Source organism: Amblyomma americanum, chromosome 11 (genome assembly GCF_052857255.1).
Source record: "Amblyomma americanum isolate KBUSLIRL-KWMA chromosome 11, ASM5285725v1, whole genome shotgun sequence".
Lineage (NCBI taxonomy): Eukaryota > Metazoa > Arthropoda > Arachnida > Ixodida > Ixodidae > Amblyomma > Amblyomma americanum.
Window position 1 is genome coordinate 72412767 of NC_135507.1, and position 72089 is coordinate 72484855.

Below are 72089 nucleotides of genomic sequence, written 5' to 3' on the forward strand. Positions count from 1 at the left end.
ACTGTCTCCCCCGAAGCGAGCGCCCTCATCCGATGGATTCTCCAACCGGAGCCCACTAGGCGGCCGAGCATCGAGGCCATCATGCACCACGAGTTCATGACGAAACGTAAGGTTCATCTTGCATCTCTATCTGTGTGCTGTGTGCTGTGCTGCCTCAATCATGGCTTATGGTTCGGCAGCCAATTTGAGATATGTATATATATATATATATATATAAAATCACCAAAAATTGAAGAAACATAACAGTTGAAACCAAAACTAAATAAAGTGTCTGACGTGTTCGGCATCCCGAGGGTTGGTTACGAGGTGGCAATCTTTTTAACGCGACAGCTTTAAGGGTCCTGTTCGGAGGAAGCCCAGTGTACTAGTTGGTGTCCGCCGATTCTCATGACCCTGCTAGTGCGATAATTCCTGAAGTCAGTGGCAGATGAAAGAGGATAGTACAGTCCCTGCATGGTCCGGGATAGTCGCCTCTCCATTGTGGCGCCGCTCCGTGCATTGTCTCATATGCAGGGTGGTGAAAATCGTCCTAGCCTCTGGTGGGAAGGGAGTCCGTTGACGGGGAAAAGCCGCTTTTATGTTGACTTGTATGCCACAATAGCAGGTCCAGAGGGATCGATCAAGGGCCAGAGGGGGATAGTCGGTGAAGGTGGAGAATCGGTCGATACCATTGGCTGCAATGCTGCATTTTCCACTTCGTTCTTGAGTTGTATCCGATTATAGAACATCTCCTGAATCAGCGCCAATGAGTCGCTTTTATATGGGCACACGTTTACTGAGTAAACTACATTCTTTCCCGGCTTTCTTGTTTCTGTGTACGTGCGGAGTCTGGTGCGTTCTGACGCCACTGGCACCTGAAACTTCGTCTAAGAGTAACTGTACGCACCGATCATTTTTTTATTCTTATGCAAGCAAATTCGCAAGAACACGAAATTAGTCTACTGACTGCACCAATTCGTGTCAAAAAGAAACATTGTCTTCCTACACGCGGTTGCTAGAGCGACAAATTTCTGTGGTCGCGCGTAAGCACTGATCCGACTAGTACCAACCCCGAGCAAAGAAGCCCGTTGCCTTGTCTGTTCCCAGCTGGCCTAGCGCGAGCGCTCCGTCTCTCGGCACTGCCTGCTCATCGTCGTCTTCCATGTAGCATGAAATGTGGTTTCGCACTGATTCGAACGTGTTAAACATTAATAAACATTATCTGTAGCTTTTCCTTTTGCTTTAGAAGAGCGAAGTTTTTCGCGGTAAAGTACTGCTGATATGAAAATTTCTCAAAGATAAGAGAATTTGTTGCCGGCTGATGCAGCAATCTTTGTTCACTGAACAAAATTTTATGGGTTTGGCTTGCAAGAACAAAATCTTCGGTAACAACTTCGTGTCGTTCTCCTATGCCCGTGATATAATTCACATTGGGACGAACTTCTGTGCATAATACAGGTACACAAAACGATCAATGCCAGCAAGGTTACAACGTATACCTGTAACCGTGGAAATCGAAAAAGTGAAATGGGTTCTGTGTGCATGGCAACAAGAAAAAATAGTTTCTGCATAGGGCAACATTCAGTGTGTATTACAACTGAACGTGAGTGCAGCCGGCCTGAGTACCCTTGTTAAGGTTTGTGAGACTCACAGCGCCGTTACATGTATCCCGCGATGCGGGCTTTGCAGAGTTATCAGCATGGATTCGTGTTACAGGCGGATTTTAAAGGGTTTAGAATGGGGCCAGCTGAGCTGCATATCAGAAAGCTCTCCATCGAATCTACTGCAACTAGTTATACATCGATGTAGCTTTTCAGGTTAGGGTACAACTTCTTAATCACTTGGCACGGTGGAATGCAACTCTCATTGTTCCGAAGCATCACCTCATGGATTGCGTGGAAGAATTTTCTACAAGTGCATATATTCCCGAGATTTTTATTTGTTTTTTGTGGTAGCACCTATTATTTGCGTTCACATTTTCGAGGTTTTCTTCTTTGACTACGAATAGCAAAGTGCGTGTCTCAAAAGGTCCGCGACCTCTTCTCTCCAGAAGTGCTAATCACCCAGACTAGTTTAAGGCATTGATCCATCCCCGCAGCCCCTGAATGTTTTTCGCCCTCTCCTTCCAGGGCTGCTTTCTCCACACCTGCCTGCCTCATACGAAGGCACTCAGCACCGCCCAGGACTCAACCGACCGGAGACACGCGTCGCAGAAAAACGAAGGTTGAGCTGAAGTGGACAGCGTCCCCGATTCAAAAGTCCCACTTGGAAACGGCGTCGCTTATTCAGTGCCTCAGCAGCGTCACATTTTTGTTTTTCTGCTTTTGCTACTGGTATTGTAACCATTGTTTTATTTGCACAATACTAGATTTGTGAAGCTTTTTTTGTTTCATTCAAGCGCTAAAGAATCTTTCTTCTTGTTACAATGCACTGTTAATTCTTTGTCATTGGAGCACATGTTCAGATGATATTTTTGACAATGCCCCTGTCTTTACTGCCAAGGCTGCGATTGGGCTCCAACTGTAGACTGCACTGAATCAGTTCTGATCTGTGATACGGCTGTAATGTGATTTTAACTTTAGTACGCCGAGCTTTTGAATAAATATTTGTAGTGTATTTCGTGTACCCGTTTGCAATTACTGCAGCTGCTGGATGAAGACTATTTATCGTCCCCTAGAGCAAAAAAAAAATGATGGTAGGAGGCAGATCTTTTGAAGCCCACAAACTGCGGAATTTCGATACCAAACATTGTTATCCCATGAGGCCACTTAGTGGAGGTTATCAGATGGTAGCACCTATAATGACCAGTACAACCAGGTTCTGATGGTGCCGTATGAAATTTGTTTAATTTGTTTTCAGTTAATTTCAATCCAGCACGCCCTTTAACTATGCCCTATAGCAGGCCGGCATGCCCAATTTGTACACTCAGTCCCAAGCGACATCGAGAGAAGTGTAAAACGCAACCACACGGCGGCGAGAAAAAATAAATGATGACAGCAGAGTTAAAAATAAGAAATAGTGAGTCCATGGTTAAGAGAGGAAAATATATACGCAAAGACTCAGTGGACGGAAAATTATAAGGTGGTTAGTAAAACTATCAACAACATAAAGTGATTTATAGTTTGTAGAGATTTATTTCTATTCTGCTAGGTAGTTTTCATGTGACATCTGGTGCGCCGATATTGGGCGCAGAGTCCAGAAGCAGCGGGAGAACGCTGGAGATAGGATTGAGCGGACGCAGCTTGTCTGCGCTCCGTGGCATTCTCGTCCTGTGCGCGCAAGATCCATTCGCAGTTCCACATTTTTGTACGGATCAGACGTATAACGTCGAGGACTACTCGTGGATACGCTTTGATCCCAAGAAGTGACTTTCTTGGCATTATGCGGGACTTTAAAGCCCAAGCGAAAACGTGGGATCGCTAAGCCTCGCAAGCACTTCGGCACCGGGCCCGGCGTCCGTTGCCGCGTTCGGCCTGACCAGCGAGCAGCTACTCCGCTACGGCTTCGACGATGGATGTGGACCACACCCATGGCTACGACCCCGAGTCTGGAGGATTCGGAAGTGTTCCGAGCAGCAGGAAACAAGGCGAGGGGAACTTTGATAATTCACAGCCAGAACCTGGATGGAAGACGATATACCTCAGGGCAGGACAGCGTGCACAAGGGCACTGGGCTCCGAAGACATACGATGACGACCCGAAGTCACCAGCAGCGGATCCCACGAGCCGCAAAAGGCCCTCGAGACTGCCTGACCTCGACAAGTATGAATTTAAAGTGATTATCAAGCCGAAAGACCGTTTGGACCTAAAAATGTGGGGTGGGAGTGTACACCCACTTAACGTCGCATTTGAAAACGCGTTACGTGGCAAGACGCTACGCGCCAAACCTTACATCAGAGTTATCGAAGAGCAAAACATCATCATCGCGGCAACTTCCCATGTCGAAGACGCCACAGTACTTGCGAAGATCGATCACATCAACCTAGACGGGAAAAAGTACCACCTCAATGCCTACGTGAGAACACCGCAAGACTCATGCAAAGGGGTGGTGCACGGGGTTGACCCCAACGCATCAGACAGAGACCTAGAGAAAGACTTTTCCTCAGAAACCCACGAAATATTAGGCGTCCGAAGGCTCGGCAGATCCAACTCAGCGGTGATACTGTTCAGTGGATACAAAGTCCCTTTCTTTGTTACGTACGGGTGGATCGAGCGAAAATGTTTTCTTTATAGGAAAACTAGACCGTTTTGCGTACTGTGCGGCAGGGAAGGACATAGACCGGACGTCTTCCCCAGCCCAGCTGAATCGAAATGTGACTCGTGCGGCAAGCTGAATCCCGGGGAAGCTCACGATTGCACCCCAACTTGTGCGGCATGCCAGGGGAATCACCACACCTACTCAAGGGAATGCAAAGCAAAGTTTCTGGATCCCATCAATAAGCCTAGGAAACATCAACATTTCGACGATCAGGAAGAGAAACCGACAACCAGTGGCACCAGCAAGAGCTACGCGGCAGCTGTACGCACCAGCCGAAAAGAGCAGTTCGACAAGAAGGAATCCAGAAGAGCGGCCTCCAATTCTACGTCCAGGTCCAGGTCAAGATCTAAGTCTAGTCAACGTCGCAACTCGTCAGGCCGATCCGGAACGGAAGAGTCAAGACATCATAAAGAGCAGGGGACCACCAGGTCGGTCTCCTTTGCACCTAAGGCGGATCCACCGGCACAGGAGACGCCACGCACCCGAGAACGCGGACCGTCTTCTGAGAAGCAAGAAGACTCAAGACACATCGTAAAGGTGAGCTATGCTGGGTTGCCTCCATCCCTCCCCGGAAACGCGATATCTAAGGAGTTTTACGACCTGAAAGCAGAAATTATTCAGCTAAAGAAACAGAACGAGGCGTTGCGAGCTGAACTTAAATTGGTCAGGCTGCAGTCACAAGCAACTCACGACAAAACACCCGAAGCCCGGCCAAACTCACAGTCAGTTTATGAGCGCCTCATTGCAGAGCTGAGGGCTGACAGAGAGGAGCAGAATAAAAAGTTCCTACAAGTTATTCAGATGGTCAAAAACGAGCTCGCAAACGAGTCCGCCAACACTAGGAAATACATAAACTCTGCCATTGCCACAGTCCGAGACGAATTCAAATCGAAACTCAACGAGTGCAACTTCAGAAATAGGAAATCCAAATATGCCGACAGGCACCCCCTTTCAGAAGAGGACGAATAAGGACCATGGCACATAGGGGACAGGAAACAATTATTTGGCAATGGAATTGTCGGGGCTTTAAAAAGAAAAAAGCAAGCCTTCAATTTTTCATCGACACGTCGGAGGCGCCACCTGCTGTAATAGTACTTCAAGAAGCAAATACGGTCATCAGCATGAAGGGGTACAAAACTTTCCAAGACGAGCATAGCCTAGGAATACTTGTTCACAAGGAGTTTACCGCAACGCTGCAAGAACCGCTAACCGAAAATATCGAACATGCTTACATTGAAATTCTTACCAAACACAAGGGAAAACGCAGCTTGCACATACTGAACGTGTACAGTCGCCCCAGGGACTCAAGTCGTCAGATAGCCACGCTATTTAATAATTTTATCAAGAGGGCAGGTAAGGACCCCCTCGTCATAGCCGGTGATTTCAATGCGCCCCACCAAGCATGGGGATAACACTTTAACAGCCCGAAAGGCAGGAGGATCCTTGAGATCGCTAACAGAGAAGGGCTCACAATCTTAACGGATCCACTGTATCCCACCAGAGCGGGTAATAGCGTCAGCAGAGACACCTGTCCCGATCTCACGCTTGTGAAAAACTGCCTGCAGTCCACCTGGTCTAACACTGGCGAGTCCCTGGGCAGTGATCACTTCATCATATCCTGCACTGTTCAGGGAGTTAAATGTCGGAAACCATTTGGCAAGGCTAAGATTGTGAACTGGGACAAGTGGAGAGAGGAACTCGCACGTCTCCCGGACGAAGATATCACAGATATTAAGGCATGGACAGCGCTGCAGATGAAAACCGTCGCCAGGCATTCTGCGACAGTGAACACCACGGAGGAAACTCCGGCAGTTGACCCGCACCTGTTACACCTGTGGGAAGCCAGGAGATCTCTGACAAGGAGGTGGAAAAGGCAAAAGTTAAATCGCAAGCTGAAGACCAAGATTGCAGAACTCACCAAAGAAGCGGATGACTACGCACATAACCTCGCTAACCAAAACTGGCTCAAGCTGTGTGATGAGCTCAACGGTAAAATGGGCACGGCTAAAGCATGGGGACTCCTCAGATCCCTTATCGAGCCGAACTCAAACCGGAAAGAGCAAACAGACACGCTCTGTAACGCCTTGCACAGCTATAAAGGGGACAACGAAGCCCTCATTGCAGAACTTGCACGGAAATTCCTCGATCTGGGATCCTCGTACCCTCTCCCTGCGTACACCGGTGCACCCAATGAAGAGATGGACTAAGACGTAACGGTTGAGGAACTGAGGGCGGAGCTTGACGTCATGCGCGAGAACACTGCTCCTGGACCGGACCAGATAAACACCAAGATGCTCTTTAATATGGATGACATCTCTTTAAGAAAATTAGTGAAATACTTCAACACGCAGTGCTGGCACAAGGGCCAGATCCCCGACTCCTGGAAATTGGCTTTTGTGCGATTTATTCCCAAGCCCAATAAGCCATGCGATATTGATCATTTACGACCGATCTCCCTGACGTCGTGTCTGGGTAAACTGTTCGAGAGGGTCGTGAACGCCCGACTGAAGCGACTCCTGAGGAAGACTGATATCCTCCCTGACACGCTGTACGGGTTTAGAGAAAAGCTGTCTACACAGGATATTCTCCTCCGTATCAGAGAGGATATTCTGGACAACCCCGGTAGATGTCAGGTCAAGGCCATCCTTGCGCTCGATTTAAAAGGGCATTTGACAATGTCAACCACCAGGGAATACTGGATGAGCTTAACAGCGTCAACTGTGGTGACCGCACATATAATTACGTGAGGGACTTTCTCTCCAATAGAAAAGCGACAATAAGTATTGGTGATCGGACCTCCTCTCCGTTCAATCTAGGTTCCAAGGGCACTCCGCAGGGAGCGGTCTTGTCTCCGCTTCTCTTCAACCTGGCCATGCGTGGGCTACCAGAGAAGCTAGACCGCATCCAAGGCATTGAGCACGCTATATACGCCGACGACATTACGATCTGGTGTTGCAGCGGTAATGAAGGGGAAATTCAAGGCCGGCTTCAGGAAGCAGCGAATGTCGTGTGCCAGAATGCGGCGAGGTATGGGTTAACGTGCTCTCCCGAGAAATCAGAGTTACTCCTGATCGACCGTGGCAAGAGGCAGAATACGGGGCTTTTGCCGTCCACTCCCTCTGTCGCCATTACGGTCCAGGGTATGAGCATTCCGATCAAGAAAGAGATCAAGATCCTGGGAGCCATCATACCCAGCGGCAACACTAACACCACTACAATCAGACAGCTCCAAGCCTATTCCGAACAAGTCTCTAGAAGAGAACAAGAAAAGAAATGGGCTAAGAGAGAAGGAGGCCCTAAGATTAGTTCAGGCTTTCATTCTCTCTAAACTAACATACGCCACCCCGTACTTACGGCTTAGCAAAAAGGAAAAAGACCAACTAGATGTTATTATTCGAAAGGCAGTTAAGACGGCGCTGGGACTCCCTTTATGCACATCCACTAAGCGCTTACTACAGTTGGGGATCCATAACACCATCGACGAACTACTAGAGGCCCACCGTGTAAATCAAATTGTCAGGCTCTCAACATCTAAGCCTGGCAGGAAAATATTACAGAAGCTGAGAATCAGTCCACCCCGGGAAGTCGCTGACAAGATCGACATGCCCATGCAGATGAGATCACACATTACGACTCACCCCATACCAAAACGCATGGATGAGGAATATAACAGAGGACGGAGACTAGCCAGAGCTAGACACCTCTCTAAGCGCTGGGATGGAAACAAGGACACGATCTACGTCGATGCGGCTGGACCCGCTAACGGAGTCGCGGCAATTGCAGCCGTTTCACCCCGGGGAGATATCATTGCAAGCAGCCTTATCCAAGCGGTGGATACCACATCGGCTGAAGAAGCAGCTATCGCACTAGCGATATCAAAGAATAGCGAGGCAACGGTTATGTCCGACTCACAAGCAGCGGTACGCAATTACCTCAGAGGCCGCGTTGGCGCTCCGTGTTGGGAAATTTTGGAAAGGTCTAATCCTTCCAACATCGAGATCTTCTGGACGCCAGGGCACCTCTCAACGACGGGCAATGAGGCGGCCAACACAGCTGCTCGAGCTCTCCTCCTCCGAGCATCTGGCACGCAGCCTCTCTCTGACATAGTTGACAACCCCTCACCCTTACTAAGCTACGCAGAAATTACGGAGTACTATAAGATCACAAGAAGGGAATATCCTCTTCCTCACAAAACCCTAAGTAAATATGAAGAGCACATAATCAGGCGACTACAAACTAATACTCTGCCCAATCCTTACCTAATGAGTAAATGGTACCCAGAAACCTACAATTCGTCCTGCCCCTTCTGTGGAGCAGTTGGCACACTCTTTCACGCGGTTTGGGAATGTCAAGACAACCCAGACTTGGACAGCAATCCCGATCCGACTCATGAGCGCTGGGAGGCAACCCTTCATAGCCACAGCCCACTCGACCAGAAATTGCTGGTTGAGAGGGGCCGGATTATGATGGCGACCAATGGGTTCTCGTACTGAACCCACCCAGTTTTTGTGCTCTGAATAAATGTTTTTCCTCCTCCTCCAGAAGCAGCGCTCTACGCGAGGATCACTTTTAAATTTGGGAGGATAAAAAAACGACAAGGTTTTCGCCGTGTTTCTTGTCCCAGATATGGTGGCAGCTACGGCGTCATGCGAATTTTGGGTATACTGTGTAGATAGTCAATTCCACTCTTCTGACTTCTGGCCTTGCAATTGCTGCTTCTTTCTTTCTTCACCTATTCTATTCCAGGCAGGCAGTAGCAGATGAAAGGGGATAGCCCCTTCCTTCCATGGTCGGGTATACGGTCCCAGCTCTGCATTGTCGAGCCGCTCCCTGCATTGTTACGCTAGCCGGTTCATGAGAATCTGACGACTGCATTGGCCGAACGCAGGTTGTTTGACGATGAGAAACAGCTTTGTTATTGAGTTGCATCTGACTATAGCCATATAAAACTCAATAACGAAACAGCAAGTTCCCCACAAAGGAGCCCCTGCTACATTTGGGTCAACCGATTGTCCCCTTTGACCCACTCTCTATTTATTCCCCATGACAGATTCCTTTGGATCTAGTATAGCCTGAAATCCCAGTGGGTGGCATATCAATGAGGAATAATCACGGCTTAATCGGTTCAGCAGAGAAGGGAAAGAGGTGCTCGTTATGACAAACACATTCAGGGCATCCTTCCATCCGCAGATGCTGCGACAAACGTAACGGCGGTCTTCAAGAACAGTCGGGAGTAAAAAACGTTAGCACACATGAGGGATCACAGAAATGCCGGAATGACATGGCGTGGCGCTTCAGGTAACGAAGACGCTGATAACACGAGTCCGTTCCCATTCTTGCGTATTAGGGGCGTGGGGCTTCAGCGGGCTGTCAGGGCCCAGCAAAATTTATTAATGCGAAAGCCTTTAATAGCTTATACTCGCGGTGGCCGTCCGTCCGGTCACGTGACCTCGCGGTGTCCATCCGTTACATCCTAGGTCACGTGACTTTGTCACGTGTCACAACCTGCCAACTGCTCTGTGAGCAAACTGCCCACTGTGGCGGGTGGTGTGATCCGCCGCCAAATAACACTGCGCTTGCACGGCATGACGTCGCCACTCAAATTCAAATCAGTGCAATGAGCCTCATACGGCCTCCACCTTCCCGCAGTTAAAAGATATTTTAATGCCTCCAACGAATTTCTTTTTCTGTGTCGCCGTCTCTCTTTTCCTTTTTTTTGTTTTTCATATTGCTTTGCTCATTAAGCGAAGGGTGAAGATGGGGATAGTTGTTTGTTTTCTGCATGTTTGGCAGTTAATCTCGGGAGCAGCCTCAGCCACTCTGCCGAAGGATGAGTATGAAGGAATAAGGAATAATTGCCTGAAATAAGCGGTTGATCGGTTGTTGCCTAAGCGATAGAACAAGTCATGTTTAGAATCAGCAACTTTCCCAGCGAGAATGCAGTGCGCTAAAGTTACTGTTCTGTACAAAAAAGGAGATTGTAATGAGCTGGGAAAATATAGGCCGGTATCTATTTTACCGATCTTTTCAAAGCTGTTTGAAAAAGTCTTGTATTTGAGGATGGAAAATTTCATTGAAAAACATAATCTGTTAACACCACACCAGTTCGGTTTCCGTAAAAACAAATCAGTTGAATTAGCGTTGCTAGAGCAGAAAGAATATATATTAACGGCGTTTGAAAAGAAAGCAATAGTTGTTGGCATTTTTGTGGACTTTTCTAAAGCCTTCGATTTAGTTAACCATAACATTTTGCTGGAAAAATTAAGTAAGTAAGGAATACGAGGACAGGCACTAGCTCTTATGAAATCCTACCTATCCAATAGAACTCAAGTTGTGAAAATAGGTGCCTTTACATCGAAAGCTAGAGCTGTTAGTTGTGGAGTGCCGCAGGGAAGTATTTTAGGACCTTTACTTTTTAATCTCTGTCTGAATGATATCTTCACTATTAACCCTAAAGCAAAATTTATTATTTATGCAGATGACATTAGTAATTTTTTTGCTGGGAATGATATTAATCTTCTTGTTGAACAATGTAACAGTGCAATGAAATCCTTAGAGGAATGGTCGAGAGTAAATGCAATGAAGGTAAATGAAAGCAAAACAAAAGCGATTAAATTCAGGCCGAAAAACAAGCACATACCTCATCATCAAGATATAATAATAAACTCGCGATGCATCGCTTTAGTCGAGAATTTCAAATGTATGGGTGTCACCTTTTCCGCAAATATGTCCTGGGATAATCACTTCAAGCATGTTCTAAGCAAAATAAGTCAAATAGCTGGTGTAATAGGTCGTTTAAGGTATATCCTTCCCACACGCATCAAACGTTTGCTTTATCATTCACACTTTCAGTCACACTTGAACTATTGTCAATTAGTATGGGGAAACACAACATCCACTAATATAGAACACATCCACCTGTTACAGAAAAAGTATCTCCGACACACATATAATGCTTCTTATACTGCTTCCACCTCAACTTTTTTTAGCAACTCTGATGTAATTCCAGCTCACAATCTCTATAGATATCGCTTAAGCCATGTATATAAACAAGAAATCCACAGGAATATCAACAATATACGTAACCTATCCCAATTACAAGACAGAACTCCAAGTTACCTTACAAGACACTTCGAGGATTGGTCAGTACCAATGTCACGTTCAAGTTACGGGAAACAGTGCCTTAAGTACATAATACCAACGCTTTTGAATTATTATAATTTTGTCCGTTTTGACCTTTTCCCGGCAACCTACAAGGACCTCCGGCAGATGTATTTGGTTTCTATGTAATGTTATCTAGCCTTGCTGTTGCTTTCGTTTGAATTTGTAGAAGTGAGTTCCGCTGTTGTTTTCTGTTCTTTTTGTTTTCTGTTGTTTTCGTTTACGAGTACTAAGTCTGTATCATATTAAATATGTATGTATATGTTTGCATATCAAGAATATGGTACGTGTTGCCGCCACTCTGCCAAAATAAGGGATTGTGGACCCGTCAAGCGGTCCAAGGACAGCTTTTTTTCTACAATCCCCCCAACAGTATTTGAGGGCAAATAAAGATTTTCATTAAAAGCGGTGATATCGTACGCTTTATTCGTGATGGACGGTAAGAGGTGTTATAAATAAGATTCAAGCTCTACCGATCTCCCCAGAAGGAAAAAAGAGATGCCGCGCGTTAACTTCGCTGCAAGAGTGGAAATCGTGTTGTTAGTCAGGGAAGGCAGGTCACGGAGAAGCATTGCTGTCGATGTAGGGTGCGCAGTAGGGACCGTAACCCGCATTGAGCGTGTGTTCCTAGAAGAAGAGAGGATTGACGACGCGGAACTTAGATGACGTCCGAGATCCCTCAGTGAGGAGGAAGATCGGCTGATCGTAGCTGCCGCCTTCTGCAGTCCCCATACTGCCGCTGCCGAGATAGAGGAGGAAATAGGCATGCAGGCAGTGTCTTTGTGGGCGATTAGGAAACGGCTTCGGTCGGCAGAAATATACCTCCCCTAAAGTCGCGTCGCTTGCTGGAAGCTACGTATAACCACCCAAAACGAATGACTCCGCCTCGAAATTGACACAACCCACCTCGCTTGGACTACAGAATATTGGAGGGCAGTCGTATTATCGGTTGAATCGACTTTCTCCATGAAGTGGGACAAGCAGCGGCCAGTCTGTAGGCGGTTGGGGCTCGGTCAGTGGCTGCAGTATGGTTGCATTTCGAGCCTTCAGCGTGACGGCGCCGCCACAACCACGTGGTCGGTCATGTGGTACGGAGCAGCTGCCGACGGCGCGGTGCCGTGGCTGGTCACGTGAACAGCCAAGTGGTTGGTCACGTGGTGTGGAGCAGCTGCTGCTGCCGGCGTCGCGGCGCGCCGACGAAACCGAGTTTCAACAGCAGTGCGCATGCGCCGTGTCAAGTGGGACGAAGATGAAGGAACGCCCAGAGAAACGGTGCGGCGAGAGACTGACTTTGCAATTCAACTGAGCGAGTTCCAATCGGCCAGATATAGCTATCGCGTAACTAAAGATTTAACCAGAGCTAATCCACCACCATTTTTTTTTATCGGCAGTCACCCCATGGCGAGAAGTTCATGCGTCCAGTGACTATGGCCAGTGCTTCTTTTCGAGTGAAATGCATCTAGTGCTCCAGCTATTGCTATACTCTTTCATCGCTAACAGTTCATCTGCGTGCATTCAGAGGTAGCAGTCTCATCTTCAACACTTCGATTTATGAATTGCTAAGGTGAAGGTAACAAATTGCACTCTTTTACTCCGCTCTCACAATGAGAAGTTCTTGGAAAATGAAAACTCAGCTATTGTAAGGCATTTGCGTAGTGGTATTTATTTTTTGAGTGAGTCGCAGTTCGCGAAGCGGTGGCATTGGGCTAAAGCGTCCGCCTGACATAAGGGAGGTCCCGCGTTGGACCCCTCTGCCGACGTGTTTCCTAAAGGGCACAATACTTCCCCCGGCGTGGTGTTCGACTCTTCTCGGTCAAGTACTAGGGAAAATGGTCTTCGACCAAACATTTGTGCTGAAGAACCAGAGATTCGTTCCGCTGTCGAGCAACGCTAATTGCGCGTCATGCGGTAAAAGCCCACTTGTGGCCATTTCTTGCTGTGGCCTTTTCAATGGAGCGAACGTCGTTCTATTAGCGTGTGCTTTTTTATACGTCTTTATTTCTGCATAAAATAGGCCTAGCCTTGCGGCAGAAATGAGGGGCTTCATGGGGGTGGGGGAGGGGGAGGGGGAGGAGGGCCGGTCTCCACTTCTTCTTCGAAGTGGTGTGGTCCTGTGGTCGGCTCTGCGAAGAAACGGCCAGGCCCTTCTTCTTCCTGGAAGTATAGGAGAAAAGCCCGCCAGAGCCGGAGTGCGTCCGATGATCCGATGTGTAATGGTGGATCGACCCATTCCTGCAAGGTGCCAGGTCGGTGCCCGCCCAGGGACTGAAGTGCTCGCTCCCGCACCACGTCAAAAGCAGGGCAGCGCCACAAAAAGTGTTCGGCCGTGCCTCTGGCCGTGCATGCCGGGCATTGAGGGGTCGGGTATGAGTGCGGGTTGATGAGGTTGAGCTTTGCTGGCGACAGAAGCTGGCCAGTCTGGGCGCGGCGGAGGAGTACCGCCTCTGCCCTTCGGAAAGTTCTAGGTGGGCGGCGGTATAATTGCTCAGGGTTCGCCACGTGCTGGAGGATGCGGCGGCGATAGCATTGTGCGCGATGCCATGTCTCGGCCCTATCCATAGGAGGTGACGACGGATGTGCAACGTCATCACGGGCTCAAGAAGCGGAAACGAGTGTGCATCCAGGCAAAGATGCGGAAAGAGCTGCAGCGCGCGCTGCCTGGTGTGCCTTTTCGTTTCCAGTGATTCCTTCGTGTGCAGGAATTCACCTAATAACAATAGTGTAGCCTTCCTCTCGCAGGCGTCGGGCTTCAGTTCGAATTGCGCTAAGAACGGCATAGTCTGCTCCCCCCGCGCGGCATGCGGTGTACGCTGCTTGCGAATCAGTGTAAACATGGTAGGTGCATGGAGCCGGATCCTGTCGATCTAATATTCGAGTAATGGCAAGGCGTATGGCAATGAGTTCGAGATTAGTGACAGTGTGTTCTTCGGAGAGCTGTTCAACTATTGTGGTATCTGACTCAGAGTCGTGACAAGCTATTGCGGCGCCAAGTTGAAACTGAGCGGCATCTGTATATAGTCGGATAGCCCCTTCCTGGGATAGCTTGTATGACATCTTCTCGTGACGTTTAGCGGCAGCTTTGAGGCTTTGGGGATTAGCTGAACTCATGTTCTTTGGTAGTGGCATACCCTCTACTAAATCGATTAGTTCCCATGGTGGGGCAGGAGGCGACAGCAACTCTAATTTGTCAGTGTTGTAGCCTAATGCCCGCAGGATCTCACGGCCAGCCGCCGTTGTGGAAAGACGGACACGCTGGGCTTGCAAGTGCTGCTCTGCCACATCCTGTAGGGCATTGATTTTGCTGCATGCGTGTAGGTCCTCTACTGGGCAGAACTGTTGTAGGCCAGTTACAAGGCGCATCGCCTTCCGATTGATTCGCTCAAGCTGAAGGCGTTTGGTCGCGTTAAGCCGCATGTAGGAATATGCATACAGTATTTTTGATGTTATGAGTGCCAGGGCTATCTGACGGAGTCCCACCTCTTTGATTCCCCACCCACGAGCCGAGACGCGGCGCATAAGATGTAAAGCATGATGGCAACTGAGCACTGTGTTATGAATCCAGCTTTTGGCTCCTCCATCCTCGTCAATAAGCATTCCGAGTATACGGATTGTTTGTTTCCGGCAAATAACCGAGTCCTCTAAATGAAGAGAGATAAGATTTCGGTCGGCCTCGGCTCGCAGCTGCGGACCGTTTATGACAGCTACGTACTCGGTTTTTTCCGGAGAGGTTTTCATGCCACATTTCTTGATGTAGTCGTGGACGGCATTAAGGCCTGTCTGCAAGGCTAATTCCTGCTCCGCAGGGGACCCAGAATTGGTCCAGAGCGTTATATCGTCCGCATACAAGGCAAAATTAAGACCGGGTATCGACGTTAGAATTGGCGGAAGACCTGACATCGCGATATTACAAAGAGCCGGAGATATGACGGCGCCTTGGGGTACGCCGGTTCGGTTAGGTTGCCGTGCACCCTGAGTATCCCCAACCATTACCGAGAAAGTTCTGTCCGCAAGAAACGCTTTCACGAAGCGGTAGAGGTTCCCGCGTATCCCCACTTCCTGGAGCCGTTAAAGTATGGTAGAGTGGGGCACGGAATCAAAAGCCTTTTTGACGTCAACCCCAAAAACCACCCGGAGCTGTGCGCTGCTAGGGTATGCGAGAACGTCGTTATGAAGTCTTCTGAGAATATCTTGCGCGCAGAGTCCTCGTCGAAAACCTACTTGCATAGGAGACAGGACGCTGAACTTCTCTAAGTACCATTCGAGTCTTCTCAGAGCCATACGTTCCATGACTTTACAAAGGTTGGACGTCAGCGATATCGGCCTGAGGTCTTGTAATGTCCGACTTGGCTTACCGGGTTTTGGAATTGGTATGACAACTTAATCCTTCCAGGCAGGGGGAAGAGCACCGTTGGTCCAGCATTCGTTGAATACTTTCAACAGGGCAAGTTTATGTGATTTGGGAAGGTTAAGAAGTGTTGAATAGCGTACACCATCCGGTCCCGGGGCACTTTTATGGTTTGAGTCATACAAGGCTGCCTCCAGTTCGTCTAATGTGAAGGGAACGTCGTAATCATTCGATGTATCTGAGACGGGGTCCGCAGGCAAGGCATCCACCTTTTCAGGTTGGGGAAAAAAGACCTTTCCTGCTTGTATAGCTAGATCAGCCGGGGAGACGTTCAATTTCAGGGCCATGCTTTGGGAAGGGGGAATCGGCCTTTTGCGTCCAAGGACAGCTCGAAATATGTGCCAGGCCTTCGACAAGTTAACTGTTCCATTGAGCGAGTGGCACAGCAGCTGCCAATCTTGGAGAGCGAGCTGCATAGTATACTGCTCGACCTCTTGAGTAATGCGGGTGAGGGCGCGCCTACGGTGGGATGTCCGACCAGAGCGGCGGTACGCCTTGAGAGCACGAAGCCTACGATTCCACAGACTTAAAAGGTGGGATTCCGGCTTCGGGGCATCGTATTTAACTGAAAGCTTCGTTGTGGCTTTCTTCTTGGCACCGTTGATCTGACTAATGAGTTCGTCTAATTCTGTGGGAACGTTCACCTCACCGAGCATTCTGCGAAAATCGTCCCATGAGACGTGCTCCTCTATTCGATGGCGTTGTTGCCGCTTTAGTGACTTTCGCCCTCGAGGGGCCCATGACACCACCACGGGATACTGATCACTGCCCATGACATCATCAGCCCGTGACCATATGATCTCATTAGGATGGGAAACAAGTGTCAGGTCTGGAGAAGTGTCTTCTTGACCTTTGTGCTGGCCACAGCGACTGGGCAGCGTAAGGTCGTTAACGATGGTCAGTTTGTCTTTGACAATGTGCTGCCATAGATGCCTTCCCCTAGCATCTGAGCGATGATATCCCCAGCTGGTGTGCATGGCATTAAAATCACCCCCAACTATAACGCGATCCTGAGGATATATCTTTAAGAAGTGTTCTATAAAAGATATATCTACTCGATATGTCGTAGTACCGAAGGATCTGGCATAAACCGAAAAAACCAATGCTTGTTGGTCCTCTTCTAATGTAAGGCGCACTCCCGCTACCTCTTGCGTCTGCGTGCACCACGCGGACGTATCAAGCTCGGTGTGGGCAGCGCGAGAGAGAACAAGTACGCACGCCTGCCCATAGGCTACTGGATTCGCGGATCGCGATCCTGGCCCCGGACGTCGGTGCACTATGGAAGGGGTGCAGTAAGATTTGTACCCTATTAGATTGGGCCTATTAGTACCAGTCTCCTGAAGCAGGATAGCTAGAGGAAGCGTCGGCGTGATAGACAGTCTCCTTTGAAGTTCTGCTTGTTTGCGACGGATTCCCCGGCAGTTCCATTGTAAGAACCATATAGGAGAGTCCGAAGCAAAAATGTCATGAGGTTTCGCGCTAGTGCCCGCCATTTTGAAACTGGAAGGTGCGCCGAAGAGAAGATGATGTGTGCCCAATTCCGGGCTCTTGATTCGGAGAAGCCTGCGACAGTCCTAAGAGTGGAAGCATGCGCTTGATTACCTCAGCAGTGACCATTTCGATAATGTGCTTGAGTTGGTCTTCATCTAAGTGCACCGTGCGTGAGCGATCTTGCGCCAGATGCGTTTCTGCACCGCGCTGTGTAGCACGGAGAGTTTCAGCATAAGCACGGTGTATGTGTGCTTGCTTTGGCGCCGTCGCGGAATGCTCAAGAGATCTCGTTAGGGATGGAGGTGTGGCATTCCTTAGACTAGTGCTCTCAGTTTGTGTAGAGCGGCCGTGCGCATTTTTCCCTCTAGTTTTATGTTCACTGCCTCGTTCCTTTGGTAACGGCTGACTTTGTATTGGAGGGAAGTCCTCCTTAACAAGCACAATTTGCTCCGAGGGTGATCGCTGTGCGCTGGCAGCTCTTGTGCGCAGCCGTCGAAAACGTTTCGTTGCATGTAGAAGCTCGGCTTGTTGCTTGCGCTCCTTTCGTCGCGATACTCGGATTCGGCGGACAATGCCGTTCCTCAGGGTTTTGGTAGCCTGTCGCCGAACAGGGCACTTCGGGTCTGTAGCTACGTGTTGACCTCCGCAATTACGGCATAGTGGTTCTGTCGGGCATACCTCGAGGTTGCCATGTGCGGGGCGACCGCAGAACGAGCATCGACGTTGGTCGACTAGTGGACACGAATTTGTCCTATGTCCGATTTTATGACAGGTCTCACATATGACAGATTTCGGGTGATAAGGTATGACCGGCAGGAGTATGTTGTTTAGATAGATTTTGCGGGGAAGGCTGGAGCCCTCAAATGTTATGAGAGCTGCTCCGTTCTTGCCCATTGGTCTGGCACTGATTACCTTGCACGAGTAGCACGTGAGGTTGGCCATGAGCTGTTCGCTTGTTAGCCCGTTGGCCCGATATATGACCCCACGGATCTGGCCGGAGCGAATGGTTTCATAGGCTTGTATAGATGTAGGCTTTCCAGAAATTAAGACAGACTGCAGTCCGAGAAGATGGTCCCTGGCATGCGTATGCAATACATCGACCGCAAACTGATTGCTTCTTTCAAGAGGCCGTACTTGAAAGCCTGAGTGAAAATGGATTTTTTGAAGCTCATCGGCAATGGCTCTGTGCAGCCAGTGTGCGGGGAGTGAGCCTAGTTGTCCAGGTGAAGTTAGCTTCATTATCACAGTATGTTTAACACAGGTTGGATCGGCAGCTGTAACTTTGTTCTTTCGCCTAACAGGCTGCCAGTCATCCTCTTCAGAGTGGTCATTATCAGCCGAGTGATCGGTTCTGCCGAATGTGGTGACCATGGGGGCCGAGGAAGGGCCCCGCGATTGAAAATGCGTATCCGCGTAGCAACCATTTATTGCTGTCTGCGAGCGTCCAAATTTTACGCCGTGTCGTTTGTGCACCAAGCGAGCGTTTTCTTGAGTTATCCGAGAAGTGCCTAACCCAATCCCAGGCTGCTTGGCAAATTTCGAAAATGGAAAAGTGCAAGATCCTACCTGAGAATGGTTATTTCCAGGCATGTTTTCCGTGGAAAGAACAGAGAAGGGATTGGAGACAGGTATCGCCGCAACCACTTGGCTGGATTCGTCGTCCGTCCTGCTTGCGTCGGCGTCAAGCACAGCGACAGATTGCGCCGCGTTATCTGTGCCGCTACGAAGCGATGTTGCCTCAGCGGCTTGCTGCGGCTCCCCGGGAGCCATGTTGGCGGCATCGGCGGTGGGCGTATCGGAGGTATTCGGATGTTTCCTGTGGTAGTCTTCGACATGGAAGCGTTGAAACTGTTGTCCACAGGTGACAAGGAACACGTTTGCACTGGCCCATCCATTTTTGGGAGCCTAGCCCAAAAACGTCTGGGCCAAAAAGCTTCGAAAAGTCGAAGCGATGCGAACGTGCGTCAGTTCGAGACGGCTGCTTGCAGCGCCCCCTTAGCGTGTGCTGTTGCATTGCGCACCAAGGGCTCCGGCCACTGATCAGGATCAAGGGTACGCTGAAATCCGTTTGCTGCGAAGTTATTACTCAATAAGAGTGCTATAAGGAGCTATAGCTGGAAAAACATTATAAGAACAAGAAATAACTGCGCAAAAAGGACGGGATAAGCGAGAAGAAGAACACGGGACGATAGCGCAGACTAACAACTGGTTTATTCCACGAACGCCTCCTTCCTTCAACAACAAAGCGCATGCGCACCAACACACACGGAGGGAAAAACCGTAATGATCTCGTCAACCCGAGAAACTCCAACGCCTTGCGGTACATGTGAATGGACGCCCCACTAACACATTTGTCAGGCCCTTGTCTCGCGATTTCCAAGGCTTTGACGATTTCGCGTTCTTTATTTTCCCTCGAGCGTCCGATAACCTTAGTCCTGCCGAAAAGCGGAGTGCAATCTTGGTCATCATGCTTGCAAGTCTTACAATGCTTAGGCAGATGCTGGCCCCGTGAATCAGCTAAGGGATGTGTATGATGGAGTTATATAAAGTTGATACTACGGCCCGTTTGCCCGACATACACTTTACCGCAGGTCAGCGGAATCCGATAAATTATATTCCATCTACAGTGCACAAGTTTGTTCCTGTGGTTAGGGCTCAAAGCGACCTTCTTCCTTTCGTTCTGGTTTGTCCGTTCCCAAATCGGTGCTTAATACCTCAGACGGACAGAAGTCATATCCTTACATGCGAGTATAACAACGTTTAAACTGAGGTCATGCCAGGCCAAGAGTGTGTCTTTAAACAAACGGCATTTCCAACACAATCAAAATAAAAGACCAGCTCAGCAGAAAGGAATCCGGGAGTGTGGAGCGTGGAGAAGATAGCGAGCGTGGCCACGAAAGGCTGTGCGTCCAATTGGGACAGGTAGCTTGGTATGACTAAAGCCCCTAGATAAGCTTTTATAAGGACATTAGGTATGACTGGCTGCGTTGACCTGAAAAACTCAGATAAGAGATTAGTAAGCATGGCGGAACGAAATACCGAAAGACAAAAGCAGAAAGTAGACCTCCAACACCGTCTCAGTGGTGGACTTAACAGCGTTAGTTACGGAAGCTTCAATTCTTTATATCGGTGTGCTCAGCAAATGTGGAGAACACCGAATACTTATTTATGGTGGGGACATCTTTTGAGGCACGCCTTGCTGTCGCCCGATGAATTTGAGTGTTGCTATATCTGGGGTTATATTTATTTATTTATTTCAGAGAACTGCAGCGCCCGAAGGCATTTTTGCAAGGTGGGAAACAGAATAACTTCAACTGGTTTGGCCGAAAGTACCACAGGATAACAACAATACAATGACACAGCTAATAATGAATAAGGAAATGCATGCACTGAAGGAGGACAACCGCGCTCCACAAATGCAATGACACTAATGAAGTCAAAGACGCACATCACAGTCACACATCAGATAAGAATGCACGGAATTGATCTTCCGTGCAGCATTCAGTGACGCCGGCTGCCAACCTGTTCTACGCATTGATCGTCCATGGAAAAAGCGAGGTTTTGTAAATATCTTTGCTACATTTAATCACTGGGATCTTCCACTGATGATCAAGTCGTCTAGAAAAAAAGTAAGGTCGAAGCACGTACCGGTCTTTGTCAATGCTCAGCATTCCAATTTAGATGCGATGAATGATTTGAAACCTCAAATGTTCCCCACGGTTAGCTAAAGATCCCCAACCAAGGTGGTTTCTAAGAGACGTAGCACTAGTTGAGAAGCTTTAATTATTGGACAGAAATCACGCAGCATTATTCTGGACCCGCTCGAGCACGTCACATAAGTGAGCAAACTGGGGGGCCCGTACAGGGCATTAATGTTCAACAATTGGTCGTATGTAAGTGAAATACAGGAGTTTTTGACATTAGTCTGTGCTTTATTGACCTAGCGCCATAATGGCTTCCAACTATACAAAAGCCCAGTAAGCTTCTTGGGGCGATTGTCGGTGAGCTGGCAGTATGACCGTGGAGGAAGTGTTGGATATACTGTTTTCGAGCTCTGTTTGCCACTCGCTGGTTCATGAGTTCACTGAGTGTACTCACTGAACTCATCGACGAACGGGTGGCAAACAAATTGAATACATATTCTCATTAATGAAGGGATCGATGCGCTCACCAACGCGCGTCAATGGTCCCGTCAATGATGAACGCTTTGCCCAGACGAAGCCATGTCCTCTTGTCGGAACGTTGGCATGCACCCTGAAGTTTTCTACACCTTTGTTCACTTTCGCAGCACATGTGCAGGATGCAACGTGGATGGCAAGAACAGGATCAGATACAGATCAGTTTCATGTAGTTGTTAGGGACTTTTTATTATTATCATAACAATATAAAGAAAAGATGTTGCTAGCCGCGGCATCTGCCATCGAAACCTGAAGCACCTGAGTTGCGGCTGTCGGGAATAAAAGGAGAATAAGAGGATGTGGGTGTGAATTTTGAGTTAAAGCGTTGCTGAGTGCGTCGATGCCTTCATTTATGGGAATATTTATTCAATTTGTTTTCCCTATGTTAAATTTAACTTGAACTTGTGCCCTACTCCTCTTGCCGCCAATTCTCGGAAACACATCTTTGGCATTCCTTTCCACCCCTCCTCCCACGCTCTTTCTTTCATGCTTTCTCTGAACACACCCTCAAGTGTTCTCTTTTTACTTTATTATATGTTTCTCGGTATTTTGTTCCGCCATGCTGAATAACCCAGATCATGGTGTCTTAGAACACGAATATACAAAAAGGAAATCTAGCCCACAAGATGACACATGAGCAATGTGTGGTACATGAATAGAAAGAATTGAATTCCTTATACAAGAATGCGGCGGTATCTCCCGGATTTTCTGGGGCTGTCTAGACGCAGCCTTATATTGACGCCAGCGCTCGGGAAGACGAACGCGCCGATCAAGAAGGGAACGAAGTGTTGAGGAAGCGCTTTCGTCCAGGGCTACGCCGCTACTGACTCTCGGTCGCTTAACGCCGTTGCTGACTCTACGCCAACGCCAACGTGACATCTGGTGGAGGTGATGGGTGCGTTGTTCATGTACCGTACGCCCCCTTCAAGCCGCAGTTCATGTCCCGGAGAAATACCTAAGGTAGACACGCCAGTCCACCAGAGCAGTCGCCGATTGCAAGGCCTATCTCCCGAATTTGGACTACTCCCTTCTAATCCATCCCGAAGGGCTCCCACAATGAATGCCAACCCAGCTACAGTTCCGCCGGTCCTGCTCCACCACCAGCGTGAGCCACCGCATTTCCACGGCCAACCTCACGAGGACGCCGAAGACTGGCTGGATAAGTACGATCGGGTGGCCATCTACAATGGCTGGGGCGCTGACTGCAAGATGCGTCTTGTTTATTTCGCCCTCGAAGACTACGCGAGGACCTGGTTTATCAACAACGAATCTGGCCTTCGAACGTGGGATACGTTCAAATCCGAATTTCTCCGAGTGTGCAAGGACAGCACATTACATAAGGAGAAGGCTGACCTGATTTTGCGTCCCCGACATCAACTCCCCAACGAGAGTGTCACGTTGTACGTCGAAGAAATGAAGCGACTCTTCGGACGTGTGGAAGCAAGCATGTCGGATTAGAGGAAAGTAAGCTTCCTGATGAAAGGGGTTAAGGAGCAGCTGTTTTCCGGCCTGGTTCGAAGTCCTCCAGTGACTGTAACTGACTTCACAAAGGAGGCGAGCTCCATCGAGAAGTCTCTTGACATGAGGGCCCGACAGTACGACCGCCCAACAGCATCGATGCACACGGCCACTGTGGAGGGAGGCACGATGAACTCTGCAGAATCTCTACGTGAGATAATTCGATCCTTTGTGCGCGAAGAACTGGCGAAGCTCTTTCCGGCTGAGGTACAGCCTCAGGTTGTCACACTTGCTGATGTTGTTCGCGAGGAGGTGCAACAAGCTTTAAGCACGACCACACCACTACCTCTCCCAGACCCGGTACAGCCGCAGCACCCTGATCTCAGCTACGCCGCAGTCACCCGTCGTTTTATTCCGTCCCAGCTGAACCCATGTTACCATTCACCTGCCTCCGCCGCTATGCGGAGTCAACCTCTCCAGCTGAATTCTCCACAGCGCCTAGGACGACGCAGAACGGATATCTGGAGAGCACCAGGCAATGAGCCGATGTGTTACCATTGCGGTGAGGCTCGGCATGTTTGGCACCGGTGCTCATACAAGGAGATGGGTCTTCGAAGATTCCCGTCGGTTGTCCTCGCCCGACATGTGGAGAACGACCGCAGGAAATCGCGGACTACATCACGCAAGCGGGCTCAGCACAGCGTCGCTTCTCTCGATCACCATCTCCTCGTCGCTACAGTTCTCCAGAACGAGACCAGTCTCGGAGTTCCCGTAGAGGAAACTAGATGCTGCCGCTTCTTTAGGTTGCGGCTGCTCAACGACAAAATGTGCAAGATCCTCCATCGCCACAAGACAGTTCCAGTTCACACACAACGCCGAATGTCCTAGCCGTACCGACGACACATTAGACAAAGTGCCTCAATACAAGCCGATGTCCTCACGTACCCCTCCGTGGCCACGACACCGTTCCTCAATGCCGGACTCCTTCGACGCACTGCAGACGAGACCGAATGCCTCGACATCCCCAAAGTAAGACGCTAGCAACAGCCGACTTAGAGATTTCCGTCGATGGCGCCGATGTAACCGCGCTGGTGGATACTGGCGCCGATTATTCTGTGCTCAGGGGAAAATTTGCGGCGGCACTGAAAAAGGTCACAACCGCTTGGGACGGCCCACAGATGCGTACTGCAGGGGGCCATTTGATCACGCCAACGGGAACATGCACGTCGCGGGTAACCGTGCAAGGCCAAACATTACTGGCAACGTTCGTAGTGCTAGCCGAGTGATCTCGGGACGTCATACTCGTCATGAACTTTGTCACTGAAAACGGTGCCGTCATTGATCTGCAATCGCAGTCCGTCACGTTCTCGTCCGAGAAGACCATATCCGTCGATAGTGTTCTCCCAGCGGCGCTGCACATTCTAGACGAACACGTGACCGTGCCTCCACGTTCTAGTGTAATGGTAACCGTCGGCTCAAAGAACATACGGCAAATTGAGGGTGTCGTGGAAAGCAAACAATTGTTGCTTCTGGACAGAGGACTTTCCGTCGCCAGGGCGGTTGTCTTCCTCGAAGATAGCAAGTTGAACATTCTTACAAATTTCAGCAACGAACACCAGCACCTTAACACGGGGACGACTGCGGCATATATTGACGCTCTTAGTGAAACTATATATGTGTATGCACAGTTTAACGACTGCTTCAACGACTGAGCCTGATATACCTCCTGGTGTTCAGTACGACATTAACCCAACCCTGCCGTTCGAGCAGCGCGACAAAGTGCGCGAACTGCTCGATCGCTACCGTGGTGCCTTCGCGTCGTCGTCACGCGTCGGGCGAACGCAGCTTGCGAAACATCGCATAATTACTGATGACAATTTTCCACCACTCCGGCAGTTACCTTATCGAGTGTCCACTAAAGAACCTGAGGCTATCAGCACACAAGTGAAATAAATGCTCGCCAACGACGTTATTCGACATTCTAGGAGCCCGTGGGCGTCACCTGTCGTGCTTGTGAAGGAGAAGGACGGCACCTTACGATTATGTGTTGACTACCGTCGGTTAAACACCATCACCTAAAAGGATTGACGATGCCTTAACGATGCCTTGCATCGCTTATGCAACACCAGATATTTCTCCTCCATAGACCTGAACGCTGGATATTGTCAAATTGAGGTAGACGAGAGGGACTGCGAAAAAACGACATTTATCGCTCCAGACGGCCTGTACGAGTTCCAGTTGATGCCATTTGGTCTTTGTTCGGCACCCGCGACATTCCAAAGACTCATGGATACCGTTCATGCGGCTTTGAAGTGGCAAGCTTTTGTGGTCTACCTGGACGACGTCATCGTTTTTGCCCCGTCTTTCGAGCAGCAGCTGCGTCGCCTTGAGGAAGTATTGCAGGCCATAACGTCATTAGGCCTTACTCTAAAAGCCGAAAAATGCCATTTTGCATACGAAGAGTCAAAAGTTTTTAGGCCATGTCGTGAACTACGAGGGAGTCCTTCAGGTTCCCGAGAAAACATCCGCCATTGCCAATTTTCCACCGCCGCGTGATCAGAAGGAAGTTCGTCGATTGCTCGGACTATGCGCGTATTACCGCCGCTTCGTGGAGAATTTCTCTAACATTGCATCAACCCTTACTGATCTGACAAAGGCGCATATGCCGTTCAGGTGGGAACGACAACAGCAGACGGCGTTTCAAGAACTTCAACGCCGCCTGCAGTCACCCCCTGTGCTGGCGCACTTTGATGAACTTGCAGACACCAGGGTCCACACCGATGCAAGCAACGTGGGTTTGGGCGCTCTCCTAGTTCAAGTTCGGCGGGACCAACCACGTGTCATCTTTGGTACTAGGCGCAAACACACACAGAACACAAGGAAGGAAACGGTACAAAGCACCACTTTCAACTGCATTATTCGGAGGAACATCACACACACTTTTTTATACGCAAGGAACACAATCAAATCAGGATCGATAAGCACGTGCACTGGTTAAAACTTTCTTTTCCGCCTTATATAAAGATAGGGATGGATCACTGACGCACATGTTTCCTTTCTCTCCGATAAAAAAAACTTCAATTAATTTCCGAGCTTTGGTATCTTTACTGGCAGCTGGAATCCTCGCCCCTAAAAAATATGCCTCACAGGAGCGTGATGGGCAGGACCTAATATGCTTTGGCATGTTTGGCCCTTCTTTATTTTGCTCTAGATTTCTCTCATGTTCCCTAATGCGGTCATTGACGCAGCGTCCGGTTTGCCCTACGTATGAGTAACCGCATGAGAGGGGAATTTCATACACCATCCCTACGGCGCACTTCAAAAACGGTCACCCATGCTTCACGTACTCTTTCGATACGCGAGCACAGGCTTCCGAGCTTTTGGGGGACTGAAAACACAAGGGGCACCCCATGCCTGCTTGCGACCTTCTTTAAATTGTGGGCCATCTTATGTACATAGGGCACCACTACCGGTCTCACCACCTCTTCTCGAGGGGGATCTTCCCCAGCTCTAACCGCCACAGCCTTCATTTTTTGCAGTAGGCTTTCGGCGGCTGCCATCACAACCAAATCAGGGATTCCAGCTGAAGACAGCCCGGCCATTTGGTTCTGCCCATTGGAGTGCACGTGCTTATCGATCCTTATTTGATTGTGTTCCTTGCGTATTAAAAAGAGTGTGAGGTGCCTCCGAATAAAGCAGTTGTAAGTGGCGCTTTGTTCCGTTTCCTTCCTTGTGTTCTGTGTGTGTTCGCGCCTAGTACCAAAGATGAATTCTGACCAACTCGCCCAAGAAGACGTGCTTTTAAACCATGTGTCATCGCCTATATATGCGAGCCGCGCACTATCGAAGACAGAAGCCAACTACTCTGCCCCTGAAAAAGAATGCCTTGCCATCGTGTGGGCAGTTTCGAAGTTCAGACGATACCTTTATGGCCGCTCTTTCGAAGTAGTGACCTATCATCACGCACTATGCTGCCCTACCAACCTCAAGGATCCCTCCGGGCGCCTCGCACGGTGGAGCCTTCGACTCCAAGAGTTCGATATCACCGTCATTTACAAATCCGGTCACAGACACGCAGACGCCGACTGCTTATCGTGCTCCCATGCAAGCAGCTCCGGACAACGGTGCTGATGACGATGAAGTCTTCTTGAATGCAATACATGCCAACGATTTCGCCGAGCATCAACGCGCCGACCCCGACCTCCACGACATCATTCGTAATCTTGAAGGTACCAGCAGGAGAGTTCCTAAAGCCTTCAGGCGAGCTTTTTCGTCTCTCTGCATACTAAACGGTGTTCTCTTCAAGAAGAATTTCGCGGCGAACAGTAGGCAATACTTGCTGGTCGTCCCTGTGAACCGACGCGACGAAATTCTTCGCGCCTGCCATGACGAACCAGCTTCCGGCCATTTTGGTGTTACTAGAACACAAGCTAGGATTCAAGACAAGTACTACTGGCCTCGCCTGGGCCCTTACGTTGCGCATTACGTCCGCACTTGCCGGGATTGCCAGCGCCGCAAAGTTCCGGCCGTGAAGCCAGCCGGATTCCTCAAGTCAATTGAGTCACCTTCGCAAGTGTTTCAACAAGTCGGCATGGACTTGCTCGGGCCCTTTCCTACATCAGACTCTGGAAAGAGGTGGATAATAGTAGCCACTGATTATCTCAGACGTTATGCGGAGACAGCATCTCTTCAAAGTAGCACCGCAAAGAAGTATCCCAGTTCTTTGTTACTCATATCGTCTTACGTCATGGTGCTCCACAAGTTTTAATTACGGACAGAGGGGCTGCCTTTACCTCTGAGCTCCTGCACCATATTCTAATTTTCAGTCACACCAGCCACCGTCGAACGACTTCTCATCATCCCCAAACTAACGGACTGACGGAAAGTCTAAACAAGACGCTTGCGGACATGCTTTCAATGTACGTGGAACATAAAACCTGGAACGACGTCCTACCCTACGTCACGTTCGCATACAATACAGCCGTGCAGGAAACAACCAATATGATATCAGTTGGTCTAGTTTATGGACGTCAGTTCAAGACAACACTCGATGCCATGCTCCCTCACGTCAACGATCATCCAAATGACGATGTTGCGTCTTTCTTGCAACGCGCCGAAGCTGCCCGCCAACTGGCACGGGTTCGAATTCAGGACCAACTAGGCCAGGACGCACAACGCTACAACCTACGGAGGCGGCATATGGAATACCACCCAGGTGACGCGCGGACTGAGTGAAAAGCTCTTGCGCCGCTACTTAGGTCCTTACCGAGTTGTGCGACGCCTTGGAGCCCTTAATTATGAATTAAGTCGTCCCTCATGAGACTCAACAATCCCGTCGCCACCACCGCCCTGAAGTGGTCCACGTGGTTTGTTTGAAGCCCTAAAACGCAAGGACACCACCCTAGCTCTTCTCGGGACCCCCTGCTTTCTTTTCAGCATCGGGTCGATGCTTTCGGAGGAGGGGGCTAATCACGCCACCGATCGGGAAGACGAACGCGCCGATCAAGAAGAGAACGAAGTTTTGAGGAAGCGCTCTCATCCAGGGCTACGCCGCTACTGACTCTCGGTCGCTTAACGCAGTTGCCGACTCTACGCCAACGCCAACGTGACAATATATGGGGCTGCGGACTCGTCAAGCCGCCAAGTGGCATCTTTTTTTCCGTAGCCCCTCCATCTGTGGCACCTGATGGAAAATAAAGATGTGATTTGAACGCGGTCACTCTCCCAGAGGTTTCAGGGTTTAGAGGCAAGAATGGTCAGGTGAACGGATCTGCGCTACAAGTTAGCAAAACGGGATTGGAAGATTGGCGGCTCAAAAGCATGGGAGACGACATCAGCTTGGAACAGCAGGATTGGGGATTGTACTTTGAAGAAAATGGCGAATATGCAGACCTACGCCTTTAAAAAAACAAGCAAAAGAGGCCTAGAATGGTGGACATGCTACCACCACGTTTCAAATGGGGCACTGCTATTTCTTCCAACAATCCAAACTGGGCAAAAGGACGGGGGTCCACGCATAGATCTTCGCTATATATTCTCGTCCCTTTCACATTTTTGATGAACACAATTTCATGGGCTGAAGTCATGATGTACTGGCCACTCTTTAGCACAAACGAAAAGCAAAAGGCCCAGTTAATTGCCTATGATCCGTTAAAAAGTTCGAGGTGGCCTCAGCCATTACATTCTTAACTTTTTACACAGGACAGACCGCGTGTCCAGGCTAAAAGGTGAAACAGCCCAAGCCATATCTGTGGAGTACTTAGTGGTCCACCACAGTAAGACACATTAGCTGTGTGTGTGTGTGTGTGATGCGTTACAACATTCCACTAAGGACACCCGAGTAGTGCAGCCCCTACTGAACTTGAGCGTTACAGCCTTCGATCACCGCCTTCGCCGCCGGACGATGCTGGCGTCCCAGTGCCCGAACTCTCCGCAATCCCTTGTGATTTTTTCCTTCACATTTACGTTTTCTTTTTGCAATAACTTCAACACAGAGTTATAGTATATTAAGGTCCCGTTACTATTTGTGCATCCGTCCAGAAACTTGATGTTGCCATTTCTTCTTTCCTGAGAGAATCATCTTGGCATCGTATCTCAACGGTTTTACGTCTTCATTGAGACATTTCACAAGATCCTTATTTTGTTCTTGCCTGCAATCGTCCGACGTCCATGGATTAGATACCGCGCCAATGGACTTCACCCGGAAATTGCTCCCGATACCCACATACGTTCATTGCAGTTTTATTTTATTCCTCACCAAATCGTATTGCGATACATCAACTTGCCAACGCCTACCCCCTTCACTCCGTCGTTTATCTGTTCTACTCCTCCAAGTTTTAGACACCGATAAACGGTGGGTCATCTAGATCGCTGAATCTCAAATACAGCGCATGCACCTATTTCACCTTCTTTAAATGATGATCTATTTCTGACCCTTTCGCTCTTTCTCTGCCCTTATAGATATTTATGCAACTAATGACGTGCTAAATTTAATTTGTATATTTCCTTTCTTACGTTCCCATGGATCCATGCTGCTGGATTCACTTATTGGATTTGCTGATACGTATTCACAAGCCCGGAGTTCCGACGGACCCCGTAAAAAAGCCACGGCGCGGTCCCTGCCTATCCCTGCGCCCACCCCTCCAGTAAAATGAATGCCATCTCGCGAAAATACTCTAAAAACGCCTATTCCATGCACTTTCCTGTTTATTTCTGCCATTTGAAAGCCCTCTTATCCGACGTTGCAGCGAGACCATTGGGAGCGTCATTTAGTCCTGCCGCTGCTACATTGAACTACAAGGTACCATTACCACTAAGGCCGATTTACACGACAGCCCGTAGGGTCCGCGGCCCACGCATCACGTGTTCACGCGTGACTATTGGCCGATTCACACGACGGTACGTTCGCCCGCGGCCCGCGCATCACGTGTTCATGCGCCACTAAAAACTGGCCTGCAATCCGATGAAGTCAAGCTTATGCGACGGACCAAAAAAGCAGACGATGCGCTGGGTGTACCACTGTTGCCAGATTATTTTAAAGCGTTTGACTATGCTGGTCAAACTGGTTTTTCTTGCCGTCCGGTGACTGCGATTGAATGGTGCAGGTGCGGCCCTTTGTCCAATTCCTCAATAAGCTGGGCCGTCTTGCTTGCTGAGTCGATGACTTTGTCATGGTAGCGAAAGCCGTGCAGCTTGTCAAAACAGCGCGCCAGTCAACGTTACTCAGCGAAATGCGGCAGACGAAATACTGGCAAGAGCGGTGGTTGCCAGAGCTGGCCCACGCATCTTTGCGGGTCGCCTCTAATTCCCGCGAGAGAAGCACTTGAACTTCCACGGTTCTCCAGTCCGTGGGCCGACAGCACGCCTCTCGATTAGGTGACGCAGGACCAAGTGATGCGCGGGCCGCAAGCGAACGGTCCGTCGTGTGAATCGGCCTTATGCTTTTCGAGGCGCGCTGTCGGCGCGCGGACCGGTCAAGCGAAAAATATGAAGTGGGTTTTTCCCAGCAAGGATTCAGCGGCGGGTCGCGAAGCTGCGTGCTTTAGCTCTGGCCACCAGCGCAGTTTTCCCAACATTTCGATTGGGTTGCTAGTATAGTTGCTAGAATAGCCTCTGCTGCAGTAAATCTCACTCCCACGGTCAAATTTCGACGGAGGCGAAATTCTAGAGGCCCGTGTGCTGTGCGATGTCATTGCACGTTAAACGACCCCAGCCCTTCACTACGGCGTCCCTCACGGCCTGAGTCGTTTTGGGACGTCAAACCCCCATAAGACAAAACAAAAAAGTCATTGTGACCGATTTCAGTGACGCCACGATAAATCCGATTAAGTCCTAGTAATTGCCCATTAAAATTCCACCCCCTGCGATTTAACATTAGCCGGTCAAATGTGACCGGTCAGCGTAGAGAGGGAGAGAATGAGTCAAGGGCGGAAATCACCAGATGTCATCAACAGGAGGACCTCCTTTTAGGGGGCAATTGCCGATTCATTCTTGAGTTGCATGCCACTGTAGCTCATTCACTGTTGGGTACAGATGTGCAGAGATGGAGGGGTAAATTGGAGAGACGGGGTCAGTAGGCAGCAGACTGAAGCTCGACTTCTCTTTCCTGCTTACCAGCGTTGCAGCAACTTTCGCTCGCTTGGTGCGTTGTCTGTTTTTTTGGTCCGCCGTGTCCGCTTGGCAACATCGGACGGCAGATGAGTTGTAGTTAGGTCGGCACACATGATGCGCGGGCCGCGGACCGACCGTCCGTCATGTGAATGCGCCTTTTTACCAGCTGACGCCTTGCAACATTCTCTTTCACACGGCTGATATGCGGTACGCTCATGCCCGCATCTCTATTGCTTGAAATCAAGCCACCACCTACTTCAGCGCATGCGCAAACGACAGATTACAACAGCTGTCAAGCAGGAACGTAGCACATGGAAGGCGGAGTACGCATCTCGTGGATCCGGGTATCGCCTGCGATGCTTCCATGCGTTTGCATTGAACCAGTGTTCTGGCTAGCAGACGAGTTTTCCCTCATTGCTTCAAGCCGAAATCATAGGAAAATGGCGGATTTTCGTCTCTGGTTTATTGTCCTTTCCGGAAATATCCTCGCTGCCACTCGCCTACCCCTCCACCGCTCCAGTATAGTTCGGGCGCTGTGGCTCAAGTCGTAATTACCGGCGATTAGGACGTGTGTACTCCCTCCCTCCCGCTCACTTACTTTCTTCCCCCTTCTTGCTCTTACCACCGCCTTTATGGCTTTGTTCCTTCCCAGACTCTTGGCTCTGACCGCATTTGTTGGCGTTTCACTGTTAATCTCCTTGCTACCACTCCCTGCCTTATGAGTCACTTTTTCACACCTGCTCGTGATTGCCGTTTCCTGACCCATTTTCTCTAACTTGCCCAAACTACCAAAGCCATTGCCCATCCCGTGCACATGTTCTGCACTGGCATGTCCGCCATCTTCGTTTACAATATCGGTAGTTGCCAAACTTTCCCTGGGTATTCATTTGTCCCCAGTCTCCCTATTTCAGGTATACCTTTCCAGGGCATCCAACCACGGTTCTAGTGTAGAATTTTCACTGTCTACCCTGTTAAGTTGAGCACTCAGCACCTGAAAACGAATACTTCACAGTCTCAGCATGTAACCTGCTTTTGCTTTACAGTCTAGCACTACGGGATTATTGCTAATAGAAACATTTCTAGAATATGTAAAGGCTCAGACACCGCACGAAAACACGTGGTTAGAAAAACTTTGAAAACTACGTCCTTGTATAATAAGAGAAAGGACGAAACACATACGACGCAAGAACGTACTTTTCAAGCTGTGAACAAACTTACCCAAGCGAAATTAGTAATAATTAAATTTCGTCATCCGCAAACGCTGACTCCTGTCTGGAAAACGATGAACTAATATTCGGGCAAGCAATTTTCTGTTGTAACTCCACAGCAGGAAAGCGTGATTCATGACTAGGAGGAAACCTGACACTGGCGGAGATAGTACAGGCTGTTCACAGTGCCTATGCTAGCTTATCATGAACCCTGTGACGAGTCAGCCTTTGCTGCTGGAACACGTTCTAGTGAAGGTGTGGTAAGATCCCTAAAAAAAGCTATGTTCCCCGGAGATGCTCAGCATGCTGGGTGACCTGAGGCGTCTAGAAGGCCTATTGCCGAAGCAAGATAAGGGAAGGGAGTTCTGGGGCGCATACAATAGACTACAATAGGAGGACCACACCCGACGAGGTGCGGCCACTGCATGCATCTCCATGTCGAGTGGCGCCAACCAGGAGCGTGGCTAACTTTCGTGCACGTGGTGCTGCCTTTCCAAAACAGTACCGCACCGGTCAGAAACGGCAGTGACGAACTCAGTCGCTGGTGTCTGTGCTGAAGTGTGCATTGCGGCTGTGGAAAGAGTGGAATAGAGATAGCGTTTTCTCTCCGTGATGGCTTCTGCGACGACCAGCGACGAATTCCCCCACGTCGTCATCGACACGAATTCCCAGACAGAATACACCCGCGGCAAGTTTTTCGGCAAGGTATGTTTTCTTAGACAACGGCTGTGCTAATTTCTATACAGCAGAACGCGCTGGTACCCTTTTAGCATAGCCTGATTAGAACAACACCCCGTGAAAAGAGCTAGAATATTAATTGCGGGTGTCGCTTTGTGCGTCGGGTAAAGCGCAAATAAGCTTTGAGTGCTCATATGCTGTGCGAGTGGTTAATGTACAGCTTTTGGCAAGCGTAACCATGCCAATGAAGTTTGCAGTGTAACGTTGTAAGAATGGCGCACTATAAGCTCTATATACAGCGTGTTTCACCTAATACTTCATGCAATTTTTAAAGTAGGCGTTTTGTGTTAGAAAGGCGCTTTTTTTTTTGGTATAGCATTGTAAGCGGTGTAGTACGCCAGAATAGAGCTAAGATTTGCAGACAAGCAGGCTGGTTAACTAAAACTCAATAGTATGTACGTTTTAACTATTGCTGTTAGGCTCTATAATTCTTGAGAGCCATGTAGCCCACCCTTACCATTATCTATATCAGTTTTGAAATTTCGATAACGCGGTAACCTTCTGCGCACTGGCCGAACAGATTTTGGTTACATCCTGCCAAAACACGTACATTTTCGATAACCTTGCAGGAAAAGCAAACTCTCCACTGCACGTAACTCATTGAAAAAGCCAAAATTTGATGGGCCAAAGCGCCCACGGTAACGGCTTTTGTAGAAATTTTAAGAACTGAAACTTAGATTAGTTATGGAGGGCTACACTACTCTCGATAACATCAGAGCTTTGCGATATTAAATAAAACGTCAACCATTCAATATTAGTTAACCAGACTGCTGGTTAGGACTTCTTTGCAGTATTCGAGCGTAGTAGGCCGCTTACTTAAAATAAATTGCACATCTGCAACAAAAAAGATTATTCTTAACACGTTTAGACGCCGACTCGACTCCTTCATAAGAGGTGACTGCTGTAGCTAGCGTCTTTAAGTATGGAGGGGAGGATGGGGTCAAAGGAACAAAATCTGTGATGCGAAAGGCGTGAGGGAAGGGGTGGGGGGAGGGGGGTTAATGCTGTTAGTCACGTTGCACAGTGGGGAGGGGGTCATTGGCGACTTTTTTTCGTTGAGTTGAAGAGGGATTAATTCCCTGGGCATGTACTGGGTGCAGGTTTGCTTTTGTGCGGTTGTTGTTCAGGGTGGTAGTAGTAGTAAGTGGATGAAAGGGGAAGAGGAAAGGAAAGTGCTCGGGCCTGTGATTGATGTTATCGCACCACCACCACCGCCGGCGTGCGGATAAAGAGGATTGTAAACTAAACATTTTGACAGATTTGCCTGTCTGATTGGGTTTGAAGACTTATAATTACCTGCACAACTCCAACCAAAAATTTTAATTTTAGCCCAACGTTTCGAAGCCGACTCGGCTCCTTCATCAGGGGCGACTGAGGGCAGTAGCTAGCTAGCGTATTTTAAGTATGGAGGGGGGGGGGGTGTCAACGCAACGAGAGCTTTGACGCGAAAGGCGCGGGGGAGTGGGGTTTTAGGCTGTTAGTCACCACCTCCCTGCAGTGCGCCAGCGTGACAAAAAGCCTAAACCCCCTCTCCCCCTCTCCTGCGCCTTTCGCGTCACAGCGGTCGTTCCTTTGACACCCCTACTGCCCTCAGTCACCCCTGAGGAAGGAGCCGAGTCGGCTTCGAAACGTTGGGTTAAAGTTAAATTTTTTGGTTGCAGTTGGGCAGTTTATTATAAGATAGAGAGGAGAAGGATAGGTAGAGTTTCAGACGAAAAGGGGAGTATAAAGATGTGGGAGACGCAGTCGTATCAGTCAGCAGCCTTAGGCTAGCAACAGCCGTCCAGGCCCGTCTCCTCCACGAAGGCGTGGAGAGACCGGAACGCCTTGGAAGCGTTGGGGCCGGTGGGGTATAGGGGGGCACTGGTCGAGTCGGATGGAAGGCTCAGGTCCCTGTAGCAGGCAGCCAGCTTTGCCTGGTGGATGGCAAAGGCGAGGCAATCGAGGATTAGGTGATCGGTGGTCTCCTCCGTATGGCCTCAGCGGGACCAGTCTGCCGTGAGGGCCAAACCCTTGCGATGGAGCCTAGCCCCGGTCCAAGAACATCCGATGCGGAGCCGGAAGAGGAGGGACATCTGCCGTCTGGTGATCCCCATGTCTGGCAGGCATTGAGGGGTGTCCCTTGGGCAACCCTGGGGTCTGGGTTAGCAGCTGGCAGGGTGGTCAACACCGAAAAACAACGACCGCACAAAAGCAAACCTGTGCGACGTTACTTACAGCCTTAGCCCTCCTCTTTCTCCCACTCCCCCAAGGCTTTCATTCCAATGACCCCCTCCATACTCAAGAGGGCTCACCAGTTACGAGGCACATCAGATCTGGAATTTTCTGCAGATAGATGGCAGCACTGAAGTACCACAAAAAGGAGGGAACTTCTATTTCCTTTCCAGGTGTATACATTCTACCGCGACACGAAAGTGTTAGTTTTTCCGCGAACAAAAACTACGGCCGACAACTTTCTGTGTATAACCTGCCAAAGCTGGCAGACAGAAGCATAAGCGAATAACCCCTATCAAGGGGTGGTGGTCAGAAAATGGACGTTTATCCAGTAACCCTCCACTGAACTGCCACAAGGAAAAGTACGTTTTCCGGTTTAGGTTTCCCTAAGCTCCCTGGCATCTTTTCACCGAAAATTCATACACCATGGTAGGGTGAGGTATACAGCCTGTAGTTAGAAGCAGTGTTGGCTTCGCCTAGCCAGAACAGGTAAGTGTGAGTCATCTTTTGCCACACCTAGGGAACACCGCCCCTACGGCAATTCGACCGGTTATTCCGTATTCCTCCGACGCCACACGCAATACAAGCCTAGTGACCATGTGCGAGTGTGGACGCCGATTCGGCGACGCCGCCTCAGTGAAAAACTTTTTACGCTCTCATTATTTGCTCTGCCAGTGTTTGTTTTGAATTGTCTTTGTTGTCGCTGACCTTAGTTTTCGTTTAAGCATCAGGCCGATGCCTCTTTGAGAGAAGTAATGCCACGAAACTGTTGTACTATTTGTTTGTCCGAGTTCAAAACCGTTGGCGCGCGGGAATATCAATTTGTTATGCGAGATGCGATCAGCGTTATCTGGAAGGATTGCAGCCGGACGAAACTATTTCCACATTATTCTCGACTGTTGTGGTTATTTTTAGCGCGTTATTTGGAGGGTCTCTCTTCGATGACCACCGAGCAGGTTTGTTGCCATTGGGGTCGCCGAATTCTTCAGTTTGTTTATGAACCATATTCACTTCAGTAACTAAATTACTGCTGAAGTACTTCGTTTCAATGTCTCCTTCACTGCTTATAATTTCAAAGTGGAACAAATGAAAGTTGGGTAAAAGGGTGATAAGTGTGGTTTTTAAAACCACTGCGATCATCCTGTTGCTATTCGTGGTGACTTTGAACGCAAATTTCGTTATTGCACAAGCGACTTCCAAATGTTCTAGACAAAGTTGCTATTAGGGGATCATTTTTAAAAATAATAAAAATTGTAATTTAATAGAAGAAAACATGGGCGCCGACCACGCCAAACGCGTGTGCTCTTTCTGTAGATAAAAACGGCAGCACACTTGAAGACTCATGACGTCACTGGTTTGAAAGCGAAAATTGCATACCTACTGTGGTTTCTGGGAAAGTCTCATTATGCGTCCTACTTTTCTATGTTCTTAATATATTTTATAGTTTTATGTAATATAGATTTTTATATGTTGATATAGAGAGCTCCTTGCGAGCGTATTTCTGAATGAAGTATGCGACTTTTGGAACCGTAGTGCAGGAGGTACGATTAGGTGTAGCGCATACCGAGGCGTATCTATTTGGGAGAATTAAGATTCTGTAGGAAAAGAGCGCAAAAAAACACTGGACAAGAAAGATAGACAGACTCGAGCGCTATTTTCCTACAAAGTGTCTCTTTAACTTGCCCAACAATACACCTTGAGAAGAAACATGGTTGGGGAACGCTTGGCACATGCAAAACCGGTTCAGAAGTAAAACTGGATGATTTTGGCAGCCAGGTCATGAACGTTTGACATCACGTTATTTACTCTACGGAGATGTCTATTCTGGAGTAGGGAGCTCGGAAACCCGTGAGCTTTCTGCAGACAGGGTGTACCGACCCTTACCCGCTTATAGTCGACTGTACCTGCACTGATAACGTCTGGGCAGAGATATGCCTGGTCAGGAGGAGAATTGCGGAGAAAGAGCGAATAAAGATTCATTAGAGAACCGATGTTTCGATGCCGATCCGACACATTCTGGTTTCACTAGCTTGGAGCCAGAGGCCAACGTTGGCTTCGACCGGTTCCCATGACGTCGCAGTTGTAGTGCAGCAGAGGCTGAGCAGGAAAAAGAAGGAGGCGGTCCTTTCTCCCCTTGATGGGGGCTGTTGCACTGTCATAGATAGTTGTCCGCGAGTATAGCGTGAAATCGCAGGTGATTGGCAAGTGCCTGAGTGAAGGAAGGTTAATGGCTGCGTCATGACAACCACTCAGCGCCTTTAGCCCTATTTACATGAACCCGAGAGCGTCGGGTCGATTCGGGGGTCGGGTTCAGCATGGTCAATCCAACTCAACCAGTGCGTGCTTAATGAACTCGATTTTAGCGATTCGAGACGGGTTCAACTGAAGCGACACCAAGCTTGGAGCAAGCAGTAGCAGCCTCCAAGATTGAGGAACGCCATCGCTGTATCCGAGGCGCGACGGCGCACGTAAACAGCAAGCTCGCATTTATCATCCCCCCCCCCCCCCCCCTAACCCTACTTTTCGGCTGGACAGCGTTTACAAGCACATCGGATCAGGGTCGAGTTGTTTCAACCTACCCCTTGTGGCGGAGTTGTGTAGACCCGACCCGTCGACTCCCGACTCGGCGCGCGTTTATATTAATCCAGTACCGATTTTCGACCCGATAACCTAACAACCAGGCCATGCTGCGTTCATGTAAGTGCCGCAATTGGCTCGATGGCCTCCTATGAGGAATATTTGGAGCTGCATTCTTGACTTGCATCGCCACCTGGGTTACTGCGCCCCTGCCCTGGGCAAGTAACAATGCCGTTATCTCACACTGTTCTGAATAGGGAGCCCCTTCCTGTGTTTTGGCACTAAGAATGCAATACTGTGTGGCTACCGGGGGGGCGGGGGGGGGAGGGGGGCGCACTTTTGGGTGTGCCCTTCCATCCCACTTCCTTTCCGCATCAAAAGCTCGAGCAAAAAAGAAAAACAGAACTCCTTTCCGAATACAGCCGAAGCTTGAAAAAAACAAGAGCTCAAGTCTGTCGATGTTCTCAGTAAAAACCTGGGCACATGAAAACAGACAACCAAGGGGTTAGTGGCAGAGTGTAGTAGCCACAAAATATTCTGACACCAGATGGAGCCACGTGCGCTAGTTAATTTGGCGCGAATTTCAAATGTCCGCAGAAAATACATACACAGCTTTCAGAGCCTGTAAAAGGCAAACACTACGCTCGATATGGATGAAAATTGCGGCTTGAAATATCAAGAATGAAAAAGGAAGGAAATGTTCCGGACGATATTTTGATATCTGGCTTTGTTTTTCCACGAGATGACATGAAAGACCGATATATCTAAAGGTACAATGTTTCTGAATATTTACCGCTGATTTGTAAAAAAATTTGAAACTTAAAACATAATATCTGTCCACAGCAATTCCTCTGTCCGCTAAAGTAGAAAACGCTGCCACAGACCTCATAAAAATCGAGCCATTTTAAGACACGGTAGAGCTTCTGAAAGTTCCCATGTATTTCCTAAGGACACTGCCACCGGTGATCCCTATTAAAGACACTAGCTACTGCCCTCAGTGCCCCCCTGATGAAGGAGGCGAGTCGGCTTCGAAACGCTGGGTTAAATTTAAGTTTTTGGTTGGACATGTGCAGTTTATTATAAGTCTTCAAACCCCACCAGACAGGCAAATCCGAAAAAAAATTTGAGTTTTCAGACCGTTTACAGTGTTATGCCTATAGAAGCGCTCTTCTGTCTCAAAAGGCGTATCTTTAAAAATTGTGTAATGTGTGATGTCAAAGACCCTGGGCGTGTAGCCCTTAAGCTTATCTTTCGAGACGTTTTAGACTTGAGCGGTATCGTAATTTTTCCATTCTACAGCTGAGAATCAAGTCTCGTTGTTTGATTACTTTTGGCGAACACAGCTCTTGTAAGTGGTCGGAATACGGTGGCTTTCTCGTTGGGAGTCCTGACTACGGGCGGCTTTAATCAACGGAATTCGTTAGTGCGATCATAAAACAGTTGGACCAGGCATCTTTATGCAAAGCAGCGTTTTCTACTAAGAGACCGGTTCATCTGACCACCGCCGTGAGGCAAGGGAGTAAAAGAAGATACAAGTGCTTTAGTGTACAGCACCGGAATAATTTCGACCAATTAAGACCCGTATTGGTTATGGGATAGATTCGTCTTATTCTGAATCTTGCTATTCTTGAAAGCAAGGAGGTTAAGGACGCTCCGCAAAGAGGGTGAACAGTTCCTTCAGGAATCTGCAACAGGCACCGACGTCGCTCAGCAGACGTTCGCTGTTTTAGTCTCAACTCGATTGAAACACGTGTGCCGCAGCCGGATTCGAACCCGCGTACCCCGACTACGCAGCAGGGCGCTATAAACACTGAGCCACCGCGGCGAGTTTGTCGTTTGGGAGGCGGACGGAGGGTAGCTCGTCATGGGGACCGGACGACTACGACTGTGCAAAACCAGAAGAACTCGGTTACAGATGTGGTGTTATTGTGTAAAGTTGTCATTTGAGAGTCATATTGCTCAGCTTATTCCTTAATGCGATTCTCCTGTCTTCTGACGTCCCCTACTGTACAGGCATTACTGTGCCAATTATAGGCATCCTAATGCCTCAAAAAGTTCATTGCGAACGACTGCTGGATAATTGCGCTGAAACCTGAAATATCTGCACTTTTCATGCGAACCTACAAGGACTGCCTCCATATTCCTGTTTGCGATGCTTTGTGAAGTGAATCATACCTTTGAAGCGTACCTAGTTTCCGCTTCTATTCGTTCCAGATGTCATGAATTTATTGTTGCGGTCTAATTTGAGCACTTAGGCATCAAGGCAATTTCGTCTTCGAATGAACGAATCCACTGCCCGAGTGTTTCAGTCACACACTGCGACAGCATTCTCCCTTCATTTGGGTGTCCATGAAACAAGGCTGGCGTTACTTTTTCAGGGCGGATTTGCGCACGTCTACGAGTTCATGGACAGAAAGGCGAACGTGGTGTACGCAGGCAAAATCATCCCCAAGAGTCATCTTACATCGGACATTCTCTGGCAATATGTGAGTTCCTATATCCATGCGCTTCGTCTTTTCTCTTTCTTTTCTGTTTGTAGAAATTTTCTTAATTGGACACTGAGAAGAAAAAATATTGATTTTTTTTGGCTTTTAGAGCCAGGGCTCTACTCCTAGCGGTACAACATCCTGTTTCGACGTGGATGAGGCAATGACCATAAATGCCTCACGAGGTCAAACCGAACTTCACTGCTCGGTGGTATGTCCCACGCTCTAGTAGTATGACCACGGGATCACATGCCTATTGGGTATCTCACGTTGGCAGTTTATTTGACACAGTGGAGACCACGCTTAACAGGGCTTTCGATCGTATAACAAAGTTCAAGCCATGTTGAACCCCAGCCATTTTTTCTGACGACGCCGCTGCAGCGAGGCGGGCAGACGCTCCGAATCATGTGAAAACGAAAGTAACGAAGGTTGTTCTGCGGCATAGGATTCGCGCGCAAGCTCAAAATTTGTGGCGCCGTCCAGCGAATGCAAAACAAACGCGTGATCGCTGACTGGTTGTGTCTCCTTCTCGTCCTCCCACCATATTCCCCTGCCCGCGTTTACGCCAAAATGACGAGTCGTCAAAGCAAGCCGATTCGAAACCTAAACGTTTCGTGGATTTGGGCTTCGAGGCTGTATTCTATTATGATACATTAACCACTTTCGATTTCGAGCCCAGTTAGTTATCTCCAATTCGTCATTGTTGTTAAGTCATGCTGCTATCGCTTTTAAGCATCAGTGGAGAACTACCGAACCGTTTTCGCTGATATGGCGAGGTCCGGTCTCATATGAGCCAACGGTGACTACTAGGGACGCTTGAAGTACACGTCAATATCACAGAACAACAGTGACTATCGCGATAGGACCAAATAGATTCGATATGGATGGTGGGTTCTTATAGATTATGGCCCCTGTGTGTCGATTTGTGCCCGTTTCTAAAGCTTATCTAACCTCCATTTTCGTCGAAAGTAACACCTTAACCTTAGGAGACTGCAATCTCTCCAATTCGTTTTGATACTGCTGCCAATTTTCGTGCAACTTTCTGTCTGCAAATGAGGGTCACAAGCAGGGGACAAAACTTACACCTCATTCCGGTAAACAAATATCAGTAGAGCCGTATGTTGAAAAGATTTCGCTCTAGTGGCCCATTGCTTTTGCCATCGTAATGGGTTCTTTTTTTTCCTCTTCAGCGCAAGGGTTTATAATTATAACTACCAGCGCCTTTAGTCAACACCTTTTGCTTATTTTGCTTACGCTTAATACAACCTTTTGCGAGATTATTTATTTATTTATTTGTTAGTTACCTGCATCGCCCCGCAGGGCATTACAGCAGGGGGGTACAGACTTACTTTATAGGTATAAAGCAATTTTTGCAGTGCATGGAAAAATGCTTCGTTAGATGTAATACATACAATGCTCGCTGGCAAACTGTTCCAGTCCCGAACAGTTCTAACAAAAAAAGAATAACGCAAGACGTCACCCTTGCAAGAAAATTCTCTGACCTTCAAGCAGTGTTCCAGTCGCTTTGATATATAATGAGGTGCCTGGATATATTGTTCGCGGTTTATGCCAGTTTTTGAATAATAAATCTCATGGAAAAATTTCAATCTGATGTACCTTCTACGGTCCTTCAACTCTTGCCAGTTAAGTTTTCGTTTGCTTTCCGTCATACTAACTTGCCAATTATAATTACCAAGAACAAATCTAACTGCCCTATTCTGAATTTTCTCTAATTTTCCTACACTCTCAGATGTGTGTGGGTCCCAGCAAACACATCCATATTCAAGTATGGAGCGTACATAACTGAAATAGAGCTGTGTTTTTAAGTTACTTGGTAAATGGCTAAAATTCCGCCTTAGAAAACCCAAACGTGACGCTGCCTTAGTCGTAATATAATTAATGTGCTTATTCCATCGTAAGTCCGATGTAAAAAAGACGCCTAGATATTTAAATGACTTGCTTATGTTGAGAGTAAAATCATTCTTTCTATACCTATACGGATGATTAGCACGTTTTCTTGTGAAGGTGACGTGAACAGTTTTGTTTATATTTAAGGACATGTCCCAACGTACACACCAGTCTGCCACAGTATCTAAATCAGTTTGCAGGATTTGTGAATCAGAAGTGGAATTTACTACTCTGTAAACAACACAATCATCGGCAAACATCCTGAATGAAGACTGTATGCCAACTGAAATATCATTAATATACAGCAAAAACAAAAGTGGTCCCAATACTGAGCCTTGAGGAACTCCCGACGTAACTGGTGCATACTGTGAAGAAATACCGTTCAGAACAACAGCCTGCCTTCGTAACGACAGATATTCTGCAATCCACGCAATTACTTTACAATCCAGGTTATACGCTTTCAATTTGGAGAGAAGAAGACTGTGCGCGACAACATCAAATGCTTTGCGGAAATCCAAGAAAACGCAGTCCACAATTTGTTGCTTATCGATTGCCGATGCCAAATTATGAACGAACTCTACCAGCTGCGTACTGCAGGAAAATCCACGCCTGAAACCATGTTGACTAGTGCATAGGAGATTGTGTTTGGTGATGGGCCATAACGCAACTATATCTTACATGCTCCATAATTTTACAGGTTATGCTGGTTAAGGAAACGGGTCTGTAGTTCTGAACGAAGTTTCGCATACCACTCTTATGTATAGGCACGACACGCGCTACCTTCCAATCAGCAGGCAAGTCGGTTTCATTAAGAGACTTCTGGAACAGTCGGGTGAAATACAGACATAATATATCCGCACAATTCCTTAAAATTGCGGCAGGAATGTCATCAGGGACACAAGCCTTAGCCTGATTCAAATCCTTCAATAATTTACGCACACCGTCAACACAAAAAGTAACTTCCGGCATGCAATCTATTTCAAGAGGTAATGCAAAACAGACAGAACGTGAACTAGGTAGCAAAAACACAGATGAAAAATAACGGCTAAACATTTCAACTTTCGCCTCATCATCATGGATGATTATCTCATCATTTTTCAGAGCAGGTACTGAGCTGTCATCCTTACCATTACGCTTCACATATCTCCAAAATTCTTTGGTATCTCTGACAAGTTTTTCTCCTAAATTCGAAAAATACAAGTCTTTAGCGATGTGAGACTTCTGTCTGAATTCATTTTTTATTCTTTTCAGCAAGGCCAAACACTCTGCCGATTTAGACAACTTGTATCTTCGATACATTCGTCGCTGTCTGCGAACAAAAGCACGTAACTCGGTGTTAAACCAGGGTTTATCTCGTGCTCTCTTTCTTGATATAACGCTTGATGGAATAAAAGCTTCACGTAATTCCAACAATTTCTGTTTGAATGTATTCCATAGCTGTTCGATATTTAAGTTATCCGCGAGTTCATCAAAAGTTGGAAAGAATGAATCGAAAGCAGCGCTAATCGCCTCGTAGTTGGCCCTGCTGTAGACATAAATCTTTCGCCTAGGTGGTTTTGCAACATTCACATAGTGAACTAATAAATCTGCTAGAATAATATTGTGGTCGCTCAAACCAGGCAACACTTGTACATTGCATACAACATCAGGCACGTTACACAGCAAGAGGTCGAGTACGTGACCAGTTCCGTCCGTTCGTGATGGCTCATGCACATACTGACAAAAGGTGTTGGAATCTAAAACGTCAAAAAAAGTTGAGTATAGATTCCCTCGAGCTATATCTCTTGGTTCGTCAGCTGACCAGTCAATGTCCGGAAGGTTAAAGTCCCCCCATAAAACAAGGCATTCAGTGTTAATGGTTTCAAGAAAATGAGATAAGCCAACTAGCGGCTTTACAGAAGGACCAGGAGGCTTAAAAAATGACCCAAGAACCATTGCTTTCCCGTTTGGCAGTCGTACTTTGCAAACATCCAATTCAGTTTCACTATCAGAGAATTCCATTTGAGCGCACGGGACACTTTTATGGACCAAAATAAACACTCCTCCGCCACGTGCACAACGGTCGCGACGAAAACACTCGTACGTGTCAGGAAATATTTCAGCGCTTGAGATGGTCGGATCGAGCCACTATTCTGTTCCCGAAACAAAGGTCGGTTGGACGGTACGAAGAAGAAAGTGATAGTCATCAACTTTATTTTTTATACTGCGGCAATTGATTGACAAAATGCTGACTGGGCACATCGCAGAATGAACAGTGGTTTGTCATTGTTCCCGTACGGTGCCGGCTTCACTGTCCCATTGGAAACGCCTACTACCCAAATGAAGCGTATCATATTTCAGAACTGCTTTCACTCCTTTTTCGCCATTTTGTTTGGCATAATCCCATAATTTCTTTCTCTTATCACGGAGAGTACGGGAAAAGTCTTCAGATATAGCAATACTGGATCCCTTGAGCTTGAATGCATTTGCAAGCACAGCCTGGCGGTCTTTAAAGGAATTGAAGCGCACAATGATAGGCCGATTTTTTCCTTGGGAGAATTTACCCAGCCTATGAGCAAATTAAATAGACATGGAAGACAATTCCAGCTTCTCAGTGCACTGACTTATGATAAGCTCCTCAGACTTGGCTGCCGTCTCACTGTCATCAGAATCAGTTAAGCCGTAAAAAATCAAATTATTACGCCTTCCACGATTTTCAAATCGTCTATTTTTGCAATCATGCTTGTCAGAACATCATGATCTTTTCGTTGTTGATCTTCAACATTGGCTAGAGCTGTTTCAATTGCCTCAATTTTTCCTAACTTAGTTTCCAATACAACAAGCCGGGCTTTTACGTCAGTTACGTCCGTGGTAAGCTGCGATAACTTGGAAAGAATTGTGGTTTGACCATTCAACAGCTCTTGAAATTGTTCAGCTGTTGCTGGGCCAGGGTTACTCTCAATATCCCCGCCACAAAGCAACAAGATTAGCAGATAAAACGCTGGGCTACGAAGAACTGAAAAATGCCTCTTAACATACAGACGATTTGACAACACAAAACCGCGTGGCTTACAGAAAAAAGTAAGATAAAGCATTTGGGGTGGAACCGGCAAAATGTAGCGCGACGGTTTCAAAGGGTGAAAAAGACCAACCTGCGTGAGCAGTAGAAAGCTTGTAAGGGTCACCGCCATCTCGCCGGTTCCACGCCCCATCGTTACAGTGCTGCTCCGATGCTTTTGTAGCCGACACTTGGCAGCGTCGACGCCCACTTGGCAATGTTGCCAGCTCGGAATCACAAACTGTTCAAATTCGTCGCTGGCTGGGCACTGTTGCAATTCGAACTAATTAATATGTTGTCTACAGCTCGAAGAGGAAATCAACATCCACAGAACCCTGTGCCACGAGAACGTCGTTCGCTTCCACGGCCACTTTGAGGACGCCAAGAACGTCTACATCATCTTGGAGCTGTTCACAAGACAGGTGTGTTAACATTCCGGCTCCTGGGTGGTTCCCGTTTCCACTTATTTTCTTTGCATTTATTGGAAAACGTTCCTAATGTTCTCAAGGTTCGTTTTTATTTCGTTTAATTGTGCTCATGTTCCCATAACAACTCAGGCTATGAAGGACGTTGTAGCGGAGGCCTCCGGAATAATTTAGACGACCTTGCATTAGGTTACTCGATTATGTATTTGGTTGTTTATTTCTTTCGGCAATTTTTGCGAGAAAGGGCACGTCCCGTTCTCCAATCATAATTTAAGGCATAGCCAAAAATTTAAAAGTGATTTTATTGTTTTCAAAACGGTCATTTATTATTGTGATGCCTTCATGTGGGCACTGTTTCTTGCAGCAAGAAAAACAATTAACTGAATGAAGCCTTCTCCAGACTGGAGTGCGCCAGAGTCGTCATGTCCCAGTCTAAAACCTGAAGGAATCCGATTTTTTTTTGTGATGTTCTTTGGAGTGTCTGACCTTCAAAGTTCTTCCCCAAGCTTCATTAACGCATTTTTTTTCCAGTCTCTGGAGGAGATGCACCGGCCCAGAGGATGGCGGTCCGAATCCGAGGTGCGGTATTTAATGCGCAAGCTGCTCCGCGCCTGCGAGTACCTGGTGCAGGAGCACGTAATCCACCGAGACCTGAAGCCCGGAAACCTGCTACTCACCAAATACTCGCAACTCAAGGGGGCCGACTTCGGACTCGCCACCCGCGTCCCCTACTCGTGGCAACTCAAGAGGTCCATCTGCGGCACCACCAACTACATGGCCCCCGAGATGCTGACCCAGAAGGGCTACAGCTACGCAGCGGACATCTGGGCCATCGGGTGCATCATGTGAGTCTCACCTGATGATTGCGCACAACTATGTGCAACTGTTTACAAGTTGATGCTTACGAAGACAGCTCGGTGCCCATCGCACAGGTGGACCCGTTTGTAAATGTATAAGTGGGAGTGTTTAATGTCGGAAATGTGAATATAAAAACTGGCAAATCCTCGCCTATCTTGCCTGGTGGGAACAATAACGAGGGAATAAATTATGGCCGTGGCATTAATATTTTAAACGGGCGAAGCAAATCGGGCCAGAGTTGAGGGCGGTGGTGGGTGTTAAATCATTTGTCAAGAAAGTACGGTTGAAAACCTGTTGGCGTGATTCTCATTTACGCAACCGGGTATACGTATCTTCCAGGCAGGACAGTAACGATTGGTGCAGAGAAAATATTATCCGTAAAATTGCTATAAGCTTCCTCTTCATGTTCAAAAAATCAGATCATGCACTTCACGTTCAAAACCGGACACTTACGTGCATATCGAGCGTCGTTTTCCCGCAGTTACGTTACCATTTCGTGGCGCTTGGCCGGTAGGGGTGTCGTAGCATGGCTGTGCCCGCACTGCTTCAAGCTGTGTCGTGCTGAGGTGTTGGCTGCCACAGAGTGCGCGGATTAAAGCGGACACTAAGAGACCGCAAACTGCTTTCCGCAGGTACAAGCTGCTAGTGGGGCGTCCCCCATTCGATTCGCCGTCGAACGCGGAGACCGTAGTCAGAATCAAGAGGAACAAATTCGAGATCGCCTCGACTGTCTCACCCGAAGCGAGCGCCCTCATCCGATGGATTCTCCAACCAGAGCCCGCTAGGCGGCCGAGCATCGAAGCCATCATGCACCACGAGTTCATGATGAAAGGTAGGCTTCATCTTGAATCTCTGTCTGTGTCTCTGTGGGCTGTACTCTTTCAATCATGGTTCGTTTTTATTTTTTGTACACAAAATAGCTATAAGTTACGTTCGGCGAATAGGCCGAGCTTATTGCCGCAGTAATTTGGGATTGTTCGGCAGAGGTCGTGTACGAGCGGAGGCCTGTGCGTGCTGTCACCACGTGCACGTGACACTATGTAAAAGCGCAACTTTACGCACCGATCATTATTTACTCTCGTGGCAGCTAATTGAAGAGAACACGAAATTTAGCGTTGAAAGAACACGAAACGAAAAATTGTGTCTTGCTAGAGGTCGTTGCCAGAATGACAAATTTCTCTTTTCGCGCGTAAGAACTGATCCGGCCCGTACCAACTCCGAGCAAAGCAGCCCGTTGTCTGTTGCCTTCTCTGTTCCCAGCTGGCCTAGCGCGAGCGCTCCGTCTCTCGGCACTGCCTGCTCATCGTCGTCTTCCATGTAGCACGAAATGTGCTTTCGCACTGATTCGAATGTACCATTTATTATATGTAGCTTTTTTGTTCGCTTTAGCAGAAACGAGGTTGGTCGCGATAACATACTGTTGACATGAAAAGTTCTCACATGATAAGTTAGTTTGTTGGAGGCTGATGCAACAACTTTTATTCACTGAACAGAATTTTATGGCTTTGGCTCGCAAGCACAAAATTTTCGGCATGAACTTCGCGTCGTTTTCCTATGTCCGTGATAGAATTCACGTTGGGAAGAACTGCTGTGCATAATACAGGCACACAATACGATCAATGCCAGCAAGGACACAACATATACCTGTAACCGTAGAAATCGAAAAAAGTGAAATGGGTTTTGTGTGCATGACAACACGGAAAAATAGTTTCTGCATGGGGAAACATTCAGTGTGTATTGCAACTGAACGTGAGTGCAGCCGGCCTCTATACACTCGTTACGGTTTGTGAGACGCGCAGCGCCTTACTCGTATCCTGCGATGCAGGCTTTGCAGAGTTATCAGCATGGATTACTGTTACAGGCCGATTTTAAAGGGTTTCGAATGGGGCCTTGCTGAGCTGCATATCAGAAATTTCGTTTGAAGCAGGTCAGCGCTAAAAAAGACAAACACGGCGAGAGAACGACGACACAAGGAATGAGCGCTACTAACAACTCGTTTTATTTTTCGCTTCAGGGAAAGTGTTTAAAGCCTTGTCACATCATATCATGCACACAGCCAGGGGCGTCAACATTTTTTTCATATCAAAAAAGTTGATATATATCTTAACACAGCAAGCTACAAAGAGCCAGTAATCGACAGCGTGAATAACAGAAAAGGAAAAAGGAAGAAACAAACAGGACTAAAAAAAATTTATCATTTTTTTTTAAACGCGTCTCCAGAAATGCCCGCTCCGCAGAGAACAACATATTGAGGCATCGCTCACACACTGATCTCGTTTTTTGTTTATGTGGAAAGCTTCCAGCAAGACTCTGGATGTTCTGCTTGAGCTTCTGTCTAGTACCTTAGCCTCGTTAAATCGTGGCACACATTTGCACTCCAGAACATGCGAAACCAAGTTCGCCAGCTAGTCTTTTACCCTCAAGTTCTTTGCATGTTCCCTTAAACGATCGTTAAGGCAACGCCCCGTTTGCCCGACATTGCAACTTCCGCAGGAAAGGGGGATCATATACATCTCTTCTAGAGCACATCCGACATAGGCTACTTCATGTTTAGTTTTGCATCCACGCTCAAGTTCGCCGCAAATGCGCGAGCACAGCTTCTCCAGCTTATTTGGCGCCGAGAACACAAGTGGCACGTTGTGCCTGCTGGCCACTTTTTTGAGGTTATGCGACACCTTATGTGCATAAGGTATCACCTCAGGCATTGTCTTCGCGCGTTCCGCGTCAGCCATTTTTTGTCGGGCACCAGACTCCTTTAGGAGGGTTTCAGCAATGGCCACTATGATCGAGCAAGGGAAGCCTGCAGCCAGAAGGCTGTTGACCTGATTATTAAAGCTAGCATGCATTTGGTGTGGACACGACCTGCGAAGCGCAGATTCCAGACAAAGCGAAGCAATAGCTCTTTTCACAGTCTTAGAATGATTTGAGTCGTAGGGCAATAGCTCTTTGTTAGCACGCGGGAAATAGGCCCAGCAGGTATGTCCTTTGCACAACCTCAGCCACAGATCCAAGAAACGTAATTCGCTGTTGTCAGGAATTTCATGGATAAAGCTCAGGCCTTTACCATGCTTCTCAAATGTTCTTAGGACCTGTTGGATGGAGTCTGCGAAAGTGGAGTCATTAGTGGCTTTTAAAAGAATTAAAAAATCGTCTACATATCTGAAGACCTTTAAAACAGGGCCACCAATAAAATCTTGATCCAAAAGGCGATCAATACATGCTAAAAAAATGTGACACAAAATTGGCGCCACACATGAACATTTACAAACACCATTACACTGAAGAAAAGGTTGCTTGTTAAAAGAGATAAAAGTGACGCTGAGATAAAATTCTAAAAGCTTTAAAAAATTGTCAAGGGACATACCAGCTGAAGACTGAAAGGAAATTTCGCCAGTAACTTCAACAGATTCTTTCACAGCAACTAAAAGTTCGGCTTGAGGAACTGAATAAAACAAATCCTCGACATCAACAGAAAATGCGTAACCGACCTGGCTATTGTCCTCAATGTAATCTGACACATTTTGGGACTTCTTTGTCTCGAAGGGATCATCCACCTTGATCACCGAGAGCTTCTTTAAAAGGAACCGGCTAGCACATTGCTGCCATGAGCCATTTTCGCTGATGATCGTTCTGAAGGGTATTTCAGGCTTGTGAGTCTTAGCCGTGAAGAAGACGTTCAAGCAGTTGCCTCTGCATTTACTAATATCATTAGCTAAAGAAAACAGATTGAGGTCCTTGCAAAAATCCATGAACTTAGTTTTAACGCGAACATCGCTTTTTCTCACAGGTGCAAAGTTCTTTTCCACAGCTTGCAGTGGTTTTTCTTTGTAGGCTTGTTGTTTAATGACGACGAATCCCCCATCTTTGTCAGCTTGTAGCAAGACGATTTGTTTATCTTGGAAATATTTAACAATTTCATCTAAAACACACATAAACATAAACAAAAAACGAGATCAGTGTGTGAGCGATGCCTCAATAACGTTCTCTGCGGAGCGGGCATTTCTTGAGACGCGTTTAAAAATAACTGATTAATTTTTTTAATAGTCCTGTTTGTTTCTTCCTTTTTCCTTTTCTGTTATTCACGCTGTCGATTACTGGCTCTTTGTGGCTTTCTGTGTTAAGATATATATCTTAACTTTTTTGATATGAAAAAAATGTTGACGCCTCTGGCTGTGTGCATGATATGATGTGACAAGGCTTTAAATACTTTCCCTGAAGCGAAAAATAAAACCAGTTGTTAGTAGCGCTCATTCCTTGTGTCGTCGTTCTCTCGCCTTGTTTGTCTTTTTTAGCGCTGACCTGTTTCAAACGAAATGCTTCACCAACTAGCCCAGCTCCAAGTTTTGCTAAATGCATACCAGAAACATTTCCGGCAATCTACTGCAACTAGTTATACATGGATGCAGCTTTTCAGGAATGTGTACAACTTCTTAAGCACTTGACACAGTGGAAAGCAACTCTCATTATTCAGAAACATCAGCTCATGGATTGCGTGGAAGAATGTTCTACAAGGGCATTCATTCCTGAGATTTTTTAATTTTTTTTCTTGCTAGCACCTATTATTTGCGTTCACATTTTCGAGGTTTCCTTTGACTACGAATAGCAAAGTGCGTGTCTCAAAATGTCCGCGACCTCTTCTCTCCAGAAGTGCTAATCACCCAGACTAGTTTAAGGCATTGATCCATCCCTGCAGCCCCTGAATGTTTTTCGCCCTCTCCTTCCAGGGCTGCTTCCTCCACACCTGCCTGCCTCATACGAAGGCACTCAGCACCGCCCAGGACTCAACCGACCGGAGACACGGGTCGGAGAAATACGAAGGTTACGCTAAAGTGGCCGGCGTCTACAATTCAAAACGCCCATATGGAAACGGCTGCGCTTATTCAGAGCTTGGGCAGTGACCAAGTTTTTTTTTCTCCTTTTATTACTGGTGTTGTAACCATTTTTTTTTTTTTTTCACAGTACAAGGTTTAGGAAGCTTTTATTTTGATTCAAGCGCTAAAGCATTTTTTTTCTTGTTGAAATGCGCGTTTAATTCTTTGTCATTCGAGCACATGTATACAGATGATATTTTTGACAATGCCTCTGTCGCTACTGCCAAGGCTGCGAGTGGGCTCCAATGGTGGATTCCAGTTAATTATTTTTGTTGTCTGCTACAGCTGTAATGCGATTTTAACTTTCGTACCGTGAACTTCTGAATAAATATTTGTACTCTGTTTCGTGTGTCCGTTTGCCCTTCCTGCAACTGTTGGACGAATACTCTTTATCGTCTCCTAGAGTAAAACAAAAGAAACGATGGTAGGATTCAGCCCTTTAAAACCATACAAACTGCGGAATTTCGATGTGAAACATTGTTGTCCCATGCGGCCACTTAGTGGAGGTTATCAGATGGTAGCGCCAATTATTGCCAGTGCAGCCAGGTTCTAGTGGTACCCTACGAATTTTGTTTAACTTGGTTTAGGTTATTTTTAATCCAGGACGCCCTTTTACTAGGCCCTATAGCAGGTGGGCACGCACAATTTGTACACCCAGTCCCAAGTTAGATCGAGAAAAGTGTAAAACGCAATAACACGGCGTCAAAGAGAGCTAAATGGCGAGTGCAGAGTTAAAAATAAGAAACTGTGAGACCATGGTGCACAGAGGTAAATATACACGCAAAGACTCAGTCCGCGAAAAATAATTAGGCGATTGGTAAAAAATATCAACAATATAGAGTAATTTAATATGTATAGAGAAATTCCTATTTTGCCTGGTAGTTTTAACATGACATCTGGTGCGCCGTTTTTGGGCGCAGAGTCCGGATACAGCACTGTGCGCCCGGATCACTTGGAAATGTAAGCGGATCAGAAAAACGACCAGGTTTTCGCTGTTTTCCTGGTCCCAGATAGTATGACGGCAGCTTTGACATCATGCAAATTACAGGCTCACTGCGTAGATAGTCAATTACACTCTTCTGTCTTCTGGCCTTGCAATCTCTTCTTCTTATTGTTTTCACCTGTTCTATTCCAGGCGGGCAGTAGCAGATGAAAGGGGACAGCCCCCTTCTTCCATGGTTCGGTATAGTCCCATCTCTGCGTTGGCGAACGGTTCCCTGCATTGTTACGCTAGGCAGGTCATGAGAATATGCTGACTGCATTGGCCGAACGCAGGTTGTTTGACGATGAGAAACAGCTTTGTTCTTGATTTGTATCTGACTATAGTCATATACAAATCAAGAATCAAGCGGCAAGTTCCCCTCAAAAGGGTCCCTCCAACCATTCGGGTCGACCGATTCTCCCTTTCGACCCACTCTCCCTTTCTCCCCCATGACAGATTCCTTTGGATCTCCTATAGCCCAAAATCACAGGGGGGGGGGGGGGGGGGGGGGGCAGATGAACGGGGAATAACCACGGGTTAATCAGTTCCCCAGAAAGAGGATATATGATGCTCGTTATGACAGATATGAGGGAAGGCAACATCCATCGAGACCAAATTGCACAGGGTACAACTTTCTTTTATTTTAATTGGTAGTTTTTCATCACTGGGAGATTTACAAAAGCACGAGAACAAAGAACAACATGCCACCGGTGGGAGCTGAGCTTAGTCATAGTAATTTCCCGGCGAATGCATCCTATTTGTCACCCTGCGGTATGAAGTGTCAACTCCGCAATTCTTGATGGAGGACACGGAACTAAGAATCGTGGAACTTTATGTGCTACAGCGATTCTGACCATCGGCAAGGAAGTTAGTCGTGACTATAGCCGGATTCAACCGGAGACCACAGCGGTTTTTCCCCGTCAAAGGACCCCCTTCCAGCTAACGGCGTCGGCCGATTGTCGTCACCTTGCTAGCGTGACAACGACGGAGACACAGGTCTATCCCCGACAATAGAGGAAAGGAACTATCCCCTTTCATCTACTTCGCCCTGCTTTGCCGCTCTAGCATGTTCATGACAGTCGGACTACGCTACTGTCTGGAAAGTGGTCCTTTGATGGGAAAAAGCAGCTGCGTTCTTGAGTTGCATCCGACTATGAACAACAAACATATTCAGGGCATTCTTCCATCCACAGGTGCTGCGACAAACGTAACGGTGGTCTGCAGGAACAGTCGCGAGTAAAAAACATTAGCACACATGAGGGATCACCGAAGGGCCGGAATGACATATGGCGTGGCGCTGCAGGTGACGAAGGGGCTGATAACAAGAGTATGTTTCCATTCTTGAGTATTAGGGGCGGGGTTCTTCAGCGGACTGTCAGGGCCCAGCAAATTTTATTAAAGCGAAAGCCTTTAGTGGCTGATACTCGCTGTGACCGGCCGTCCGGTCACGTCACCTCGCGGTGTCCGCCCGTTACATCCTAGGTCACGTGACCTGGTCACGTGTCACAACCTGCCAACTGATCTGTGAGCAAACTGCCCACTGTGGCGGGTGGTGTGATCTGCCGACAAGCAGCACTGCGCTTGCGCGGCGTGACGTCACCACTCAAATTCAAATCAGTGCAATAAAGCTCATACGGCCTCCACCTTCCCGCAGTTAAAAGATACCTAAATGCCTCCAACGGATTTTTTTCTGTGTCGCCGTCTCTCTTTTCCTTTTTTTGTTTTTGATACTGCTTTGCTCCCATAGGCGAAGGGTGAAGATTGGGATAGTTTTGTTTTCTGCATGTTTCGCAGTTATTTTCGGAAGCATCCCTAGGCACTCTGCTGAAGGATGGCTATGAAGAAAGAGGGAATAATTGCCTGAAATAAGCGGCCGATTGATTAATGCCTAAGCGATAGAACAAGTCAATAAAAGGGTAATATCGTACGCTTTATTTGTGACGGACGTTAAGATGTGTTATATTTAGATTCGGGCACTACCGATCTCCCCAGAAGGAAAAAAAGAGATGCCGCGCGTCAACTTCGCTTCAAGAGTGCAAATCGTGAAGTTAGTTCAGGAAGGCAGGTCCCGGAGAAGCATTGCTGCCGATGTAGGGTGCGAAGTACAGGGACCGTAACAGGCATTGTGCGTGTTTTCCTAGAAGAAGAGAGGATTGACGGCGCGGACCTTAGCTGACGTCCGAGATCCCTCAGTGAAGAGGAAGATCGGGTGATCGTAGTCGCCGCCTTCTGCAGTCCCCATACTGCCGAGATAGAGGAAGAAATGGGCGTCCAGGCTGAGTCTTTGTTGGCGATTAAGAAACGGCTTCGGTCAGCTGGAATATACCTCCCCTATAGTCGCGTCTCTTGCTGGAGGCTACTTCTCACCGCACAACACAAACGACTCCGTCTCGACATTGCCACAAACCACCTCGCTTGGACTGCGGAATATTGGAGGGCAGCCGTGTTATCGGATGAATCGACTTTCTCCACGAAGTGGGACCAGCAACGGTCCGTCTGTAGGCGGTTGGTGCTCGGCCAGTGAACGACAAGAAAATTTGGAACGATTATTTCGTCAACCGTTTTTGTAGCGATAGCTGCAGTATGATAGCATTTCGAGCCTTCAGCGTGACGGCACCGCCACCGCCACGTGGCCGGTCACGTGGTACGGAGCAGCTGCCGGTGGCACGGTGCCGTGGCTGGTCACGTGACCAGCACGTGGTTGGGCTCGTGGTGCGGAGAAACTGCTGCCGCCTGCGGCGCGGCGCACCGGAGAAACCGAGCCCCGACAGCAGTGCGCTTGCGCGGTGTCAAGTGGGACGAAGATGAAGGAAACCCGGAGAAACGGAGCGGCGAAAGACTGACTTTTCAATTGTACCGAGCAAGTTGCATTCGGCAAGCTGTAGCTATCGCGTCACTCCAGGTATAACCAGAGCTAAACCACCGCAAATTTTTTTTTATCTGCAGTCACTCCAGGACTAGAAGTTCATCCGGCCAGTTTCTATGGCCAGTGTTCCTTTTCAAGTGAAATGCATGATATGCTCCAGTTATTGTTATACTCATTCATCGCTAACACATTCATCTGGCTGCATGTATGTGTAGCAGTCTCATCTTCAACACATCGATTTAGGAGTTAGTTTGCTGAAAGTAATATAAATTCACACTTTTACTCGGCTCTCACAATGAGAGCTTTTCGGAAAATGAAAACTCAGCTTTAGTCAGGGCAGATTGCGTAGTCGCATTTATTTTTTGCAGGTGTGAATCGCAGTTCGCGAAGCGGAGGCCTTAGGGTAAGGTGTCCGCCTCTCATTTGCGAGTTGCTGCGTTGGATCGCCTCTGCTGCCGTGTATCTACCGGTTTTCTAATGCGTACGATACTTCCCACGGCATGGTGCTCGGCTTTTCTCGGTGAAATACTTGGGAAAAGAATCTTCTACAAAGCAGTTGTGCTGAGGGAATAATGATTCGTTCCGCCGTCATGTTACGCTAAATACGCCTCATGCGGTAAAAGCCCACTTGTGACCCTTTCTTGCTGTGGCCTATTCAATGGAGCGAACGTCACACCATTAACGTGTGGGTTGGAACTGCGCACCAAGGGCTCCTGTCACTGATCAGGACCAAGGGTACGCTGACATCCGTTTCCTGCGAAGTTATTATTTAAGAAGAGTGCTTAAAGGATCTGTAGTCGGACACCATTATAAGAACAATAAATAACCGAGAGAAGGACGGGATAAGCGAAAAGAAGCACAAGGGACCAGAGCGCAGACTAAGAACTAGTTTATTCCACCAACGCTTCCTTCCTTCAATAACAAAGCGCATGCACCCCAACACGCACAAAGAGGTGAAACCGTAATCACCTCGTCAACCCGAGAAACTCCAACTCCTTGCGGTACAAGTGGATGTACGCCCCACTAACACATTTGCCAGGCCCTTGTCTCGCGATTTCGAAGGCTTCGACAATTTCGCGTTTTTTATTTTCCCTCGAGTGACTGATAACCTTAGTACTGCCGAAAAACGGAGTGCATTCTTGGCAAACATGCTTGCAGGTCATACAATGCTTAGGCAGATGCTGGCCCCGTGAATCGGCTAAGGGATGCGAATGATGGAGTTATCATTCTTTTGGCAGCCATCACGGCTGGACAAGTTTCACACTCCCCACCCTAACTCTATTCCCACTTCACACCCTCCTCTTCCTCACTGTTTCTTCCAACTCGAAGGAATAACCCTAGTTAAATCCCGTCAATTATGAATGCTTTGCCCAGACGAAATCACGTCCTCTTGTCGGAACGTCGGCAGGCACCCTGAGGTTTTGCCCTCCTTTGCTCACTTTCCCAGGCCTATGCAGGATGCAATGTAGATGGTAAAAAATGATCAGTTCAATGGCAAAAAGTAGAATGTAGAGCTTTATAAAGCTGTAAAATGCAGATCAATAGGGAATAGTTCTATGATAACTCCAGAGGCAGTGCCTTACTCGTTCATCCCAGATCAGGGTGTCTTAGAACGCGGATATACAGAAGGAAATCTAGCCGACAAGATTGCACATGAGCAATGTGTGGTAAATCGATAGAAAGAATTGAACTCTTTATTCAAGAATGCGGCGGTATCTCCCGGATTCTCTGGGGCTGTCTAGACGCAGCCTTATATATGGGGCCGCGGACTTGTCAAGCCGCCAAGTGGCAACCTTTTTTCCGTAGCCCCTCTATCTGTGGCACCTGAAAGAAAATAAAGATTTGATTTGAACGCGGTCACTCTCCCTGAGGGTCCAGGGTTTAGAGACAACAATGGTCAGGTGAATGGATCTGCGCTAGAAGTTAGCAAAATGGGGTTGGAAGATTGGCGGCTCAAAAGCTTGGGAGACGACATCATCTTGGAACAGCAGGATTGGGAATTGTACTTTGAAGGAAATTGCGAATTTGCAGACCTACGTCTTTAAAAAAACAGCAAAAATGCCTAGAATGGTGGCCATGCTACCACCCCGTTTCAAATGGGGCACTGCTATTCCTTCCAACAATCCAATCTGGGCAAGAGGATGGAGGGCCACACATGGATCGTTGCTATATATTCTGGTCCCTTTAACATGATTTTATGAACACAATATCATTTGCTAAAGTCATGATGTACTGGCCACTCTTCAACACAGAAGAAAAACAAAAGCTCCAGTTAATTGCTTAGGATCCGTTAAAATGTTCGAGGTGGCCTCAGCCATTACATTCTTCCCCAACGTTTTCAAGCAGTACAGACCGCGTGTTCCGACTAAGAGCTGAAGCAGCCCAAGCCATATCTGTGATGAGTACTTAGTGGGCCACCACTGTAAGACACATTAGCCGTGTGTGTGTGTGAAGCGTTACAACGTTCCACTAAGGACACCCGAGTAGTGCAGCCCCTATTGAACTTGAGCGTTACAGCCTGCGAGAGCGGTCTTCGATCACCGCCGTCGCCGCCGGATGATACTGGCGTCCCAGTGCCCGAACTCTCCGCAATCCCTTATGATTTCTTCTTCACATTTAAGTTCTCTATTTGCAATAACTTCCTCACAGAGTTATAGCATATTAAGGTCCCGTTACTATTCGTGGATTTCAGCAGAAACTTGATGTTGCCATTCCTTCTTTCCTGATAGAATCATTTTGGCATCGTATCTCAACTGTTTTACGTCTTCATTGAGACATTTCACAAGATTCTCATTTTGTTGAATGCAATTGTCCGACGTCCATGAATAAGTTACCGCTACCAATGGACTTTACCCGGAAATTGCTCCCGATACCCACATACGTTCATTGCAGTTTTATTTTATTCTTCGCCAATTTGTTTTGCGATATATCAACTAGGCACTTGGCACGGTGGAACGCAACTCTGATTGTTCAGAAGCTTCAGCTCATGGACTACATGGAAGACAGTTCTACAAGAGTACACATTCCAATGCCTGTAATTTTTTTTTCTGCTAGCACCTGTTCTTTACGGTCACATTTTCGACGTTTTCTCCTTTGACTACGATCAGAAACTTGCGGGTCGCGACAGGTCCTCGACCTCTTTTTTCGAGAAGTGCTACTCAGCTCACCTAGTTTATGGCACTGATCCAGCTCCACAGCCCCTGAATGCTTTTCGCCCTCTCCTTTACGGGCTCCTTCCTCCACACCTGCCTGCATCCCGTATCGCCCAGGAGCCTCACATGGATGCACTCGGCACCACCCAGAACTCAACCGACCGGAGACACGCGCAGGAGAAAAACGAGGGTTGAGCTGAATCGGACTGCGTCTCCGATTGAAAAGGCCTACACGGGAAAGGCTGCACTTACTTAGTGCTTGAACATCTTTAGATTTTTGTTTGTCTGCTTTTGTTGCTGGTATTGTAATCGTTGTTTTTTTTGCACAATACAAGGTTTAGGAAGCTTTTATTTTCATTCAGTGTTCAAAGCATATATTTTTCCTGTTGAGGCGCACTCTTAACCCTTTGTCATTTCAGCACATGTACAGATAATATTTTTGACAATGCCTGTGTCGTTATTGCCAAGGCTGCGATTGGGTTCCAAATGCGGATTGCAGTGAATCAGTTCTCAATTGTGCGACGGCTGTATTGCGATTTTAATTTTTATACGGTGAACCTTTGAATAAATGTTCAATTATACTCTGTTAGGTGTATCAATTGGCACTTACTGCAGCTGTTGGAAGAACAATCTTTGTCGTCTCACATAGGAAAAAAATTATGGCAGGAGGCAGAGCTTTTCTACCCCACCAACCTCGGAATCTCGATTCGCGAATCTTTCCTATCTCACGGGGCCACTTCGTGGAGCTTACCAGATGGTATACCGCCAATTGTGGGCAGGACTGCCAGGTTCCGGTGGTGTCCTACAACTTTGTGTGTAATTTCTTTTTGGTTATTTTTAATCCATCAGGCCCCTTTACTAGGCCTATACCTGGTGGGCATGCTCAATCTATGGACTTAGTGCTAATCTACATCGAATGAAGAAGCGTAAAACGCAATCACACTGCAGCAAGAAAATGACATGATGAGAGTTTAGTTACAAATTAGAAAGAGTGAGGTCATGGTGGAAAGGGGTAAGTATATATTCACCGCAAAGACTCAATGCGCAAAAATTATAAGACGAGTAGTACTACATCGGAATGACGTCACGCCAGATTACGGCGTGACTCGCACTTACGGCAACTGTTATCGCCGCTGTCCTCCTCACACTCCTTCTCTAATCGTTTCGCACAACGGATATATTAACACGCTTCAAAGCAATAAACGTTGTCTTGGTCCAGCCACCGCTGTGTATGGTGCGGATTCTTCAGTGGCGACGAGAATGGGATGACAAGGGGCCGCCCTCTTAGTACGCCGCAGCCTTCGCCACCGTGGGAGGATATGCCAGCCCGCCGCAGTTTAAGGAGACGAGCGACAAGTGGCCAGCTTACCAAGTTCGACTGGAGGCTTTCTTTGAAGGCAATGGCATCACGGACGACAAGAAGTGGGCCCTGTTGGTTGCAGCGCTGACGACCCACACCGTGGATTTACTTAGTGGTCGATGCGCGTTAGACGAGGTGAACGAACTTTCTCACGCCCAAGTGGTAGCATTGTTGCAGCAGCACTTTTCGCCGACGGTCCTCTCGCAACTGCCGGAAATCGCGTGACGCGCCATTCGCTATATAATAACGTGAGGCCTCTGCTTACCTTCGTGTGATTACCTTAACTGAGCTTTCGCCCATCTTGCTAAGTTCTGCCGGGTTGAACCACAGCGAACTGTTTGGAGCGAAAAGCTCCACTTCTCGATTGCAAAGCTGAAGGTCAAATGACGCATGGATTTGAGTTCTGGCTCGCCGCACGTGTGGCTGAGACGTCGTAACACGTGACTGGTACCGTTCATTCCACCGCTGCGCTGACCGCTGTTCAGACCGCTTGCTCTCACAAGTGGCGCTACGTGACTAACGACGTAATTCGCTCTTGCTGATTAAACGCCAGGGCTCACCGACTAGACGCCTCCCCCCCTCCCCCCCCCCCCCAACCACATGTGTGAGAGCCCGTAAGGCCAGCACTTTCATTTATAATCTCCCTTCAGTCGCATCAACAACACACAGCGAGAAGGCGAGGTGGCTTCCTGGCCCTACGAGAATGGGATCTATAGGAGCTCTCACCAGTCTGGCGAGGGCTCCTTGTCACCGAGTGTATCTCTTGCTAAACCGTTGTCGTCGTTTTGGAATACGCGGTTGTTGCGACGAGCGTATTGTCTTTTAAATTTTCTTCTTTCTCTTTCAACTCTATGACTGTCTGCACGAGGCAGCAATTATGGCTCAGTTTGAGCCACTGGGCAGTCCCGTGCACTTTCCTTTCCATTCTTCCAGAAGTCGCAACAGCCTAGACACCGCGGCGGGGATGGGTTGTGGTGGTGGTGGTTACAAGTTTGCTGCCAGAAAATGAAAGGGATTAGTTGGGGCTGGGGCGAGTCCAGGGTGACCCCCGTTGGGGGCGACCTGTTGAGCTCGCGTGATGAGGGCCAACTGCGTTGTTTTTCTCGAACTGGCAAGATCTTGTCCCATTCCTCTGCCGAGGGAGCTGGCAACAGTATCGTCGCGGTGAGTTTTCTAGCGCATTCACGTATTATATGGTGTTGCGGGGCGTGCGTCCCGTCACCATTATGCGGGCATGCAGGGTCGTATTCACCGTTTGTCATTAAATAATCGGTATGGGCTAAGAATGTCCTTTGTTTGTAGTCATCTGAGTGATGTGGCTTGCACCCTGTCCAGGTCGGGGTGAGAGGTGAGATAGTGCATCTTAGCTCCCAAAAAGTTTGTAATCTCCGCGTACGAGCGAGGCGCCTCGGCGGGGGCTTCCGTTCTCGAGAGGTCTCTTATCCCACGATTGGTTAAAAATAGGGCTACATGGTCCACCCCCTCTTTTTGTAGTTACCCGCGTGAGCCGGAGCCTATACGAGATTGATGTTGTGGCCGAGAGTTCGGTTGCGCAAAAAGGCATCGCGAGAGCGTTTACCAAGGTTATGGTGAAATTTTTCTTTTTTGAGTTGACAGAAAAAGAGCCTCTGATTTTTCTTCCGAGCATTTCAACCCAACCGCTCCGGATATTTCTGGATTACATCTATGGCTCTCTGAATTGTGCTGTCAATCTGTCCATCGCTGCCCCAGCTCACCCACAGCGTCAAATCATCCGCACATATGGTGTGAAGGAGATTTGTGATTCCGTCCAGCTGCCCTGGAAGCCCATCTTCGCCACATTAAACACGGTCGGAGAGAGAACGGACCCTTGTGGCGTCCCTCTATTGCCCAATTTAATGTTTCTGAGTGACTGTCCGTCCAGGCTGATGGTGGCAGTCCGATTTCAGAGGAAGCCCCTTACGTAGTTATATGCCTTGACTCCAACAATTAGTGCGCTAATGCTCTCAAGTATGGCCACGTGTTTGACACTATCAAAACCTTTGGAGACGTCCAGTCCCACATTGATCCTAGTATCAACAGTCTATTTATCGATCAACTGCTCCTTAAGCTGAAGCATGGCATCGCATGCCGATAGGTTTGATCTGAAGCCTATCATGGTATCAGGATAAAGATAGTGATTTTCTATGAATCTAATTAGTCTAGTTTTGAAATACGGGATTCATCAACTTTCCAACGCAAGATGTGATGGAAACGATTCTAAGATGCTCAAATTTGAGCTTCTTCTCTCGTTTCGGAATGAAGAGCAGGTTCGCAGCTTACCATGCTTGCTGTATCTCTGAATTGCCCCAGCATTCTTGCATATTGGTTTTACGATTCCGAATGGAACCGTCGTCAAGATTCCTGAGCGTCCTGTGATGGTTTTGTCCGGCCCGGCAGCCGTTTTGTTTCTTAGGCGGCGGAGTTCAGCCCTCAATTTCCCGACAGTGATGGGACTTTGGAATTCCGGGTTTGCCATGCCTTCGTATTCAGGGAGACTCTCAGCTCCACAACTGGAAAAGAAACAGTCCCCCTTGCAAGGGCTGTGATATTATTGATTTACATAATTTTGGTAATCTTTACCGTGTACTCATATCGCACAGCACACGGGCGCCTTTTGAGTTTCGATAATTATCGAAAGGTGGCCGGCACGTGATGTGTCTCCTCGAACCTCCGAAACTGCCACCTTCAAATTCGAGGTCTGTGTGCTGGCACTCCTCCTCATTCAACTGCACCTAGTCCTCCAGGTCGGCACCATCCCCTTGTTCACGCCACGCAGATCCATTGTGTGGCACGAACTAACTCCGAGTGGCCACAAGTTAGTCTCAGCTGGACGATGGACTCAATGGACGTTTCAGTGCCACTGACTGCCGTTTTTTAGAGCGTGTTTTCTTTTTCATTTCTCTGAAGATCCAAAGTGCAGATTGCTTCCTCCTGTTTTGAGATAGTCACCTTGGTCTTATTAGATACCTTTAGCTTAGCGCTCTCGCTTACCACGCCGAGATACTGCGCACGCTCAGATCACCCTAGGAAGCTACATGGCGCAACGTTTTCATCAACCACGTACAAGCATGGCGCGTCGGGACCAATCACTGTGTGGGTACTGAGGGGCGCAGTACGTGCTCTGCTAAAAGTACTTATGCACTTCCCTGCCCAACGAGACTAAAACTTTGTGCTGAATCATACAAACATATTTCTGCACTTCTGGCGTCCACCACAGCAGAAGGCAGCTTATTTTAGTTATAGGGGTGAGGAAACCACGAGTGTACTGAGGGACTTATTCAGCGAAGACGACCGCTTGGGGATAGGCAGTGGAGAGCTCCGTGCGTAGTTTGCGGTCGAACTGAAGAGTACACAGTCTGCCCGCGCAACGAATATCGTGGTGGAAAGGATGCAATCGCAGGGAATAGCTACGTGGTCTTGAGTTGACACTTTTATGAGCCTCTGGAAAATCCAGTTGGCGACATGACGGCTGCCTACATTCTAGTTTCTCGACAGTGCAGTATCGGCAACACACAGGAAATTTTCGTGTCCTACCTCCAATGAAGGGGGGCGGGGAATTCAAATCCAACTTCTTCTGGATCAGTAGCCGATTCCCGAAGCCACTCACCTGCGGCGGTGGGTTCTTTTATTATATGAAAGCCGCGGTGATACGGCATAGATGTTCCCGCTTCAGAGGATGAACATCCTGCGCACTATTCCAGTATTTCTACCACCGCACACATCAAATACATCATCATCATCATCAGCTTTACTACACCCACTGCAGGGCAAAGGCCTCTCCCATGTCTCTCCAATTTACCCTATCCTTTGCCATCTGCATCCACCCTTTGCCTGCAAACTTCTTAATCTCATCCGCCCACCTAACCTTCTTCCGCCCCCTGCTACGCTTACTTTCTCTTGGAACCCACTCCGTTACCCTTAAAGACCAGCGGCTATCTTGCCTTCGCATTACATGCCCTGCCCAATCCCATTTGTTTCTCTTGATTTCGACTAGGATGTCATTAACCAGTGTTTGTTCCCTCACCCACTCTTCCCGCTTCCGATCTCTTAACGTTACACCTATCATTTTTCTTTCCATGGCTCGCTGCGTTGTCCTTAACTTAAGCTAAACTCTTTTCGTTAGCCTCCACGTTTCTGCCCCGTAGGTGAGTACCGGTAAGATTATGCTGTTGTACACTTTCCTCTTGAGGGAAATTGGTAAACTGCCACTCATGATTTGCGAGAATTTGCCATATGCGCTCCACCCCTACCCGCCGCGGTGGCTCAGTGGTTAGGGCGCTCGACTACTGATCCGGAGTTCCCGGGTTCGAACCCGACCGCGGCGGCTGCGTTTTTATGAAGGAAAAACGCTAAGGCGCCCGTGTGCTGTGCGATGTCAGTGCACGTTAAAGACCCCCAGGTGGTCGAAATTATTCCGGAGCCCTCCACTACGGCACCTCATTCTTACTTTCTTCTTTCACTCCCTCCCTTATCCCTTCCCTTACGGCGCGGTTCAGGTGTCCAACGATATATGAGACAGATACTGCGCCATTTCCTTTCCCCAAAAACCAATTATTATTATTATTATTACTCCACCCCATTCTTATCCTTCTAGTTATCTCCTTCTCATTATCTGGATCAGCTGTCACTACCTGCCCTAAGTAGACGTATTCCGGCACAATTTCTAGGCTCTCGCTGCCAATTGTGAACTGTTGTTCCCTTGCTAGGCTGTTGAACATTACCTTGGTTTTCTGCATGTTAATTTTTAGACCCATCGATCTGCTCTGCCTGTCTAACTCGTTCATCATGATTTGCAGTTCACCTCCTGAGTGACTCAGCAAGGCAATGTCATCAGCAACTCGCAGATTATTTAGGTATTCTCCATTTATTCTTATTCTCAACTGTTCCCAATTCAGGCCTCGAAATACCTCCCGCAAACATGCGGTGAACAGCATTGGCGAGATCGTGTCTCCTTGCCTGACGCCCTTCTTTATTGGCATTTTATTGCTGACTTTATGGAGGACTACAGTAGCTGTGCAGTTGCTATATATATCTTTCAGTATTTTGATATAAGGCTCTTCTACCCCCTGATTACGCAATGCCTGTATGACTGCTGAGGTTTCCACTGAGTCGAATGCTTTCTCGTAATCAATGAAAGCTATATATAGAGGTTGGTTATATTCTGCGCATTTCTCTATCACCTGATTGATAGTGTGAATATGATCTATTTTGGAATATCCTTTACGAAAGCCTGCCTGATCATTTGGTTGATTAAAGTCTAACGTTGCCCTGGCTCTATTAGCGATTACCTTAGTAAATACTTTGTAGGCAACGGATAGTAAGCTGATCGGCCTGTAATTTTTCAAGTCCTTGGCGTCTCCCTTCTTATGAATTAAGATAATGTTTGCATTCTTCCAAGCTTCTGGTACAGTCGAGGTCATCAAATTACTCGTGGATATACCCAGGATATCCACGAATATTCAGCCGTCGATCTCATTGAAGGACTATGCGAAAATGGCCCCAAAATATCGCTTATAAGTGTGGTCGCCCATTTGTCTACTCATCCCTTTTAGCACCCTGGCCCCGCAGAAACAGGAAGTCGGTTTTTTTTCGGCCGGAATATAGCAACAGTATCCAACAAAAGTGGAACCGATGCCACTTTTTGGCAAGTTAGAAAGCATGTTTCTTACGGTTGCCTAATTTTACATCTTAAAAATGCGGCGCGCAAAGCTTTGGTGTCGCAAGTAGCGTAGTGGACTTACGTAATACACGAATGGCACCTAGTACACTTCTTCAGGAGGATGCACGAGCAGAGAAATGTTTAAAGATCTGCAAAACAAAGCAATCAGAGAGCAGATTAGTCTTATTATAGAGCATGATTTAGAGGAATGAGATAGGCTCTCGCTTCTTGTTCGTTATGATATAAAAACGTGGGTTTACAAGTAAAAGCTTTTAGATTAGGCGATGACTTAAATGTGCGCAACACCATACTGCTGATTCATGGAAATGCACCTTGCAACTAAATTCCCGGCCTGGGTATCTGATTTCATGGTTATTTATCTACTTTTTCAAAATTACCCCACAGGCCATAGTTCATTTAGAATACCCCAAAAGTAATTGAGGTGTACTGTACAGTGCAATACTATAAGATCAAGAGGTAGAAAGAGGTAGTCAACAAGCTAGTTATAAAAATACGCGGATGAGAACATCATGCTACAAATCTTTGAAAGGCAGTACGTTTACACACACACACACACACACACACACACACACACACACACACACACACACACACACACACACACACACACACACACACACACACACACACACACACACACACACACACACACACACACACACACACACACACACACACACACACACACACACACACACACACACACACACACACACACACACACACACACACACACACACACACACACACACACACACACACACACACACACACACACACACACACACACACACACACACACTCACGCGCATGCACGCACGCACTCACGCGCACGCACGCACGCACGCACGCACGCACACACGCACGCACGCACGCACGCACAGACACACACACGCACACACACGCACGCACGCACGCACGTACGCACACACTCACGCACACACACCTATTGTAAAGGTACAAAAACAGAAGTACGAATGAAAAATATTTAAATGACAACGCTATTGTGTATCATTCTATGAAAATTTATGCAACAGGCCTAGAGGTTATGTGCGCCTCTATGCTGTTCCAGTCGATGATTGTGCGTGGTATAAATGACTTCGCAAATTCTAATGACCGACACGCGCAGCGCCTAATTTTTGTGTGCGAAGTCGGGACGCCGAAGGAAGCGGACAATAACTGGAAGAAAAATATGGTGAAGTGATGGATGGGGATAAAAAAGTTTATCTAGGAGTGTTAGCCACCAAAAGTTAATTTAGTGTTAGTCTTCTAAATCAGGAGTCTTTTAAGGCAGTGACGCAGAAAGTATGCGAGTTGTCTGAAAATACAATGAAGATAGCGTAAGGATTTCGGAAGCGTTAAACAAACTTATATACCACACTTCTTACAACTGGTAAGGAAGTAAAACTGCAAAAGGGTAAAAAATAGGCATATTGCAGGAATATCTTGTATATGGTACACGTGAGCAATTTATACCAAGGTGTACGTGGGAAACACTACCATTCTTGAATTAAAACATATTTACCCCGTGCGGCTTCTCGCATAAAATATAAATAAATGCGCGAAATAGTCCTAAAGGAGGTGATTAAAACGTGTGAGCATAGCGTACACCGCACTATCGCAATTTCTTACAAACATTAAGTTGAATCTGTGGCAGTTCAACAGTATTTATACTGGTACCTTGCCGATTGTTAGTGGTCAGTATATGAGGTCTCTGAACCGTAACGAACATCTTCTCCGTAAAAACCCATAGGGTGTTTTCATTCAAATGAGAAGTTTGAGCTTCTGGCACACGCAGTTAACCCGAAGACAATACGTTTACCTTTTAACATCTTACAGACGCAGCACATTGCATACGAGCAGTGTTCTCTGCCGATATATTTGCGTGCCTTTTTTGTTCGCACCCACAAATTAACAATGTCTGCAATCTTGACATGAACGCCGTCATTGAAAGTACAGCATCTGTAAACAGTGCCTCTGAAATGGAAAGAAGCAGTAAGAGCAAATAAATAATTTTTCTTGCACTTAAAACCTTGTCGTTCGTAGTCAAGCTATATTTAACCATTTCGCTTTATTGATTAATACGTCCAGGGCAAGTCAAAAGTTGCGAAAACCCCGAAGCTCAAAATCTCAGTATAAGTAAGGAGAATTATAATTTTCAGCTCTGAGAGCCTTGATAGCATTAAAGACATCCTAAGTGTCAGGATATAGTGCTGAAAAGCAGACCCTGTGACCTGGTAACTTTTGACCAACCCTGTACACGGTGAGTCCAAAGTTGTTAGGCCACAAAGTGTGCCTTTGAGCAGTGCAGTCGGACATATACAACAAACTTAAATTTCAAATTCTCTAAGGCGGTGTGAAATGTGTAGTTCTCACTTGTAAAGAGCTTAATACTTTCACAGCTGTCGCAAGTACCAGAATGAGCTCCTGAATACTACACCTCGTGGCCTGGGAGCTTTTGGCGCACCCTGTACATGATTCCCCAAAGGCACGATCATTACTGAAACATCACTGCAGTGCAAACCATGCTATCAAAATCTCATCACACTATTAGCAAGCCGGATTTTAGGAGCAAACGCCGCTCCAATATTTCGCAAAGAAAGCATGGTTGGTTCATGAGGGAGTGTCTTCCGAGAGCGCATGACAGAACTTCACGGCGCCAGAACCCTTATCAACGAGCCCTCTTTACCGCTTGTTTTACTACATGTGTGCACAGGAAATCTCATATTGGCAAAATATGTTATCGCATTAATAAAGGAATGATGCGAAATAGTGGTTATCGCTAGCTTCTGCGTTTGCAGTTTGGTTATAATCACAAGGCAACTAATCGACTGTCACATGAAGAGGTAGTGAGTCAGTGCGTGTTGGTACAAATTGGTTTGCATCTACACGGATTATCCATAATCGCCTCTCATTCAAACCGCAGGTTAAATATTACATCAAAGCAGGGTATGTTTCGTTGCATTTTTCACTGCATATGCACTCCTTCGATCCATAATTCATAGAAGTACGTATAAGAGCCATTGTCTTAATCACGCCTTCGTGAACAGTGCCATGGTTGGAAGCCAATACATGTTGACAGAAAATAAATACCAACCAGCTGGTATTACCCCTGTTCCAAAAGTTAATGCATCATTGACCAGAAATATCGGAAAGGCTCCTTTTCTTACCTAGTGAAACAAAGTTTTGACCTTTATCTTTATTGAAAGAGTGCCGAGTGTGGTGGTGGCGAAAGCATTAATGGACACAGAGGAGTTTAGGACACGCAGGTCCTTGGGCCCCCGCATGATCCCACTGCGCTCATATGTTCATGACCCGGAGGCTCATGACGCTGGCAGCCCAACCTGTGGCGATGGCTTGCTTGGCCGGGATCCCGGAGCGCAGTAGCGTCTCCCAACCCTCCTAAGTGGTAAGGTGCTCCAGGCCCCGAGGGGGAGGATCCGCCAGGCAGAGGAAGAGGGTATGATTGAGATTTGCTTTGGGGTGACGGCAGAGGGTGCAGAAGGGGTTTGTGTGGACTTGGTGATAGCGCGAGCGTATAAAAGGTGAGGGCAAGGGCCCCGCCGCGGTGGCTCAGTGGTTAGGGCGCTCGACTACTGATCCGGAGTTCTCGGGTTCGAACCCGACCGCGGCGGCTGCGTTTTTATGGAGGAAAAACGCTAAGGCGCCCGTGTGCTGTGCGATGTCAGTGCACGTTAAAGATCCCCAGGTGGTCGAAATTATTCCGGAGCCCTCCACTACGGACCTATTTGTTCCTCTCTTCTTTCACTCCCTCCTTTATCCCTTCCCTTACGGCGCGGTTCAGGTGTCCAACGATATATGAGACAGATACTGCGTCATTTCCTTTCCACCAAAAACCAATTATTATTATTAAAGGTGAGGGCAAGGTGCGTGTTTGCAGCCGCCTCCAAAGTGTCTGGTGATAATTGTTGAGGGAGGGATGGGCTGGGAGGTAGAGCCGACGCTCGTCATTGCAGGCCTGCGTCAGTTGTCTGAATGAATGCAAGCGCTCCCTTGAGAACCCCAGATCGGAGGCCGCCGGTGCGCGGTTGAAAGAACCTCGGGCTAAAGCGTGGGCAGCCTCGTTAATTTTGGCTAAACTGTGAACCAAGGCGCTCATCTGCTGAGCCGGAGTACCCGGAAGCGAACCCGAATGCAGCGGTCGCGTTTCGATGGAGGCGAAACTCAAAGGCCGTGTGCTGTGCGATGTCAGTGCACGTTAAAGATCCCCATGTGGTCACAATTATCCCGGAGTCCACCACTACGGCACCTTTCTCCTTTTCTTCTTTAACCCTTCCTTTATTTTTTCCATACGGCATGGTTAGTATCTCCACTGAGATATGTGAGACAGTTACTGCGCCATTTCCTTTCCTATAAAACCATCTTTCATTTTCATAATCCATACTAGGTGCCGCCATGGTGTACGCTTGCTACTGGGCATGTGTTATGCAGTCTGCGGCCGTCATCGCCATATTATTTTCTGTTGTGCCGGGGACAAAAAAAAAATAACACGCTTTTTAGGACGCAGACGAAATTCAGCGAAACCGCGGTGGCCTTTTCCTACTGCAGCATCATTATTTGTTGAACTTCATTTACTATTTTCTCTGTGCTTCGCGAGTGTAATAATAATAATAATTGGTTTTTTGGGGAAAGGAAATGGCGTAGTATCTGTCTCATATATCTTTGGACACCTGAACCGCGCCGTAAGGAAAGGGATAAAGGAGGGATGAAAGAAGAAAGGAAGAATAGGTGCCGTAGTGGAGGGCTCCGGAATAATTTCGACCACCTGGGGATCTTTAACGTGCACTGACATCGCACAGCACACGGGCGCCTTAGCGTTTTTCCTCCATAAAAACGCAGCCGCCGCGGTCGGGTTCGAACCCGGCGAGTGTAATCATCGAAAGACACTTCATACACTCACTGCAATGGAGCATTGATAAAGAAAAAATTATCAAGAGCGAGCTAAATAAGCCGGCCTAGTTCACTTTGTGGATTACGCTGCCCAGAAAGAGAAATCGTTTGGAAATGAACTGCTCTATCTCTTCGGCAACAATCGGTCATCTCGGGCAACAATGTGTCTGTGGAGAACCGTATTTGCCGAATATTGGATATTCCTCCTAAGAAAAGGAAAGTGATTTAAGGATTGTTTTCCTACACCGATAATTGGCGTGGCCTTGAAGCTGTTTGAATTTATTTTATAAATACGAAAGAATTTGAAGATTGAGCTTGTTTTGGCTAGAAAAAATCTGTAAAATAGCAGTAAATTTGGCAGCTGGGTTGCATCCACTTTCTCTCAGCTTCAATGGGACGCTTTTGAAGTGTACCGTTTCTTTAGCTGCCATTTCTAAGTTCTTAAGACAAAAAAAATTCGTTATGAGCAAAAAAAAAATTGGTTAAAGAAAAGAAGCGTCCAAGAATTGCGTGCGATTGAGAATACGGGTTAGTTCTTTTTGTTTGATTTGTAGCGAACGATGACGGCCGTGCCTGATGCCGACTAGGCAGGTCACTGACGAAGCGCCGACGAAACACGAAGTAGAGAGCGACTTTTAAAGGATAGATTTTTCTTCGGTACAGGCGGATCTTTCTCTTGTAATACCTATGTTCAATAGCAAGGATCTGCTCTGTCTCCACTGCTTTCAAACCTATTGGTTCGGGACATACCCATTCATCCAAACATTACTGGTTATGTATACGCAGATGATATAGCTTTTTTCGCATCAGCAAAGATATTGACTCTACGAGTATTTGCAGGCTTACCTGAATGCTATTGAAGCCTGGTTGAACCAAATTAATTTATCACTCAATGTCAGACAATGTGGCGTGCTGGTATTTCCGCCCGACACTCCTTTGTACATCTCGCTAGTCTACCGCTCATCTCCAATTCCGCAGGTGGAGCGGGCGCACCATGCGCGTACGAGTAGGGGGTAAGCTCTCCAAGCCTCGCCCGGTCGACATGGGCGTGCCGCAGGGCTCTGTCCTATCACCATTTCTGTTTAATGTGGCCATGTCGGTGGTGCCGGCCTCCCTCCCCACGAGCGGGCGACACCATGTGTACATGTCCATATATGCAGACGACATAGCTCTGTGGTGCCGGGGACCACCGGGCGAGGCGTTCCGCGTGCGGGGGTGCCTTCAGGGAGCCCTGACCGCAATCGATGCCAGATTGC

General features: G+C 47.7%; 1 protein-coding gene across 1 annotated transcript; it reads left to right on the plus strand.

Annotated features, from left to right (window-relative positions):
- The first annotated feature begins 22527 nt into the window (after positions 1-22527).
- LOC144109695 (serine/threonine-protein kinase PLK1-like) lies at positions 22528-51818 on the plus strand. The gene is made up of 7 exons (XM_077642495.1): positions 22528-22754; positions 25603-25720; positions 40655-40762; positions 46013-46129; positions 46664-46977; positions 47623-47822; positions 51715-51818. Exons 1-7 carry the CDS (start codon positions 22528-22530, stop codon positions 51816-51818), a joined length of 1188 nt encoding a protein of 395 aa, XP_077498621.1.
- Positions 51819-72089: the final 20271 nt, after the last annotated feature.

Excerpts from the sequence above, each read along its gene's own strand:
- LOC144109695 (XM_077642495.1), top strand. The coding sequence starts at position 22,528 with ATGAATGCCAACCCAGCTACAGTTCCGCCGGTCCTGCTCCACCACCAG. Across the intron at positions 40,763-46,012 it reads CGGACATTCTCTGGCAATAT|CTCGAAGAGGAAATCAACAT; the intron begins GTGAGTTCCTAT and ends TGTTGTCTACAG. Across the intron at positions 46,130-46,663 it reads TGGAGCTGTTCACAAGACAG|TCTCTGGAGGAGATGCACCG; the intron begins GTGTGTTAACAT and ends TTTTTTTTCCAG.